Below are 72,089 nucleotides of genomic sequence, written 5' to 3' on the forward strand. Positions count from 1 at the left end.
ACAGATCCGTCAGCAATTAGCACGTACATTGGTAAAACTGATAAGCGTAATCGAAAAGAAGAAACGTACGTACATTTCGAATCAAGCTCCATCTTCACGTTCAGTAGTCCCTGTCAGAATCACACCAAAAACATTAAATAAGCTATGTGTTATTTGTTAGGGTGGATGTAGTAATGTTAGCCAGTGCAAAATATTTCATGATATGGATGTCGACGCCCGATGGACAGTGTTGAGAGAGAACAGGCTATGTAGGAAGTGTTTGGCGAAGCATTTCGGAGCATGTACAATCAAACAAGTTTGTGGGAGAAACGGTTGTACTTATATGCATCACTCGTTATTACACGACGATTCTCGATATTTGAGAAGAGAGAATCTCCAAACGTCAACTCCTGTATCAAATGAAGAAACTTCTGTCGAGATCTGCAATACTCATGGTAACTATGATAATAAAACATTGTTACGATATGTTCCGGTATTGCTTCATGGGCATGGTAAATTCGTCCGCACTTTTGCTTTCCTTGACGATGGCTCGTCGGTTACATTGATGGAACATGATCTCCTGAGCGAATTAGGTCTTGAAGGTGAATCGTATCCTCTGTGTCTGGGATGGACAGCCGATCATCAACGTCAGGAAGATAATTCTGTAAAGCTTGGTATAGGGATTTCTGGAGTGCACGATAGGAAAGTGCATTGGATGCCGAAGGTTCACACCATCGGAAGTCTTGCCTTGCCTCGTCAAACTCTTGAAGTGGAAGAACTAGTGCTTCGCTATCCACATTTGAAGGACCTGTCCTCTGACTCATATAATGGTGCTCAGCCCAGGATACTTATTGGAATGGACAACTGCCGTTTGGGCTACGCATTGGACAGTAAAGAAGGGATGAAAAACGAGCCAATCGCCACACGAACCCGTCTTGGATGGGTAATTTTTGGACCTTGCTCATCAGTTTTTTACATCGAAAAGCTGACTGAAAGCCAGCTTTCAGAAGAATTCCCCCGTGTGTGGTATTTGCCGATATTCCCTGTGATTAATCCGAACAAACCGGGTAAGCTGCGCATAGTTTGGGACGCGGCCGCTAAGGTGGCGGGAACTTCACTCAACTCTGTTTTACTCACCGGTCCGGATCAACTTACATCTCTTCCGTCCGTGCTTCACCGTTTCCGAGAGTTCCGAGTGGCCATTACGGGAGATATACGGGAGATGTTCCATCAGGTGATGGTGAATAGAATTGACCAACAATGTCAGAGATTCTTATGGAGGGATGGCAATCAAGATCGTAGCGAGGAGTCTGATGAAGAAGCAATAAAATTAGCAAAAGATGTCCGTTATGTTCATAATGAAGGTGGGTTCGAAATTCGTAACTGGCTGTCGAACTCAAAGCGAGTGTTGCGTGAGTTGGAAGCGGAGCCGGGCGAGAAAAGTTTTAACCTGTCGAGTGAGTTGGGAACGGAGAAAGTTCTTGGGCTGTGGTGGTGCACGAGCTCTGATATGTTCACCTTCAAACTATCTCCGAGAATAAACGCTGACCTACTTCGAGGTCTCATTGTACCGACAAAAAGGCAAATTTTGAGCACCTTAATGATGATTTACGATCCGCTGGGATTATTAGCAAACTTTCTGATGTTCCTAAAGATATTGCTTCAAGAGATTTGGCGTAGTGGTGTCGGTTGGGATGATCACATTAAGAGTGAACAATTCAAGAAGTGGCTGATATGGTTGCGTGTTCTTCCGTTAGTGGATTCTGTTAGCGTACCCAGAATGAATACAAGCTGTGGAGAGCGGAATAATATACAACTTCATGTATTTGTTGATGCATCTGAGAACGGGTTTGCTGCGGTTGCTTATCTACGATTTGAAGAGGATGGCGTAGTGGAGTGTGCGCTTGTCGGTGCGAAAACACGGGTAGCTCCTTTACGATTTATATCGATTCCTAGACTTGAGCTTCAAGCAGCAGTAATTGGAGCACGTTTAGCAAACCATATCTTGAAATCGCACAAGCTGCAGCCTAGACAAAGATTCTTCTGGTCAGATTCCCGCGACGTTCTCTGTTGGTTGAATTCTAATCACCGAAAATATAGTCAGTTCGTAGCGGTGCGAATCAGTGAAATGCTGGAGTTGACGGAACCCAATGAATGGAATTGGATTCCGTCGAAACTGAATGTCGCAGACGACGCAACAAAGTGGCAGAAGTTACCAGATTTGTCTCCTTCAAGTCGCTGGTTTCGTGGACCAGAATTCTTGTGGAAATCCAAACAGCATTGGCCTGTTCTACCATCAAATAATAATCACTCCACGGAAACCCCTGAAGAAAAGCGTCCTTATGTATTCCACCACTTTGCAGAACGCACAATGTTTCGATGGGAGGACTTCTCTAGTTGGAAGCGTTTGCTTCATCATGTAGCGTTCGTAAAATGCTTTCCAGCTAATTTGCTTAGGAAGCTAGCAAAAAAGTCTATAGTTACCGGCGCACTGACGCAGGAGGAACTTAAAAATGCGGAATTGTTCATAATTAAGATCGTTCAGGAAGCTGAGTTTTCAAGTGAAATAGAAAAGTTGAAGAAACCAAACCCTGTGCCATGGAAGAATGTGTTACCGAAAAGTAGCAAATTGTATGGACTGAGTCCATTTATTGACAATGATGGGTTGCTTCGTATGAAGGGTCGCATAGACGCTTGCGAATTTGTAGGAGAGTGTACGAAATATCCGATACTATTACCCAGGTGCCATTCTACTACAGACCTTATTATATTCGATATCCATCAACGTTATTGCCATATCAACCATCAAACCACGCTCAACGATATCCGTCGAAGATTCTATGTGCCTAAACTCCGTTCAGCATACAAACGCGTACAAGCAGCATGTCAGTACTGCAAAAATCGGAAGGCAAAGCCGGCTGTACCAGAAATGTCAGTTCTTCCGCCTATGCGACTAAAGCCCTTCTGTCGACCCTTTTCCTATATTGGCATCGATTATTTCGGGCCGATGTATGCCGTTGTGGGCCGACGGACAGAAAAACGTTGGGGTGTATTAATCACCTGTCTCACTGTTCGAGTAATACACCTTGAAGTAGCACACAGCCTCACAACCGATTCTTGTATACTTGCCATCCGAAACTTTATCGCTCGGAGAGGAGTTCCACTGGAAATAATCAGTGACCGCGGCACTAACTTCATTGGAGCCAACCGCGAACTGAAAGAAGCACTACAGCAGATGAATCAGAACAAGCTGATGGAACACTTCGTGACCACCGACACTAAATGGTCCTTTAATCCTCCTGCTTCTCCACATTTTGGGGGCGCTTGGGAACGCCTCGTTCAGTCAGTGAAAAAAGCATTAACACACCTTCAAATTACGCGCAATCCTACTGATGAACTTCTGAGAAATATGTTGGCCGAGGTTGAATTAATTGTAAACTCACGACCGTTAACTGAATTGCCGCTGGACGACGAGCTGTCTTCACCACTAACTCCAAATCACTTTTTGCTTGGGTCGTCAAACGGCTCCAAGTCCCTGGTTATATTCAATGACAGCAGTTACACCCTGAATCATACATGGAGAATGTCACAGGTCTATGCGAATAGGTTCTGGGAACGTTGGGTAGCCGAATACCTGCCTACTCTAACGCGTCGAACGAAGTGGTTTTCTCAGGTGAAGCCCATCGAAACAGGAGACATAGTCATTTTGGTGGACTAGAAACTACCGAGAAACTGTTGGCCGAAAGGGCGAGTGGTTCGGGCCATTCGATCCAAGGACGGTCAGATTCGCCGTGCACTTATACAAACAGCTAACGGATTACTGGAGAGACCAGCAGTGAAACTAGCAGTGTTGGATATCGTTGCTACCACAAGTACCCCGGATCAATGATCTCAAAGTACTGGGGGGGACTGTCGCAACCCCTCGTTGCTTCTCACCTATTATCCAACAACTTGCTTGTGGTGAGAGATCCTCTTTTTTGGTGAGCCACTGTCAGTTATACGAATGAGTGATGAGTAGAGAGATAAAAAACAAAACAACGGATAAAAGAGCTAGACAAGTTATAAAGATTGTATATTTCAAATTTTATTTCAAATTTCTATAAAAATAAGGTGACTGTGATTGAATTAAAATACTTAAAAAACTCTGTACGGTTCACAAGGTCAGTTGACGCATAACTTAGAATTGTAATCGTGTTTCTTACTATTAAATTTAGTTGGCAGTGAATATTCAAATTACCAAATTGAAAGGACAAAAGAGCGATTGTAAAACGACAAAGGGATAGTAAACGTAAGCAATTCAAATTTAATGAGAAAGAACAATTTATAGTATTGACCCCCTTTTTGGCAGGAATTTTTTAACTGTAATAAAGAATATACTTTTAATCAGGTGTATGACACGATTATAGCTATCTCACTCTACCTACCGTCACCGCCTATCTCACTATCCCTTTGCTGCAAAAGTTCATCATCGACATCACGATATGTCAGATGGTGGTAAATTGGTAATTCGCGATGACGTCGACGTCTGGTGGCGACTTCAAGTTAGAGCCATAATTTGGGTCCCAAAATCGTTAGTGTAATCTCTATTAAAATCTCTAATTTTAAAATTTGAATGAAAATTTTCACATTATGTTGTTTAATTATTAGAAACACGTATTTCTGACTTTCATTCAACCATATGGTCATACAATTCCAACATTGTTGCTGATTTTTTTCTTTATAATATAAAATTGTCTTCATAAACAATTTTCGTATGAGACTTTTTCCCCACCTGCAAACAAAAATGTTTTTATTTAAACAGAATACTAATTTGATATGGAAAAGCTAATTTTCATTCATAATTTTAATTTTGAAAACGTTCATTCCGACTGAAAATCAGCTATTCTTTGACGCTCCCCTAAACTAGTAAACGAAGCTCACTGCCGTCAACGCGGATCGCTGTGTTGAAGAAAACAAAAACTTCTGACGTTTGAGATGTTGGCACCAAAAACATGGCGGGTGCCATACGGCTGCTTTTAATCAATTGGAAAACATCTCTTCTTCGTTGCAACCGCAACACTTCTTATCATATGAAAATATTGGACGACAGCAAAAAACTTGCTCTCCATACAGTACCAGATGATTTTCTTCAAATGGCTTCAAACAGCACGAATAAAATTTCAGTCACTAATGCAACATGTTTATTATTCAGAAACCGACCTCTCGAAAAAAAGCCAACGTGCAGAACTCAAACACATTTACTGGGCAAAACACAATGTTGTTCGTTGAAAACAATGATGATTTCATTATGATGTTTTGGAATGCCTTCAAAATGAAAGTATGTCTTTACATCTGGCATCCCTGCCCCTATAAGAGAAAACTCGAAATGAACATCACAAATTAACATCACGTTTGGTTTCCCTATTTAGTACAACATATGGCACTTTGACAGCTGTGACGTGCGAAAAAAAAGTAATGAAGAAATCGCGACGACGTCGAAGGTGTGTGAAAACCTATATACGCTGCGAAAGAGAAAAGAACAGTGAAACGGGACGTTCGGGTTGTTCGATTGACTGGTGGCTGAAGGAAATGTTTTAAATCCAACGGACCTTAGCTATTCTTTTCCTCCTGCATACGGGGCCATCGGCCGGACGTTTTGCTGGCTGTTCCAGCACTTTTGTATCCATCGTGGACGCAAACTGTTCCGGAAATCGAACTTTTCTTTGGGCTGATTATCTGCTGCTGCTGTTTAGAGAGTATAGTGAAAACGCGAAGAAAAACCTCCCCTCTGAGTGTTCTCCCCCATAACCTGTGTCAGTGTCTCGGGATCGTCAGTGTTGAAGTCTTCCCAGCAGGGCAGTGTAAAACGTGAAGAAATAGTGCGAGGAATAGCACCGTGTGCGTCACCGATTCCCTGCATTTCCTTTCCATCGTTTTACGAACTGTTCCCGTTGTCATTTTCGATTTTTCGGAACCCAAAACATCTCGGATTCGAGCAAGTACACTCGAAACGCATTGGCATCTGATATCGTCGGCGAAAGTGTAACTAAACAATAAGGCGAACATGGAAATCCTATCGACATCCCAGGTGAACGGAATAACCATAACACCCCGAAAGAAGGATGTCGATTCGAAGGAAAATCTCTGGTAGGTGGCACACCTGTTATGATACTTCCTTTCTCTGAAATGAAAAAATATTCGCTAGGGCAAATAACTGTGATTCTCGGCAAACGCGAGCTGATGGAACAAAATTTATGTCATTATTTGACGTCTTTTACCATATGTGCAATCAATTACAAAGCATTTTTTTCTGTCTGATAATTCGGTCTAGGAATGCAGCAGACATTTTTGCATAAATATTTTTCGCTACCCGCGTGTAGTTCCAAAGAGCCACGATCACATTTTATCCATTTTTTCCACTCAATCAATTGATCGGAGAGAAGGAAATCGAGAAATTGTTGATCATTTCGGTTTTTTTTCTTCTGTTGCTTCCTCCCACCTTTAGATTGCTTCTACCTTTGACAGTATTGTTAATATTATAGTGCACCAATACACGCAGGCACAAAGAGAGAAGCCAATGTGTATGATTCGATGAATCATATCTTGTTTGCCGTTCCTGTTTGTCTCTCGCCTTCGTCCTTCATCAGTAGCGTCACTGATGATTGTTTACTTTTTTTTATCGTTCTCACTAATTCTCATACTACCATCGACAGGTGATCGATTATTTTCATGAGGTTTGTTGTACTTTAACGGATGCTGTTTGGGCATGTTTATGTCAACGATATCACTCTGTTCGCAGTTAACAGATCGCAGATCGATTTTTATCTGAGGGGCTTAGAATGAAAGGGGTGTAAGCGGCCCTAGTGCATCCATATACTAATACCAGAGATACACTGTATTTGACAGCGTCAAACATGTCCGGGTCGCAAATGCAATTTGCGACCACTGTCACTTGCGAAAACTTCCAAACTCTCAAGCTGGTGTAAATCAAGGCGCTTAACATAGTACCAGGTGGGTCAAAATGTGAAAAACACTAGTCATAAATTTACAGGATGACATTAACACACTTCTAAAATATAAAATAATAAATGAAAATTCACTTTTCTATTTCGAATATGTATTCTATGCAATACAGTATTACGTAATATTGAACTGGAATATTGTCTGATGATGATTATATATTATAATGGCGAGTTTTTGTAAATGTTGTGTGTTGTAAAATATATAGCCAAATGGTTAAGAGAGTGTCGTGTTTTAAGTAATCGAATAACTTAAGAATCTCCATTCAAATTTTAAGATTGCAAAACTGCCTTCTTTAAATTTTCCTGAATTTGACGATTGTTTCGAGTTAAATATGATTAGCGAATGGGCGCACTTGTTACCTAGATCTGCCTTAAGCTCACCGAGAAGTTTGATAGTTTGGCAATGACAGATTGCGACACATCTTGACTCGCGGATCATATCCTCTTGGCCGGGGACTGGGTGTAAGTGATTTGATCGATTTCTCCACACCCTTTTTTGGTCATAACTTAGTTGCAAATACATTCTCAGCTGTATTCGACAATGTGAAAGATAGGTCAGAACCTCCTATCGGATTCTATAGCAAACTTAAATTGGAACGTTTTTGCAGTTGAGTTATTAACTAAATAAAAAGTTGATGAAGAGAAATCGTTCAAGTCACTTACACCCCTTGCATTCTGAGCCTCTCATCTAGAATGCTTGCATAGATTATTCCTAATTCTACATTACACATTCATTATTCTCGTTGCTGAATTGTTATTGGATGCTCGAGACTCACAGACTATATTCGGCAACTTCGGAGATATGTTATGGGATAATGCTATCTAATCCCACGAATCTGAATGGCCGGAGACCTTTTCAAAATGTCTGGTATGGAAAAGTAGTACCTGGTCTGTCATTTATAAAAAAGTTACAGGAGGGTTGTGTCCGAGACACGACCGCATAGTTGACGAAGGATTACATTAGGCCTTCTGTTGTATATTGATTTTAAATATGTCTGAGAAGTTCGATTATTGAACTCTTTAATAATAATTTGTTGACCCTGAAAAGGGCCGTTTAATTTAATAACTCCACCAGTGTTACAACCGAACGATGATGGCAGAAATCTGGTGATTAGTCGTTGTATGTTGCATATCACGATTAAAGATGCCGAAGTGGAATTCCATTGGGCTTAGGGCTTTCTGCAATTTGTAAGTGAATGGTTCGTTTATAATCTTTTGTTCTAGTCATTTATCTATTTATTTACAACTAGCTGACCCGGCAAACGTTGTCTCGCCCAAAATTGATTTCTTGATATGATTTTTTTTCAAACACTCACGCTTTCTCACTAAACGAACGTTTGTGGGCTCAATCGTAGAACTCCTCATTAATTAATCTTTAAATTAGCCATTTCCAATTTTATTTTACTATAAATTTTCTAGTACTTTTGTAGTACTTCTACCAAAACTTGTAATTATAATATAAATTTATTTGCGGACACAATTTCCACTCAAATAACATGTTTTTCCGTTTCATAAGATAGATTTTTTTTCTGTATAATAGTGATTTCCAACGCTTTTGGCTGGTTCGTCACTTTAGACTTCCATTTTTGGAAGAATGTCGGGAGTGAGAATTGAATTCGTGATCTTTAGTGTGAGAGGTATGGATGTTGCCACTACGCCAGATCGCCTCCTCAAGTGAGATAGATGTTTGATACAGAAAAGTAAAATTTCATTCATAATTTTCATTTTCAAAGCGTGTTATTCCATTCTATTGCCATTTCCGCTTCACACCAACGAAACACGAAGCATAATTCCGCAAACGCAAAAATCCAGTTAGACTAGCAACGATCATTGTAAAGCGTGTGGGGAATATTTTTTTTAGAACATTCCCTCGAAGTTTTTGAAAAATTTCAATTTTTTTTCTCACAATAACATTTATACGAATACAGGTCGGACTCGATTAATCGGAGACCCAATTTTCCGAAATTCGATTATCCGGAGTATTTTGGTTTTGATTTTTTATCAGAAATTTTGAATACTTTGTTAATATACTTCATGAATATGATTATTTGAACAACATTGAACGTAGTTAGGTAGTGGAGGAGCCTGGAATAAGGGTTGTTCCATACAACTTGTTTCGATTATCCGCAGTAGATTTATATACTGTAACCAAACGTTGGGTTACAATATGGAATTTGGTGAGGAGGTCAACCGGCAGTTTGGACCTTACAAACATTGTGAATATTTGTTCGTGCTGTCTTGTCATTTGAGAAATTTATAGTCCATGTTCACATCTCGTGTTTGATTTAATGTTATTTCTCATATGACAATTAAAGAGAAATAGTGTTGGGAGTCTGTGATTAACTGTTGTAGGAAAAGATGACGTATGAGTCCAAGTTTTGACGTAGAACTACGTCTTTCATTAAGGGTGCCAAATCAGAAAACAGGTCACGTTTTTATGAAACAAAGTTAACGTTAATAACTATTTTTGTCGCGAACGGATTTTGGCGATTTACATACTAAACGAATCGGAAATTCCGTAAGATTTGTTTAATATGCTATACATTAGATTCCCCTGGTTTGTAGATGGTTAAAATTCCTGAAAACTTTAAGCGTTTCCATTTTCCCATACATTTGTTCTGTCCATTTGTGTGCTTTCCCGAACAGAGCTGTCAATAACGAGCAACTTATCGACGACCAACGGAGGAGAAATCGTAGAATTTAAAGTCTCCGTGAACAAAGGAAAAGGTAGAAGAATGAAGGGGAATACTTGCCTAGAGTATAAACAGTGGATCTCGCTGAGGCAAACTTTCATTCGGCATCAGACTGTTGAGCAATCCAGTTCACTTTGCTTTCGCTGCGCTTCGATCTAAGATTGGACCCCACCAGTAGTCATATCGTGTGTTTTTCTTTCCGCGTCATAAATTGGACGCTTTGCGTAGTGTGTGATGAGCAAAAGAAGAGAAAAAAAAGAAAAAAGGAAAAAAGCGCTCGCACTGAACCGAGCCTTCGCGAGTGTGACACCGCATCGAACAACAGCGAAGTAGGCGATTTCGGCGCGTCGGTCGAAAATGTAAACGCCGTTACCCAGACAGTGACCAAAATCAAGCTCCCCCCACTGGTGGTAAAGGCGGTCGCTCTTGACAAAGTCATCAGTGAATTCACATCGATGTGTGTTACAGCAGAGAACAAGCTGTGTGGCATAATTCAGTCTTTTTCCAAGCTGTTAACATTGTATGTTTTCCGTCATCATAAGCGCTTCGTTGGTGCCTTTGAGAATGCATCAATGCATTAAACTGACGTTATGGTGAAGCAGGCGTTAATGTTGAGCGCCAAAAAAATATTTGGGGAATACCAAGCATCTTGAATGTCTTACTGGAATGTTATAAGTTATATGGGTTCGCGTGCCAATCGCAAAACTGCCTTCAACTAGGATTGCAAGTGTTTATATTCCTAGTAGTTTCAAGCCACCAATGTATGGCGACTTATATAAAATAACAGTGTAGTTCTACGTCAACAATGCGGTCGTATCTTGGAAACAACCTCCTATAATTTTTTTGTTTAAATCAAAATAAACAGTTAATCGCAGACCCCTAGGTTAGTGTTTCACGTGACACCAACCGAAACCAATTGATTTAAGTTGTGTTTGTCTGTCGGAGTCATCATCTTGTCTCTCGTCGTCGCAGCGAAAGAGGAGTAGCTGGGGCGAATTGGAAACGACCCTTAATGGAAAAATATTAGTGAATCTGAATATGGTCGAAAGCTTCAATTGTTGGAAGGAATTTGAAAAGGAAGAAAAAGCGTTGAGAGGAGAAAATTAGGGATAATCGGGAAGTCTTCGCGAAGATCTGGGAGAGCACGGTCGCATGTGATATCACTGCGAAATATTTTTCAAGCGATATCTCGGAATCAAAAAGGGATCTGGTCCTCCGTGCGTGTGAACTAGCTTTTGCTAGTCTCCCAAAAGAGCGGTTTCGGAACCGAAAAAAGGAGTGACTTTTCGCGAGTTATTTGGTGCAAATAAATCGTCAGCCAACTCGACCCTTTAACCGATCAGTGTTGCCACCCATAGTCATATTCGGTCGTGTAAAAGGTGTTTTCCGTTGTGTGATCGCCCAGCTTGTCCAGACTGTTCAGTCTGTCCAACCGAAGCCGTCCTATGTAGTGAGAAACATCTAAGTATTCGTAATATGCCTCAGTGCCACTCTGCAGACTGCCTATTGGACTCAGGAGTGCGGTGATGGACCCAACGTTTCATCTATTGTCACAAAACGTCGAATGAAGTCCACTCGATTACGCTTCAACAACGTCAAACTGGTTGCTGAATCATCAACGCGCCGCTGTTTTTGGTCGACGGTCAGCAAACGCGGCATCTATTGCGCGGATAGCTTTCTCATGTCCAAATAGTCGTGCAAAATGTATCCCACGGCCTTAGCTAACTCGCGTAACTTCACTCTACCATCGTTCAAAACGAGTCGATGAATTTGTTTTACGATTTCTAGATTCGTACCCTCTTTTGGCCTTCCAGAGTGAGGTGCATCTACGGTGCTTGTACGGCCCATTTTAACCGCACCGATAAACGGTCGTTCCCGAAAGAGTAGAAGTGGAATAACATTTCGTCAATCACTGCATTGATTGTTCAGGGGATTTCTCATAAAAAAGAATGGGTGGGTTATATCTAACCGCAAGGTTGACGTGGGAATACCGTTGACTTAGTAATCATCTGTGAATCGTGCCAATCAAAACGTGGCAGTTAGGGCGTTTAGATAGCGTTTAACATTTTACAGTTATTCAATTGTTAATCTCAGACAAAATAATATGTCATCATTTGTGATAGATGTGTAGAAATATTTCCTATCAATTGGTGCAAGCATCTTGCCGATCTATCAAGAAATGCAAGAGTTTCGTGCGTTTGAAATCTATAATATTTTCCTGCATGTTCTGTGTTTAGGTTTTCAGTTTACTCCTTATATATTCCTTAATATCATACCAAACCTTAATGATTTGATGCGCCAATTTCCTCTATTCATTGAAGCAGGTAATAGACAAGGCTTGGATAACAAATTCAGGCTACTTAAAATGAATCCTATGGGGCAAAAAACTCAAATATAACTTGGTGCCAACTGTTGGATGACAAAAAGGCGTGATGAGAAATTTTTGTATTGTTTCTAAGACACTTTTTGATAACATTCATCAGCGTGTGTTAAGCAAATATGTTCGCTTCACAATGCCAACTAAGCAAAGTCCGGAAATCAGTTGGCAATCACATTTATAGACTCTATTTTGAAAGCGAAGAACGAAACGGCTGAAAGAAGAGCTTCAAGGATGATATTACTAAAAAAATCCAACAAATCCAGCAAAGTCCAACAAAACCATGTGTAAACATCATACAATTCAAAGGATTATGAGAAAAGCTTTTTATGATTTATTTCGTTGTATTGATACGACTTTAACAACCCATAGGTAAGAAAAATAAGTTCAAAATGAGAATAAACTTTTCCCCTTCCCCTTATTTTTCGATACAGATTTTTTTCATAAAATTTTACAAAATTAAATGTGGCAACTCTGTCCGGAGCTATAATACATCTGGTACTGGTTCCTACACTTCCACGAGTTTTGCACTTAGCAACACATTTGGCAACCCATTTTTATGTTTATTGATAGAAGATATAGCAGTGCGTTATTTCCTTTGAAAATCCATTTCCACCTTCGAACAAAGATCAATTTCGTTAGTGAATGTGGATGATGTCTTCCTCGGGTTTCGCGCTTAGCAACACATTTGGCGATCTATTTCTATTTATATTGATAGATGGATGATGTTACATCTCATGAAGAGATTGGATCATATTCACAACATTATTCCGCCAATAGAGTCCTGCTCCACTCGGTACAACCACCAATCACCACCTAGTCCAACGTTCGTTGGGTTCTCCTTTTTGCTCCCATCGAATTCGATGCGAACACGATCTTTGCAAGGCTTCTGTTCGGCAATCGTCCATCGTTCAGCCTTGGTGACTTTCTGGACGCTCGGTTCGCCGTAGAATTGCGCCAGTTCGGGGTTCATTCTACTTCTACATACTAAGGGCGTTCGAAGATACCAAGTGTTTGTGAGTCCTCTCCGTGCATCGTCCATACTCCGTGCCCGGTCGAATCCGGAATTTGTATATGGTACGTTTCGTACGAGGCAGGAGTATGCTGGACCTTAAGGATTTGCAGAGCCCATAGTAGGCACGACTTCAGTTAACTATGCGTCTTCGATTTTCACGGCTGTTTTTGTTGTCAGTTGTTATCAACGAGCCAAGGTAGACAGATTCCTCTACCACCTCAAGCTCGTCACCGTTGATCACAACACTACTACTGTTGGCGCCAAGGCAGTGGACTGTAAAATCGGAAAACTTAACAACTGTGTGGAAATAAAACTCCTTTCTTCCGCCTCAAGAAATGCAGGTATTGGTTTACACAGCAGCGTCTATACAGTCCGATATCGATGGTGCGAATGGTTTCTCGTGGAAGGCAAGAGTGCACTTGGGAGTCAAACACAAACACACAGAATGAATGAATCTAGTGATCCCCAATAATCGTTCGATTGGTTGATTAAACGAATACTTCCTTCAGAAATCTATTATTATTCGAACGAATACTGCGCAACCAGTAATCGAAGTGCACGAATAGTTAACGTCAATTAATCGATCCAAACTCAGAGAGAAAAACAGAAAGTGGGTTATATCTATGGTATAACCGCAATGGTGACGTAGGACTATCGTTGATTCAGTGATCCTTTGTTTGAAGTTAAATCTGAATCCATTCTGAATGAATGAATAAATGAATATTTGGGGGACTTCGAAAACGAGAGCGTTACGTTGGAGGTACAAGGTTTTATGCATCCAATATTGGATACGAAAATATCCTACTGATGGGGAAGAATAATCTTCAGAAGCTATCCTGTTAATTGCGATTGATTGAAAAATCACAAAACCAAATGTATTTGGTCATAGTGTTACATGGATAGAAAACATTCAAATAAACTCTTTCACATGTATTCACAATGTATTTTTAAATTCCCAGAGGAACTGGCAGATTATTTTCAGTAACGATTAGATATTTGCACATTTTCCTCGATACTGGAAGCCCACCAGTGGTTAATGCTAACTCGATAACCATCTATTAATAGCACTTGATTGAAATTTTTAAATTCCCAGAGGAACTGGCAGATTATTTTCCGGATCCTTCTCGATGCTGAATAGCATCCAAACGGAAAGAATTCCGTGCGTGTATGTGTGTGTGTAGCGGCTGCTTCGATGGCCACCTTCTCTTCTCCTGAAGGATCGGCTTCTCTGTGCTCCCTCACAGTTTCAAACAAACTGCTTGCGTTTCAGAGATCCTTCGCCGTCCAGCATCCTCAGCAACGATGTTGTCTTGTCGATGTCCTCACGAAAAATGAATGCGTTTCACCACCAGAATATCGCTTAAGTATGAAGGCAAACTAGAGGGGAATGAACTCTCTGAGCTCGGAACTTTCGGCGACTGAGCAATAATCGATTGCGGGCGCATACAATATTGGATACGGAAATATCCTACTGATGGGGAAGAATAATCTTCAGAAGCTTTCCTGTTAATTGCGATTAATTGAAAAATCACAAAACCAAATGTATTTGGTCACAGTGTTACATGGATAGAAAACATTCAAATAAACTGTTTCACATGAATGTATTTTTAAATTCCCAGAGGAACTGGCAGATTATTTTCCGGATCTTTCTCGATGCTGAATGGCATCCAAACGGAAAGAATTCCGCGCGTGTATGTGTGTGTGTGTGTGTAGCGGCTGCTTCGAGATCTTCCCGGGGAACCGTTCACTCTCCTCCTTATGGATTCATGTCTGGCCTAAGGTGCACAAACAGGCTCTTGGTGACATCGTTCATCCGCGCTTTCGTGATAAACGAAAAGCTTCAAAACAACAGCGACAACATGCTCCAATCGCTGTTCAATTAGAACTGAGTGGATTTCCGAGCGGCGCTCGCTTATATACCGATTGGTGATTTCAATAGCCTGTTTTGAAAGCAAGTTTAACACTATTGAAACAAGTTTTTGGATCAAAAAGTAACAAGTATAGAACGCGTAGACATTTTATCCTTCGAATGAAGTGTTTATCATACCATTTCGTACAGTTGTTTAGGAGCTATTAACGCTCAAAATCTCGGTCTCCGGCGTAACGCTTTCGTTTTCGAAACTTTGATTTTACACCCCGGTATAGAAATGAAAGACGTAGTCCTACGTCAAAAAATGTACGGACCAGATCCTACGAACTTACTACACTATGAACAACGTGGTGCACCTGTCGGGATGCGCAACAAGACAGATAGATAGAGAGAGAAAGAAAGAAAAAAAGACAGAGAGAGAGATAGAAAGAGAGAGAGAAAGAGAGAGAGAGAGAAAGAGAAAAAAGAGAGAGAGAGAGAGAGAGAGAGAAAGAGAGAGAGAGAGAAAGAGAAAGAGAGAGAGAGAGAGAGAGAGAGAGAGAGAGAGAAAGAGGGCAATTCCTAATCGGTGCACGTCTCGACGGGTAAATGGATGTCTGCGAAGAGGACATAAGCGTAGTGGAATGAAAAGCGAATAGAGAGAAAAAAATATTGAGAAAAAGGGAAGGACTACGCTAGTCAGCGTTGAAAACTAGAAGAAAAAAAAGAGATAGAGAGAGAGAAAGAAAGAGAGAGAGAGAGAGAGAGAGAGAGAAAGAAAAAGAGATAGCAAGAGAAAGGAAGAGAAAAGGAGAAAGACAGAGAGAGAGTGAAAGAGAAAGAGAGAGGAAAAGAGAATGAGAAAATGTGTGTGAGAGAGGAAAAGAAAGAGGGAGACGCTGAATGCTACGAAGATTATTTATCTGCGCTGTGTTAACTGGTAAAATTAACTGCAACGATATTCTTCAAAACCATGGCCTGTATGTACCAGTGCGCCTGCTACAAGATCAACAACTCTTGTCGATCCTGGTCATCGGACCAGTTGAGGCCAGATAACCCTCTCGAAGCTTGCTATAGAGTTTTCAACGAAGTGTCTAAAATGTTTGAATTCAATGTCAGTGTATCGAACAAATTGTTTTAAGTAGTCCGTCCGATCAGATTGTCGAAGACTATGGAAATTGGACCGTACAGCAGGACAGTTGATATGAAGCTTCCATTGTTGTGTTATTAATAGCACAAATATATAATAATGAAATCACATCACCAAGTAGTAAATTCTTTGTAATCCTTACAAAGGTCCTCAAACACTAGTGTCTAAATCGAGACTAAGCACTCGTTCCAATTTTCTTATGCTGTCCACTTGTTCTTCTACCTAGGGTACGTTCTATCTGCATCTAATGATTCGTTGGTAGTGGTTACAGTTGTGTTGACTGGTAACGGTTGTATTGACTGAGAGTAATCAATTGAGTCTGGTGCGTAACTATATTTTTTATTGTTGTAAACAGCAGAAGGAGTGTGGATAGTGAGTTGTTGGATTTGCATTACTTGATAATTATTGCGTTGACGTAGTTATTCTATAATAACACAAGAGTAACAGGAAGAATATATTAACCCTTTGCGGTCGTTTGTCTGCCACTCCAGCAACCAGTCTGTCTGTCTCAGCCACTACAGCAAGGAAGCATACTAAACACCTTATTTAACGTAGTAATAGTTTACATTTTGACGTAGGACTACGTCTTTAATTTCTATATAGGGGGGTCATTCCACGAAAAATGTAACGTTTATTAAGAGTTTTCAAATGCATATTAAGTAGAATCGTTCTTGCTATATATGTTATAATCAGAGATCGAAATTCCTCGCTCGGATGCACGATAAATATTCAATCAATCAATCTAGTTTTCGATGAACCGTGTATTGTTGATACATATTATTGTCTCTTCGTTTTCACCGAAAATTCTTTTTCAGAGAGAAAGAGATGTGGAAAATCTTGTTCTCGGAAGTTCAACGAGAATGGTTTTTCGTCTCTCATTTGGTACTGAAAATATGGAGCGAAAAATCATAGCTAACTTTACCAACGTTAATCTGTTAAGACAGCGTCCAAACGATCTGCATTTGGACATCGTCTGAATTGTAAAAATATTAATCCATCTCATGTTCACTTCACGATGAAACCCAATATTGCCGCATATTTTCATGCAATGTTTTCAGCTTTACTGAATAAGTGAAAAACCATTATCGGCATCAAGGAGTCACTGAAAACAAAACCATTTTTCGGCAATCATAACTCACCGAAAAATAAAAATCGGCTTTGCGTTTCTCGCGAGAATCGAAGTGAGCGTATAACATTCTCTCGCCTCCTATATTCTCAGCTATTTTTTCCTGTGGGTGAAAACGGATGTTTTTCGTCTCAAATCGGCGAGCATTTCGATCTCTGGTTATAATATATACCATTAGACGGTAATTTTATCCAGCGTTTTTTTCGCCTGAGACATTAATAATGGAAACAATAAAACAAGTGAGCAATTTAACAAATAAAAGCGGTATGTTTTGCGAGGGATGCGAATGTAAATCATGTATTATGCATTCTTTTTCCAACTTCGTTCCCATGAATGTTGTATGTAACACAAAATTGCGTGCAATAATTCATTCTATCTAACAAATCAGCAAGATGTTAAAGTAATCAAATGCAAGATTTCATGCATCATTCAAACTTCATGCAAGATTTCATTAAAGCAACGAGAAAAGTGTCACCCATACAGTGATCGTTCATTAATTAGAAGAAGGCAGCGATTATCATGCGAAGACTTATTGAGATCGGCATTACATCGCATCACAAAAATGAAACGAAATAAAATATTAATAATCTTCATGACTCATATTCATAATTCTCAATGGCTCAATTCCTTCTATGATAGTTTGAGCAGTAGAACCAATACGGCTTGATTGTGATAGTCTGCAAACGAATATTATTTCACCGAAAAAGCTACTGCTCCCGATGCCTAATAATAAGAATAAGACAATGGAAAGAAATCACAATACCATAGCTCATTGAAAATAAAGCAACTTCATGATTTCATGTGTATTTTACCTCAAAATATCAGGAAATCGTGAGTATTTTCAACTTGTTTTTTCGTTTCTTCCCCATAAATTTCATATTCAATGTAATCAATGACGTGTAATTTTTGTGTTTACCCATTCACATACACTTCATCTACCATTCCATCCTGTTATGTGTCCCACTGATATTCATTAATCATTTTCTGTCAGAAGCATATTGTCTTTTTTTTGTTCGTTACAAACCGTTTGAAGGTTACGAGTGCAAACAACAAACGGCCCTTTTCAGGGCTACTATTTAGAGTTTCCAAAAAGTTAAACTTACAGATTTCTGAGCAATGAAAAGTATTACATTCAAAATAACCAAGTGTTCTGAACGATCACAGTCCTACGTCAAACTTCCGTCCATGCCACTAGGCTCACACCCTTCTCCTTTTGACGTAGGACTACGTCTTTCATTTCTATACCGGGGTGTAAAATCAAAGTTTCGAAAACGAAAGCGTTACGACGGAGACCGAGATTTTGAGCATTAATAGCTCCTAAACAACTGAACGAAATGGTATGATAAACACTTCATTCGAAAGATAAAATGTCTACGCGTTCTATACTTGTTACTTTTTGATCCAAAAACTTGTTTCAATAGTCTTAAAATTGCTTTCAAAACAGGCTATTGAAATCACCAATCGGTATATAAGCGAGCGCCGCTCGGAAATCCACTCAGTTCTAATTAAACAGCGATTGGAGCATGTTGTCGCTGTTGTGGTGAAGCTCTTCGTTTATCATGAAAGCACGAATGAACGGTGTCACCAAGAGCCTGTTTGTGCACCCTATGCCAGAAGGGAATCCATCAGGAGGGGAGTGATGCCACAAACGGTTCCCCGGGAAGACATCGCTACACACACATACATGCGCGGAATTCTTTCCATTTGGATGCCATTCAGCATCGAGAAAGTTCCGGAAAGATCTAATCATTGCTGGAAAATAATCTGCCAGTTCCTCTGGGAATTTAAAAATACACTCATGTGAAAGAGTTTATTTGAATGTTTTCTTTCCATATAACACTGACCAAATATGTTTCAAGCAAGTGCTATTAACAGATGGTTATCAAATTAGCATTAACCACTGGTGGGCTTCCAGTATCGAGGAAAATGTGAAAATATCTAATCGTTACTGAAAATAATCTGCCAGTTCCTATAAAAATATATTCACGTGAAAGAGTTTATTTGAATGTTTTCTATCCTTGTAACACTGTGACCAAATACATTTGGTTTTGTGATTTTTCAATCAATCGCAATTAACAGGATAGCTTCTGAAGATTATTCTTCCCCATCAGTAGGATATTTCCGTATCCAATATTGTATGCGCCCGCAATCGATTATTTCTCAGTCGCCGAAAGTTCCGAGCTCAGAGAGTTCATTCCCCTCTAGTTTGCCTTCCAAATTGCCATCGTAAACCACACCTTCTCTCGATTCAATCACACACAAAAAGCATACTTAAGCGATATTCTGGTGGTGAGACGCATTCATTTTTCGTGAGGACATCGACAAGACAACATCGTTGCCTAACGTGCTGGAGGAGTTGGACGGCGAAGGATCGACACATACACGCGCAGAATTCTTTCCGTTTGGATGCCATTCAGCATCGAGAAAGTTCCGGAAAGATCTAATCATTGCTGGAAAATAATCTGCCAGTTCCTTTGGGAATTTAAAAATACATTCATGTGAAAGAGTTTATTTGAATGTTTTCTATCCATGTAACACTGACCAAATATGTTTCAAGCAAGTGCTATTAACAGATGGTTATCGAATTAGCATTAACCACTGGTGGGCTTCCAGTATCGAGGAAAATGTGAAAATATCTAATCGTTGCTGGAAAATAATCTGCCAGTTCCCCTTGGAATTGAAAATTACATTCAAGCGAAAGAGTTTATTTTAATGTTTTTTATCCATAAAATATCCATTTAATACATTTGGGTTTATGATTTTCCAATCAAGTACAGTTAGCAGGAAAGCTTCTGAAGATTATTCTTCAGAACAAGGTTTTTCGCATCCTATATTGGATGCATAAAACCTTGTGCCTCCAACGTAACGCTCTCGTTTTCGAAGTCCCCCAAATATTCATATATTCATTCATTCAGAATGGATTTAGATTCAACTTCAAACAAATGATCTCTAAATCAACGATAGTCCTACGTCACCCTTGCGGTTATACCATAGATATAACCCACTTCCTGTTTTTTTTCTAAATTTTGAATGTCTAGTGAACTTTTCCACGAATGTTTCTATGAACAATAGGTAGCGGCACTCGGTATAAACTAAATATTATTAGCGTGGAAAGATAAAAGGATCTCTTTCAAGGGAAACCAATTCCGACCGCAAAGGGTTAACATAAGTAGTAAATCGCTTTGCTTTATGATCTGACTGCATCACTCGGGCTAAATGTTAATGTGAAAGGACTACGCCTATGGCAAGTGAGTTCGGATAATTTTCAAATTTTACCTGGCTTTGGTCTATCTCAGAGTGCATCCGTCTTACATCTTCAGTAATCATTCGCTGCAAAATATTTTCTTTGTGTTATTGATTCTTTTCACGAATGGATTTCCATACCGAAGTCACTGTATCCGTAAATCAAAGCTTCATGCTAGAAAGTTATCGATTGCTGGCGTTTGAAACATACGTTTTTGCTCTGTAACAGTATCATCATTCACTAGCAGCACTACGTTTCCCTGCATGACAATTCTCTTGAGACGTTAGTGTTCAGACGAATATAATGTGTTATTATTCCACGACTTTATATGAATGTAATATACAAAGAATATATGAATATTTCGAGTTTCGAGCGTTAATGTAATCGAATGCTGTTCTGTTAGTTGCATCGACCAAGTGACCATTTGACGCCCACTGAGTGTTAAAACAACGAAGAAATAACATGCGTTGGATTGCCGTTAGCATAATTCATACCATATCAATATAGCCTGAATGATTTCACGTGCATGACGTAATGTTTGCTGACTCCATTCGTCTATCGCGACGTGTCGTCATTTTTTGGCTTTCTGACAATTCCTGCTTTTTTATATATTTATATATTGGGGTGCCCGCTTTAGCTCTCATGTGGTGGCGAAAGTCAAACTGGATGGGAGGATAGTCGGCTTATATTTTCGTATGTTTGTCACCGCATCCATATAAACTACTAGATCACAATAATGATTCAGTTGCACATCGCCAACAAATAGCAACTACTATCGATGAAATTTGTTCTGTTAATTTTGCTTACAATACTCTTGACCTTAAAATGAATTATATGGCATATGCAAATGTTTTCACCCACAATATAATTCCCCACATTGCACATCGCAATCGTGGTTGAATTTGTATTGTTTTGATTCATCGCCAAACCATTTGCTTGAATCACATTCCACAGTCATTAATCGCAATGTGTATCTTTCATTTCTTATTCCATTCAGGTCGGCTATCCTCAGCGAAGTACAAACCCAGAGCAGTACCAAACTTCCCTCGAACAAGTCGGTGCTCGTGTTGGGTGATAACGCGAGCGGAAAAACTACACTGATCGCGAAGCTGCAGGGCGTGGAAGATCCCAAAAAGGGATCGGGCCTGGAATATGCATACATCGATGTGCGAGACGAGTATCGAGATGGTGAGTGGTGATAAATATTGCTTTGTGATTTCGGGAGAGTTAATTGTTTTTTTTTTCTCGTAGATTTAACACGCCTGGGAGTATGGATACTGGACGGCGATCCTGGCCACAATAATCTACTAAAATATGCACTGAACGAAGCGAACTATGCACACACTTTGGTCATTCTGACGCTATCGATGACGACACCGTGGAGCTGGGTGACACAGCTGCAGCACTGGATCAAGATACTAGATGATCACATAGCAGGACTGAAGCTCGATCCGGGTGAGTGTCTGTATTTTGCGTTCTTACAGTGCGTTGTACAATTGAGTGGGGCGATCGGTTTCTAGTTTCCTATGATCTATTTCATTATGTAAAGCCATAATCTAGTATAGACATATCTGTGGTGTAGGTTTCATTTGAGATTTATGCTTCTATTTTCCGAAGTTGCGTATCCATATACTGATCTCACTCCAGGTCCCAAGAGACAAGAATGGAATGGTTCGCTCTTCTAATGAAATCCTCATTCACCGTTTGTTTTAAATTGAAGAAATCAGCCAAACGCTTCAAATGATTCGAATTATAGCTGTCACACCAATTTATATTAAAATCACCAGCCAGTATATTTAATTTACTATGATCAATGAACATTTCGAGCCAATTCAACAAAACGCTGGTCACTGAAGCTGGGAGAGTGATATAAAACACCATAATTACCTATGTTCATGCCATGTTCAACTGTAATGCCTAAGAACCAGTTGCCATCAATTATTTCGTTTAGGCGAACATTGAATTGAACTGATGATTCTTTGACATAAATAGCAACACCGCCAGTATGTCTAGAATGTGATAAGCAAGCAGCAACATTATATCCCGGAATACTATATTGATCAAATGATTCAATTTCAACAATGTGTGTCTCAGTTAATAAAACTAAAAATGGACGCTTTTCCTCAACAATCTGACGTAATGCTACGTAGTTTGCTGATAACCCAGCAATATTTAAATACAGGATATGAAATTGATTCACAATTCTGCTGGAACATGGTTGCTATTTATTGAAACGCAAGTTGCCTTTTTTTCAAATCATAAAATCTCTTGTAAACTGAGCATTCAGAACTAAATGCGGCATGGTTGACGTCCAAATTCATTTTTCGTTCTTTATTCATTTTTAAACAATTAACACATTTCAATACAGTTGACTTGCACTCAGATGTCTTGTGTTTCTGACTACACTTAGAGCACGTTTCACCATTATTGCAAACTATGCTCTTATATCCATATTCTCCACATTTGAAACATCTTACATCTTAAAACGTTTTAGAGCTAATCAAGACCTACAACCAGAACTTGTCAATATATTCATACTACTCAATGTTATTGATGGTTTTTCACCCAAAAACTAATGATTTCAATTTTAATTTACTCAAATATAAAAAATAACATAGTTTTGAAAGTGTCACTTTATGTAGAGTAAAATATGCTCTTTCAAATACCGCTAGTAAACATTGTTTATGTTTGCTCTAGAAGTGAAGAAAATGTATTTTTTAAGAAATATCAATAACTTTGAGCAGAGTTGAGATATTGACAAGTTCTGCATCGCAAAATGTTCGAATTAGTAAACTCTAAAAGTCTTTTGAAGACAGTTTGAATGTAGAATTTGAAATATAAAAATTAGAGCAAAAAAACCTTTTTTCAAGGTGATCCTAACGCAACTTTAAAAAAGCGCTATATCAGTTATTTCAAGAGATAGAAAGAAACTTTGTTCCACAAATTTGCTTAAAATAACCGAGGCTAAAACATTGTCGAACCATATTTACCTCTATCTATAAAATTAAGAAAGTTACATTGTTTATTTCATTTTTTTTTATTTATTCATTTCGTCAAACGATAGTAGACTACAATTACTTACATAATAATTCATAAAAAAACTAATTAACAAATAACCTTTAAAATTAGTTCTATATAACTAATGCAGTGTATTTTACGATGATCTCATAGTGATAGATTTTTTTAGTAAATTTTTCGACATTGTAACATCAATTACATCACTGTACTTGTTGTATGTTTTCATCATTCTATTGAGTGGCTTATTCAAAGAGCGTATTAAGTTTTAAATGGAATTGATATAAAATAAATTTCGTGAACGCAAGGTTCGTGACGGCGCATAAAATTTAGTTTTTGGAGTAAGTTTCCTGAATTAATCCGTTGCGAGAACAAGTTAATTAAACATGAAATTTCAGCAATCTCTCTTCGTTTTTCAAGCGTTTCAATACTTATCAACATGCAACGAGCTTCATATGGAGAAAGTGGAAATGTTGTCCAACCTAACTTCCTCAGAGCAAATAACACAAATTGTTCCGGAACGGATTCTATTCGATTGGAGTGCAGTTATGGATAGGGTGCCCGTACAACACTACAGTATTCTAAAATCGATCTATCATAGGTTACAAGGCTTTGTACTTGATTGTGTATGGATCCCTGAAATTGTAAAAAAATCTTTTCATGAATCCGAGCATACTATTTGCCTAATTGATCATCGCGTTGTAGTGGTCGACAAAAGTGAGTTTTGAATCGCACGCACACGCACACCATTCATATAAAATATCAATTTCCTGTTGAAAGAGTTCGATATCACAACGCTTAGTTACTTCCATGTACAATTTCATATCATCAGCATAAATTAGAACGTTGAGGTTGGTTAGTACCATCGACACATCATTTACCCTGTGGAACTCCGGAAGTGACATTCATTGGACTAGCGGGTTTTCCTCTAAAGCGCACAATCTGTGTTTTTCTGCGTGTTCTTTGTGCAATTTGGTTGGTTCAGGTCAATCACGGAAAGCAACTACGAATTGTACAGTCTACCCAAGCTCAAGCTCAAAGCGCACAATCTGTGTTCTATTAGTAATATAAGATACTACACATTACAATAGAGTTCCTGTTATTCCCATACATTGCAGCTTGAAGATGAGCATTGGAATATCTACTCTATCGAAGGCCTTGCTGAAGTCTGTGTAGAGTGTCTCAACAACGTTACCTCTATCCATTACCGCTAACGAATAGGATACAAACTCTAGCAGATTAGTAGTCGTAGATTATAGAATCCATGTTGATTCGATGAAATATAATGCTTTAGCTGATTGAACATTTTTTTATTGACAATGGATTGAAATAATTAATAAAATAATAAAATGGCGATACCACGATAGTTTGTTATGTCAGAACGGTTTTCTGCAATGGTTTTGTTTGTATTGGTTAAAACATCTTTTTTTTCGACACTGATGCCATCATTGAAACAGATATAAAAAACCACTCAATAAAATGTTATTCCTGTGTCATAGCATTTCATGTCATGAGCAGAGATGCCAACCTTCCTGATTTTTCAGGATTTCCCAGACTTTTTAGCACGCTCCTTGATATCCTGACGAACACTCAATTTATCCTGATTTTTCTGAAATGATCCTGATTTTTGTACTCTTTACATAATTCGTAATAAATATACTGGTTTCCACGTCAACGTTTTATGTCATGATAGTTCTCCGGTTCGCACTTGTATAAATCTTACATTAAGTTAAACTTTGTACTTTACTTTTTCTATCTCTACCCTCAATTGTTTCGTGGCTTCAAAAAACAGTGCTAGAAAATTTTATGAAATCAGATTGAAGTTTGAGGAACAACATTGCTTTATTGAGGATAATGTGTATGTGGATGTATCTCCAGAGTTATTAATGTAGGAATACGTTTCAGAGTATAAAATTACTCAAGAGAATTTTTTTGAATCCAAAGTCAATATAAAAAGATTTTATGTGTAATTATATGCCATACATGAGAAACACAAATTTCTGCATAACTCGAGATCTAATCAAGAACAATTTGGGATGTGAGGGTTTTTGGGTATGAGAAATGTTTCTATGATGGTATGATACCCCTCCCTCCTCTGGAATGGAGAGGTGGTCCCATTAAAAATATTACACATATTTCAACCAAAAATATTCCAACCAAACATGAATTGAAAATTGAAAATTTTCGGAAAACTATGAAGGAAAAACGGAAAATTCGAAAAATTAAATTCCCATTTGTGTAGAATGATGAAACGCACTCATATATCTTATTTTATCTATACCAATAAAAAAGTATCGCCGAATGTGTTGCTAAGAGCAGAACTCGAGGAAGGAATTGTCCGAAATAGAGCTTTCTTTATTCTATCATATTTTATGCATTAAACATTTTTTCCATGTAACGGAGAAACATGTCATTTGAGATTGAGAGATTGGTTGAGAAATCTTGAACGAGAATTGTGTCTGAAAATAATTCCCTAATAATAATTTTATAATGACGAGTTTTGGTAGAAGTACTACGAATTCTATAGTAAAAGATTATTTTAAAGGGTAGATTAGAAGATCAATCAATGAACAGTTCTGCGATTGGACCCATGAACGTGCGCTTAGTAAGAAAACGTGAATGTGATAACGAAAAATAAATTTTGGGCAGGACGAAGTTTGCCGAGTCAGCTAGTGGTGAATAAATAAATTACCTATGAAAGTTTGAGGGTCATTCTCAAGGAAATCGACGTAACGCATAGCGGACAAAGTTACGCTGGACGGAAGCAACACTTTGTATACTGTTCTGGAAATATGGAGCCCAGCAAGCATTTTAAAACACTGTGTATCGGTGAAGTATCTGGTGGAGCGAAATATGAAGCCAAGAGCTTTAGAGGCTTTTGAAACTGCGTATGCAACATACATATGCAGCCATTCCATGCCAAACCGATGTAGTGGTCAGAGATGCTAACCTTCCTGATTTTTCAGGATTTCCCAGACTTTTCGACTCGTATCCTGACATCCTGACAAACACTCGATTTTGCCTGATTTTTCTGAAGTAACCCTGATTTTTCCTGATTTTTTAGTTTTTTATTTGATCACAATAGAAAGGATCCGTATTATGTATACCGGGATTCCTGTCAAAGTTTTACTGGTTGTAAATGAGAACTTAGCTCTCCGGTTCTCCCTTGTATAGTGATTGCTCTTTCTTTCGTTTATTATTTATTATTAAGTATTAATATTTATTTGAATGCATAAAACACGTAGTGCATTTATTCCACTTGAGAATCCATTATGTTTTTCGCTTCACAATTACAGAAAACGAAACCGTCAACGCCAATTGAATGAATGAACATTGAGGATAATTTTGCGAGATATTTCTCTCTCTCTCTCTCTTTCTCTCCAGAATCTTATGTCAAGGATTACAGAGTTTTAGATATTTAGTAGATTTTTTTTGTAAAGTATATAATTGTAAATTATTCAAAAACCGTAAAAATCTATGACATTTATTGTCGTAGTCATAGTATCACGAACCACAATACTAATAATGCATAGTTGTGGAAATGCCTAAAAAAGGACAAGTGGAAGTTCGTGAAAAGTGGTAATTTTGTTCTTTTTCGCAAAGCACTAGACATGTATTTTTTTATTTTTTTTATTAGGGTGACCATTTCTATTTTAGGGTAGTTCAAAAAATCAAATGTTTCACTTTTTTCTCCAAAAAATCCTTTTTTCAAAAATTCATAACTTTTGAACAACTATACCGATTTCAATGAGCGACGTATCAAATTGAAGGCAAAGAACCAACACTCTTCGAAAAAATTCTTATCTTGCAAAAATGTGTTTTTTGATGATAATTGATTGTACTTGTTTTTTACAGTTTACATGGTTTCGGGACCAAGGGCGCTTTATATTTTTTTATATTTTTTCTTGAAAGCTGAGGATTTTTACTTAACATATCCAAAAATCAGAGATGTGTTCTTTTTCGTTTTTGAATTATGATTTTTCAATGTTAACATGTTTTTAGTCTTCGTTCGATATTCCTATACGACTAGACTAGATCTATGCGAAATGAATCCCATTTTTTGCAAGTTTAAAGTTTTTTCAATGAAGATTAGCTCATTGACTTCGATTCAATATGTCGATTATCTGAATCTGAATCTGAATTAGTTCAAAAGTTGTGAATTTTTGAAAAACATATTATTTGTAAAAAAGGTAGAAAATGACTTTTCAAACCATCGGTTAACTTCGAAAAATCATAATTCAAAAACGAAAAAGAACACATCTCTGATTCTCGGATATGTTACGAAAAATCCTCAGCATTCAAGAAAAAGTATTAAAAAAGTATAAAGCCCTTAGTCCCGCGACCATGAAATCGAAGCGATCAAATACAACCAATAATTATGAAAACAAAATTCAGGTTTTATTTTTTGTGGTAAGGAACAAAACTATCAATTTTCACGAAAATCTGAGAACCACTATATCGGTTTGGCATGGAATGGCTGTATGCAGTTTCAAAAGCCTACAAACTAGGTTAGATAGAAATTTACATCTCCATGCTCTCCATATTGAAAGTTTCGGTATTAAACAGTACGTTCATCTGCCGTAAGTTGTCGTATACACAAAGCTATCCACACGTTTCCTATGGGGAGATCCTATTGTTTCCCTTCTGTACGTTAATCACCCGATACTTCTCTGCGATATCTGCCGTTAGAACCAATCGATACCTGCAAAGTTATTGAAATGAGATCACCCTAGACAGTTAGGCCACCCATCGAGAAATCGTTTATTTATACACGTAATTTCGATGTTGTGAAATTTGGCCGCCGCACTGTATAATGCGACATGTAATATGCTACGTCATTGGTATCATTCCAGTAACATCAACCATATGACCACCGGACAGAGCTTCGCTCAAAAATACTCTAAATTTATAATTAAAAGAAACATAGGGCCCTATTCCAGAAAACGAGACGAGCAATTCGTCTCGTCTCGTCTCGGCTTCAGTCACTGTCGAGACGAGCAAAATATCCCATTCCAGTACACGAGTTTCATTGAAATGTTTTATTTGGTAGACTGGAGAAACTTCAGTCAGTTTTTCTCGGTATGATCAGTGATGTCAAATGAGAAGACATGTTTTTGTTTAGAAAAAAAAACAAACAATTTTAAAATTGATCAATCGATACTCTTCTCTCAGTGCCAAAATATTAAAAAAAAACAAAAAGGAATAAGTTTCATATATCTTTTGGTTTCATTGATATTTTTTCTCGAGCATATGGTTTCATCACTCAGACGTTCTGTTATTATGGATTTATTGGGGGCAATGTTTGTTCACCTAATCAACGATTTATCAAGAAGAGTTTTTAATCTATATATTAGGCTGTCAAAAAAGTCCTGCGGTATTTCCGCGAGGTGTCGTTGTAAGCGCGTAGTTCTAGTTGTATTCATTGTATCGAGTCATACTATAGCTTGTTGGAAAGGTATTTATGCGCGCTATAATATAGTCCTTGACAGTGTTTTGTTTGGTTAAGTCGTTCGTGAGTTATAGTGTCACAAATATGGAGCAAAATAAAGAGAAAATCCGACATATTTTACAGTACTACTATGACAAAGGCAAAAATGCATCTCAAGCTGCCAATAAAATTTGTGCAGTTTATGGACCCGATACAGTTTCCAATTCCACTGCACAACGATGGTTTCAACGTTTTCGTTCTGGTGTAGAGGTCGTCGAAGATGCGCCACGCTCCGGAAGGCCTGTCGTCGAAAATTGCGACAAAATCGCTGAATTAGCCGAGAAAGACCGGCATAGTAGCAGCCGTAGCATTGGCCAAGAGCTGGGGATAAGTCATCAAACCGTTATTAACCATTTGAAGAAGCTTGGATTCACAAAGAAGCTCGATGTGTGGGTGCAACACACGTTGACACAAAAAAAACATCTTTGACCATATCGACGCATGTGAATCGCCGCTGAATCGCAACAAAATCGACCCGTTTCTGAAGCGGATGGTGACTGGCGATGAAAAGTGGGTCACTTACGACAACGTGAAGCGCAAACGGTCGTGGTCGAAGCCCGCTGAAGCGGCTCAGACGGTGGCCAAGCTCTCATTAACGGCCAGGAAGGTTCTGCTGTGTGTTTGGTGGGATTGTCAAGGAATAATCTATTATGAGCTGCTTCCCTATGGCCAAACGCTCAATTCGGACCTGTACTGCCAACAACTGGACCGCTTGAAGGTAGCACTCATGAAGAAGAGGCCATCTTTGATAAACAGAGGCCGCATTGTCTTCCATTAGGACAACGCCAGGCCACACACTTCTTTGGTGACGCGCCAGAAGCTCCGGGAGCTCGGATGGGAGGTTCATTTGCATCCGCCGTATAGTCCGGACCTTGCACCAAGTGACTACCACCTGTTTTTGTCCATGGCGAACGAGCTAGGTAGTCAGAAGTTAGCCACAAAAGAGGCCTGTGAAAATTGGCTATCCGAGTTTTTTTGCCAATAAGGAAGCGAGCTTCTATAACAGAGGTATTATGAAGTTAGCATCTCGTTGGGAACAAGTCATCGAACAAAACGGCGCATATTAAAACAGGTGATTGTAACTAATTTTATGAACAAATGAAAATTCAAAAAAAAAACCGCAGGACTTTTTTGACAGCCTAATATATGTATTTCCAATAAAGTAGCTGTTTACTCATTACTCATTTTCGTTCAATATGTGAAGACTCTTTTCGTGCCGTGTTAATATATTCAAAACAGTCATCTAGCATCCCTGGATATGAGTTCAATGTTTACATTTGGTTGTGTTGTTTGGAAGAGGCCCATTTGAAAATCTGTAAAATCTTGCAATTACTGAATTGAATTTGATGGTTGCAGTTGAAAACATACATTGCTTATGCAATACTAGTTTAGCCGTGAAACTATTTTTGAAGATAAAGGCTGAGCAGAAGAATACCGATGCTTTCAATCAACAAGGTGAACAAACACATCAAACAAACTAGACGATTCGACTGATTCATTGACGAGCGCGGCCAAACGGTCGTCGAACCAGACGAGCTACTCGTCTGTTTTTAGTCGAGCTCGGCTTCTGGAATATGAAAACAAACGAGACGAGCGCTCGTCTGCTCGTCTCGTTTACTGGAATAGGGCCCATAATTGAGCGAATCCACTGAGAGTACGTGATAACCGTAGTCCCAATTTTTCCCATTTCGAAAGTATTTCTAATCAAACATTCTTCAATTTCGCTCGCCAGAGGAAAAACAGCAATGCCGCCAACGACTGGTGTCCGTATGGCAAAGCTACTGCGATACAATCGACGAGCTGGATCCGGGTTCCCCCATCAAGCGTTCCAACAGACTCTCGTCTGTGGACGACGAGCTGGACGCGCTTCCGCTCCCAGAGGATGTACTAACGACCAATTTGGGCTTAGATGTGGTGATTGTTGTTACAAAGGTGAGTCTTTCAGCTTCAAAATTTCAGCTATTGAGTGACTAATGGTTGTTGCTTTTCCAATTAGACCGATTATATGACCACACTGGAGAAGGAGCTCGACTATCGAGATGAGCACTTTGACTTTATGCAGCAGTGGATTCGTCGGTTCTGTTTGATCTACGGTGCGTCACTGTTTTACACCAGCGTGAAAGAGGATAAAAACTGCGATCTGCTGTACAAGTACCTAACGCACCGTATCTACGGGTTACCATTCCGCACACCTGCCCTCATCGTGGAGAAAGATGCTGTATTGATGTAGGATTGACTCCAGAACCAAAACAAACAGATAGGTTGTATTCTAACGTGATTACTATTTACAGACCCGCTGGCTGGGACAATATAAAGAAGATCAATATACTGTACGAAAATATGCAATCATGCAAACCGGATGATTGCTACAATGATATTATTGCACAACCGCCGTCAAGAAAGGTAAGCATCGTATGGAGGTGGAAGATTGATACCCTTAATTGACACACTCCGTTGCAGACTGTATCCAATCGGGAGATTGAAATTCAGACGGAAGAAGAACAGGCGTTCCTCACCCGGCAGCTGCAACTTCTCCAGCAAGGTCAAACACCCACGAGGGGCGAATCACCCATGCGTTCACAAAACAGTGCCGGCAAAACAACACCGCGAACCCCAGGATCTGCTGGTGCGCAGGGATCGCCAAAGAAGGTACAGTTCGATTCACTCTTTTCCCCAGGATTCGTCTGACGCACGACGATATATGTTTTGTAGGTGGACGGTAAGCTGAATCCTGGAACACCCAGTGGCGAAGGCGTACTCGCAAACTTCTTCAACTCATTACTGCATAAAAAGTCCGGCTCGCCGTCAGGAGGGAGTAGTTTAGCGGGCTCTGGCATTTCTCCACGAGCGACCAACGGAGGCGACCTGGTATCCATGGTGCAGCGCTCTGATCCCGCCCTGGAGCTGGATCGGATGGCACGTAGCGTCATGAAGGATCTAGATTTTTCAGCACAAACGGATTGTTAGGCTGGACACCGTAGAACTGGGTTAAGCTTGTGAAGGCCGATGGCCGGCGAATGAAATAGGAAGGAATACTGATAATATGCACGTCGTGTGATATGGCTAGTGCTCTATATGTTCTGCGCTACAATCTTGTTTGTGTGTGAATGTGCGCTTCTACACGAAAAAAAACTGAAGTGCAACGAATAAGAGAAGAATGGGAAGAAGCTTTTCAAGACAGAGATGTGAGTGAGCGAGAGCGAAGTGTAGTGATTTAAATCGCTACATTGAACGAAAAAAAACGTGGAAATTGTTAATCGAACCACTTTTATTAGTTAGGTAGTGCGTGGAGTATAGAGATTAGGTCGATAGAGCAGGTTAAATAAACAGAATATTTAGAAGAAAGAAGAAACTCTTTCTGCCCTCGCCAACGATGCTTTTCCATGGATGCCTTTTGATTCTTTATGTTTTTCTGTTGTTTGAATTCTTCGGTTAATCCTTTCTTACTAACACTGTCCTGAAAAGCAGTTGCACTACTCCACATTGCAATTGTAATTACTCGCTCAAAGATGTTTATATTCATAGCAACGATATTCGCGAGGCAGAAAGAGAAAAAAAAGTATCCCTAATGCGTAACGCAAGTGAGAAACATATTAATACTAAATAACTTATACCGATTTGATAATAATTTGCAGCTTAAAACGGCAAAAAAGAAGATAACTTATAAACATTTATCCATCATAATTCCTTATTAACGAAAGCAAAAAAAAAAGCATAAGATCGTAACGAACAAAAAAACCGCAAAGAAAACAATGGATTTGTTATTCTTCCGTCACCATTTTTGAACTGTCCCCTCGAAGAGATCGCGGTGACACACAAAGTCCTGTAAGGACTGAATTTGTGTTGTAAAAATTCGTTTCGCAACGATAAGTCACACTCCCCTCCCCTCCCTTACGCCCACATTCGACCACTTTTATGTGTGTGTAAACCTCATAGCTTCCGAAACAAAAAAAAACACGAACGAAAACGTACTCAATTTATTTTAGCGAAAGAATTGTCACATACTTTTAGAGCATTAGAAGTAAATGCGGAAATCTTAAATGTGCAGTATTCAATCAAATTATAATGGCTTTGAACGCGAACGCCATCTGTTTGTTGATCGGCTCGAGCGATTTTGTTGTTTCCAATAGAAATTCCGAGATTTTTTTATCAGACTTTTTTGTTGAAAACAAAATTGATTCGCGTTTATATTTGAAGATGACCAATAGGAGAGAAATTGTTTACTGAAATAGATAAACCTACACGAAACCACAACACGTATGCAAAAACTACGGCTATTAGGTGAAATAGTCAGCAGTAATCACACCAATCTTCATGTAGGGGATGCAACTTCTCTAACAACATGTTTCGCATTGTAACCCGTTTCAGATTCTTGAATAAAATTCCGAGGGTGTAGAAACCATTAAAATAAATTATTGCAGAAACGGGATTGTAACTCCAGTGGTTGATTTTATCCGAAATTCTGATTTGATATTGGGTCCTATTACGTAAATCGAATCGAAAAGTCCATACAATCCCTATCACTATCACACCGAGCAAAATTTCGAAATTATAAATCGAGATAATGGGCCCTATTATAGAAATCGAATCGAGGATTCGATACAATCACTATCACTATCACACCGAGTAAAATCTGGAATTATAAAAATCGACGAAAACAGCTCGATTCGTTACTCTGCTCGAATGTCAGTGGCAGTAATGAAATATTTTGAAACGAGTTTGAAATGTTTCACAAAGCACTATAGAAAGGATGCCAAATCTTTTTTTGAGACATCGGCTATGAAAATTATAAATATCTATATTTCCAAAAGTGTTAACCCATTAACGACCAAGCTGTAAACATTATTTTTTTAACGAGAGCCATTGGTGTAATTTTGATTATTGACGTTACAGAAACCCCAATCTTCAAGAATTATTTTTTTCTGTTTCCCGGAAAATGACAAAAAATCAAAAAAGCGCCAAACAAAAACATTGGCCAATACCTACGTTTTTGTTCTTGTATGAGGTTCAATCCAATGCTTTTATTCCTACATCACAATGTGTGATCTTTTATCAAAGTAATATTCTAGAAAAGTTTACATATTTTCATATTTGGGAAGGCTTTGTTTTTTGTTAGGTTATGTGAGGTTATGTACTTTCCGCACATACTTGCTTTGAATCGATTTTTATGCCCAATAAAGTGATACAAATTTGAATGAAATTGATAGTAAGTGGTAGCTAATAGATTAAGCTATCATTTGATGCCAAAGCCTTATCATAGAGTTGCTTTCCAAAGCCATGAAAAATTATCGAAGTTACTGTTCGATTTTTCGAACGCTTGGCATAAAACGGGTTAATATGGTTATGTTTTGGAGAAAACTGACATTCCATCTACGAATGAAGCTTAATGGGTGTAATGCATGTATGGATGTGTAATAAAAACGACTTCATGGAACAATTTGCTTTACAAAAAATATAATTATTAGAAAATGAAATGAATTCCGTAAGGAGTCACGCATGAATTCCACTTTTTTTTAGCAAAACAATTTTTTTGCATGTAATTTTCTTTTAGCGTCGATTTCTCGTTGTAGCGGCGTCAATAGCTTTATTGTATTGGGCCACCACCTGTGGCCCTAAATTTTCGCTTGTTGTGTGCGTGTTTTCTTTACCTTTCACCTCATGTCAATCCAAATCTGTAATTTAAAAAAAAAATCATTATTGTTTTGCAAGACATTTCAGCTTTAACATATGGTATAGAAAGTTTGGTATAGTATAGCAATAAAAAAGAAAATTACTGACAAAAGTAACACGTACTAATGTACGCTAGCAGGAATAAGCAATTTTTATGTAGGAAATACGGTTGATAGTAATTCGAAGAATATGATAAAATTTACTTATGAAGCTATGAGTATCGTAGAAGAAATACTTACTTTCTGCCATTCTGAACTAAGACACATTGATGGTCTCAGTGCATCAATCTCCTCACTGAATTCCTCCCACTTTTCCTTAACAGGGATTCTATTTGAACTGCCTCAAAAAAAAAACTCGAGCAATGCTTACATTCGCTTTCATTGGTTCAACGAGTCGTACTGGTGGTGATTTGTTTGTCCACTCATTTTCAGCCACTGAAATATGCGCTGGAAGTAAATTCTGCATTGTAATTTACAAAATAATTAATATAAATAATGATGGATTGAACACTTACCTTGTATAGACTATTCTGGCAGCACCGTAATATAAATACTGATCAAAACCAACGAACATGTGTTGAAAATTGCATATATTTAGGCGTTTCTGAAATGATTCCCAAAGGAAAGTATCAGGGACACAAACCAAAACAAAATAATTCTCTGAAGATATGCAAAAAGCGAACCAAACAACTCGAAAATTTCTGACACTTGCATCGATAGCTATCACTCGCTTGGTGCTAACGAGCAAAATTCTTATCGTCTCGATTTCTATAATAGGGCCCAATCCCTTACCGAACTCGAACTGTGTATCATGTATTGCAAATTGCATATATTTAAGCGTTCCTGAAACGTTTCCCAAAGGAAAAATATCAGGGATGCAAACCGAATCAAAATAATAGCGAATTCGTTTTTGAATATGTCGACCTTTCCCAGCAAATATTAAACCGCATGAATAGTCTTAATTGGTGGCGATATACATACACCCAAGCCATATTTGGATGATATATGATGAATATAACTGGCATATACACATAAAAGTGGAGGCAATGTACGTATATGTCATGATATTTACGCATATAAAGTCGTGTATAACGATATACGATGCTTTTTACACTTATGTGCGAGTTGACCCGGCAATGCTATATAAAATGAATAGAAGGTGCGTATGCAATATTGCAAATCGCGATACTAGAATGATCGTTATACCAATAAACGACTTAATCCATCAATTATATAGAAAATCGTGTTTTTGTGTTTTATACGATTTCGGATTTCGGACATAATGCATCCTTTAATTGATATTTCATACGATTGTAATTTGATACGAATTCATATGCGACCTAGCATGTGCAAAAACTATACGATTTAATGTTTACTGGGTGGAAAGTATGATTTGCGGTTAGCATCGATTTTCGGCTACCTACGCTGGATGCGTAGATGCTGTCTGAAAATCGGTACCCTGCTGGTGGCATCGGTTTTGAGGCAACGGGGTGTTGCAGAACGAATTCCAATGAATATATTGAAACTTTAGGACAATACCTAAGTGGCCAAAGTGTCAAAGTGGAGGTCATTTTTGTCAAAAATAAGTTATCTTCAATGAAAAATCGCTGTTAATAAGCTCACAAAAAACGGCTATGTTACGGTTTAGATAATTCATTTTAACATGCTGATCAAAAATTTAAACCTAATCGGTCGAGTAGATCCTGAGATATCGATACCACTAGTTGGTAGTATGCTCTCTCTGTCTGTCTGTGCTCTCTCAGTCTGTCTGTACTCTCTCAGACATTACTAAAGCTTACGACCAGGTGTGGCGGTTCTGGCAACGCTTGTGAACTGGGATTTTGCAGGAAGAATGATGGCATACCTTGCTAGCAGTTGGGGTTTGCCTCTCCAGTGCGAAAATGGCTGAAAACGGAGTTCTCCAAGGTGCATTCCTATCGGTCACTATTTTCCTGATAGCGATGAATTCGATTTTCGATTGCATCCCTGATGGAATGAAGGTCATCCTATATGCTGATAACATACTTCTAATATCATCAGGCTAATGGCAGAAATCCAGGAATCGATTGCAAAGCGCAGTTAAGAGTATTTCGACGTGGGCAGACGAAGTTGGGTTCACGATTCCTAGTGAGAAATCGAGTATCCTAGCAATCGGGCCAGGGTGCTCAAAGAGCTCCAATTTTTATGAATGGCATAGCTATCCCCGAGGGATACAACTTTGTGTCTAGGTGTCTTGATTGATGGAAATTTGAATTTCAAGCTCGATTACGGATAACCTGCTACGATGCTAATAGCGTCGTAGTTTGTTCGGATTTGGCTAGCATCCTCAAAGCTGTAGAGGGTTGTGAGATCAGACACCCCATCATTCAAGAAATTGAAGAGCAGCTGAGATATAGTAATGCGATCCTATGTTGGATTCCGAATCACACCAAGCTCTCAGGGAACGAGAAAGCCGATCGGCGTGCTAACGAAGGGCGGAGAGGCTCCGTTACCAGTATGGGTGTACTTGGTAAGGACTTCATTAGAAGGGCGAACAATTCCATTCTCCTTTCTTGGGAGGCTGAATGGAATCGTGATAGGGACTTGCAGTTTCGTAGAATCAAAGCATCAACCGGCGAATGGAAGGACCGAGCCTACACGCATGAACAGCGAGTTCTATCATGTCTTCTTATCGGACATACGTGGTTGACCCATAACTTCCTAGCAAAAAAAGAAGAACCCCCACCTGTTGCGGCACCCGCCGGGGCATATTCTAGCGGAATGCAAGCGAACTGCGGACCTTTGTAAGAGGTACGGCTTAACCGGTGGCCTAGATGTCGTATTGCAAAACGACATACGGAAAGAAAGAGACACTCTGGATTTCCTTAAAAGGCAAACCTGATTCAGTTCATTTGATACTGTAATCAATCTGTAGGGTTTGAACGTATGGATTCTTTGTTCTCGCAACTATTCGCTATATTTTATCAGTTTTTTGAGTAAACATCGTTTGCCAGTACGCGTAAAGCTCTAATAAATTGCCGAAAGACGTGGTCTTACGTTGATCGCACTTGATTGAAAAATCACAAAACCAAATGTATTTGGTCGCAGTATTATATGGATAGAAAACATAATAAGCCCTTTGCTTGAATGTAATTTTCAATTCCAAGGGAACTGGCAGATTATTTTTCAGCAACGATAACATTTTTCCGGAATCTTCTCGGCGCTGAATGGCAAAAAAACGAAAATAGATCCGCGCGTGTATGTGTGGCGGCTGATCCGATGTTTCCGATGTTTTTCGATGCTGATACTCTCTTGGTTGTCTTCTCTTCTCATCCTGATGGGTCGGCTTTCCTGCGCTCCCTCACAGCTCCAAACAAACTGAATGCGTTTCAGGTCAGGTCAAGCCAGGTAATGAATCCCTCGATCCCTCGCCGTCCAGTTCGTCCAGCTCGTCCAGCTCGTTCCGCTCGTTCAATAACGATGTTGTCTTGTCGATGTCGCAACGAAAAATGAATGCGTTTCACCACCAGAGTACAGCTTAAGTATGCTTTTTGTCCGTGATTGAATCGAGAGAAGGTGTGGTTTACGATGGCAATTTGGAAGGCAAACTAGAGGCGAATGAACTCTCTGAGTTTGAAACTTTCAGCGACTGAGCAATAATAGATTGAAAATTATATGATTTTCGTGATGCGAAACATTTTCCGTTGCGCGCGCATGCAATATTGGATACGAAAATATCCTACTGATGGGTAAGAATAATTTTTAGAAGCTTTCCTGCTAATTGCACTTGACGATAACGATAACATCTTTCCAGATTCTCCTCGATACTCGAAGTAATACTAACTCGATAACCACCTGTTCATTGCACTTGACTGAAAAATCACAAAACCAAATGTGTTTGGTTGCAGTGTTATATGTATGGAAAACATTAAACTTTCGTATGAATGTATTTTTAAATTCCAAGGGGAACTGGTAGATTATATTTCAGCAACGATGACATCTTTCCGGAATCTTCTCAATGTTGGATGGCCAAACGAAAATGCTCCGATGTCTCAAGCGGAACCGTTTGTGGCATCACTTTCCTCCTGATGGATTCCCCTCTGGCCTAAGGTGCATGAACAGGCTCTTGAGGTAGATGAGAAAGTCATTTTTATTTTTTTCTACTTCTATAGAAATTTCCCACTGTAATTAAAATAAGCATTAAAGGAAATCCCCGACTCATGTCCAATCATTGTTCGTTAGACGCGCTACTCTTTCGTTCCAACCTGGCTGGCAGCAATCTCTGCGTTTGTGGCCGAGTTTACCACGACATCGAACACGTTGTTTGGTCGTGTGAGGTGTCGCCAGATCGAATTTAGAAAACTCCCTTCGGGCTAGAGGAAGGCAACCCAATGTGTCGGTGAGAGATGTGTTGGCTCGGTTAGACCTTGATTACATGTCCCAAATATATGTTTTCCTTAAAGCTATCGATATTCGTGTGTGATTACCTTATATGCTCATACCCTCCTTTTCTTCCTTTGTGAGTAATTGGTCCCCTTGCTATAAACAGGAGAATAAGGTGAAATGTGAATTCACAATAGATGTACGAATAGATTTAAGAATTGAGCGTGTGCGATTATCAAAATTGTAATAATTTCCTTATATCCCATCTTTTTCCTGAGAAAATATGTCACCCTTCTAATGTCGAGTCCAAGGCGCCTAGAAGTATATCCTAAGGTGGGCCAACTTGCTAAAACCACTCTTCAGCCATCTTGGAAGTCTACTGTGCTTTGTTTGTAAACAAAACACAATACGCTAGTGCCAAAGCTCGCTTGTGATCAGTCTGTCTCTTTCACGCTACAAGCAAATAATTCCCCTTCTGCTTTCTTCCGTACTGTTTTCATATACCGCTCCCCTAACCAACTTAGTGACGAAACGGCCTCACCTAGTACCATAGACCCGTCTTGGTCGAGTCCATCGCGAGTAATCGGTTTCCCACACGCCCCGGCTAAGAGGATATGATCCGCGAGTCAAGATGTGTTGCAAATTTAGCTGTCATTGCAAAACTATCAAACTACTCGGTGAGCCCAAGGCAGATCTTTGGAACAAGGTGCGCCCATTCGCGCCCAACCATATTTAACTCGAAACAATCGTCGAATTCGCAAAAACTTAAAGAAGGCAGTTTTGCAATCTTAAAATTTAAATGAAGACACTTCAGTTATACGATTACTTAACCATTTGGCTATATATTTCACAACACACAACATTCACAATAACTCACCATTATAATAATACTCATCAGATACTATTTCCGTTTAATATTATTTCACAATTTGCGAGAAAACGTAATACTGTATTGCATGGAATACATGTTCGACACAGAAAAGTAAATTTTCATTCATTTTTTTTTATTTTGGAAGTGTGTCCAGTAAATTCATGGCTGTAGAGTGGTTTTCTCGTGCTCCTTGGCCGAGTGGTTAGCGTCATAACTAACATGCCGGGTGTTCGGGTTCGATTCCCGTTCTGGTCGGGGGAATTTTTCGTCAAATAAATTTCCTCCGACTTGCACTGTGATCACGCGTATTCTAGAGCTTGCCACTCAGAATGCATTCAAGGCGTGTTATTTGGCATAGAAATCTCAACTAAGTACTAATAAAAATGACACAAGTAATACTACGTTGAGACGGCGAAGTTCCTCTAGGAACGTTAGTGCCATTGAAGAAGAAGAAAGAAGAGTGGTTTTCACCTGGCAGTATGTTAGGCACCTTGATTTACACCAGTTTGAGAGTTTGGCAGTTCTCGCGAGTGACAGTGGTCGCAAATTGCGGCCTGGACATGTGTGACGCTGTCAAATGCGGAAGAGCCAGCGTCAAAAGGTGGATAGCGTTATTTACGTGCCTTACCGTACGTGCGGTACACTTGGTGGTAACGTACAGTCTGTCGACATCTTCGTGTGTTTCGTGTGTGCGACGCATCATAGGGCGACGTGGTTTACCAGTAGAATTCATCAGCAATAATGGAACCAATTTCCAAGGAGCTGAACGCTTGCTGGGGGAGAAAAATAAATCAGGAACTGTCGGCAACGTTTACCAATTCATCGACAAAGTAGACTTTTATACACATGGGAACGGCTTGTGCAGTCCGTCAAGAAAGCCATTATGGATGCATACGCTGAGGGGAAGTTGGATGACTAGGGGTTTACAAATGTTGGTCGTGAAAGCGGAAAGTATTGTGAACTCAAGGCTTCTGACCTGCCTCTGGATTCTGCTGAGTCAGAGGCGTTGAAACCGAACCGTTTTCTGATGGAGAGTTCGAGCGGTGCCAGTCTACCGGATACGGCACCAGATCCACAACAATTGACTTTGCAAGAAATATGGAATCAAATCCAGCAAACATTGGATCGGTTCTGGTATCGCTGGATTGTGGAGTACCTGCCAGTGATACGAACGACAACCGATACGACAACCGAAGTGGTTTACCGAGGTTCGACCAATATAAGCAGGGGACTTGGTGCTGGTAGTCAACGGTAATGAGCGCAATTGCTGGATATGAGGACTGATAGCTGAAACCATTGTCGGAACCGATGGCCGAGTTCGGCAAGCCAAGGTACAAACTTCAGGAAGCATTCTTCGTCGACCAGTGACAAAGCTAGCTTTGTTGGACGTGAATTCAAGTAGTGCAGTATTGGTGAATAGCAAGATGCACCCGGGGGAGGATGTTGCCGCAGTAGCAATGGAGTTGGCAATCCTGGCAATCAATTAACATATCGAGACCAAGACGGGTCTATGGTAATAGGTGAGGCCGTTTCGTCACTATATTGGTTAGGGGAGCGGTATATGAAGACAGTACGGATGAAAGCAGAAGGGGAATTATTTGCTTGAAGCGTGAAAGAGACAGACTAATCAGGAGCGAGCTTCGGCACTAGCGTATTGTGTTTTGTTTACAAACAAAACACAGTAGACTTCCAAGATGGCTGAAGAGTGGTTTTAGCAAGTTGGCCCACCTTAGGATATACTTCTAGGCGCCTTGATCGAGACAACACCGATAGCTACGGTGCAAGATGCTGAACTATAGGTGTTTCGTTCTTGACACTTTCAGGACATTACGTGAGACGAGTAGCGAGACGTAAAGCCGGGTTCAGACGGTGCGAGTAAGCATACGAGTCGGTCTAGTCAGTTACTGCAGTGCAGCTACTCACACCGTGTGAACACATCATGCCAGTTATTGTCATGTGTGATCCGGCGTGCGAGCTACTTCAAAGTTTTTTGAATTTACTCGCACTTGCATGCTTCACAACGTCAAAAACAGAATTTAGCGTTCGAATCAGTGATGCCAAATGTAATGAAATGTCTCAATTTTTAAGATATTTGAAAATATGTGAAGATATTTATAGACTTGAAAATTATTGGAAAAACAAATAAAACCCTCATAGTTTCTAAACGAAATAATTGTTATTTCGTTTTGCACGCTGGCGGGGCACGCTTTCTTTTTGAGATAGTTTTCTTGAGAATCTCTAATATAGAATCATTATCAGATCACAACTTACAAAAAAAAGTATTGTTCTAAGAAACAGAATACATATTCGATTTAAAAAAGTACATTTTCATTCATTATTAAAATTTTTGAAGCGTATTTATTGCACCTGCAAATCGACTATCATTTTCATTTCACAAAATAAATAAAATTAAAAAAAAAATCTTTTAGACTACCATTTATAACATCACATCCTTTCGGAATTATCTGAGCTATGGATGTTTTCGAGATTCTAAAAAATATCGACAACAATCCCAACGATATTCCAAAACAAAGGCACATCAATGTCATTTCTAATTTAACTCTTGCAGGTACAGCATCCCTCATGACTGTATCTTGGCGTTGTATTCGTGGAGCAATTAAATCCAACAGTTTTTTCACTTGTTCAGGTGTTATTATCAACACTGCTCTGTAATCTCGGGGATCCTCATCGTAGAGTTCCTTCAATATTGTATTTGTTGCTCCTTTTCTTTGCATCTAATTCCTGGCCCGAATCCTTTTCTCTTTCTGCTTTTTCGGATAGTACCTTCAGTTCAAAGAAATTCAGCACAAAGTATGTATTTTTAAACACGATCAGCGTTTGTTTTGCTATAAAATTGTGTGATGATACATTCAACTGAAAACCTAAGATGAAAACTGCCAATAAAGAAGTCGATTTTGGACCAATCATTTGACAAATTCGGACCTGATTGCTGTTTCTGACTATTTGATGGACATTTGAAAAGTCGCCTGGCATCCCTGGTAAACCCGTGCCGTAGTATCTAGTTTCTCGCCAGCAGCTCACACTGTGTGAACGGACAAGGCGAGTCAACCAATTGTCAAGCGAGTCCACCGGGTCAGTAGCTGCTCATTGTCAAGTCAGCTACTAGCAACGTATAAATGGGCCTTAACTTTCAGAATTGTTTACTTCTTGTTTGGGTGTGTGGTTATGATTTCAATGTCAACTCTTCTTCTTCTTCTTCAATGGCACTAACGTTCCTAGAGGAACTTCGCCGTCTCAACGTAGTATTACTTGCGTCATTTTTATTAGTACTTAGTTGAGATTTCTATGCCAAATAACACGCCTTGAATGCATTCTGAGTGGCAAGCTCTAGAATACGCGTGATCACAGTGCAAGTCGGAGGAAATTCCTTTGACGAAAAAATCCCCCGACCAGAACGGGAATCGAACCCGAACACCCGGCATGTTAGTTATGACGCTAACCACTCGGCCAAGGGAGCACAATGAGCACAATGTCAACTCGCTAAGGAAAATAATTGAAGGAAAAAATAAGCAAATATATATTCGTAAAATATAGTGCACAACCTCCTTTTGCTCTAGCCAATTACTTGTAACGGCCCTTTCCGGATCTCCTTCCCGGTATATGCACAGCATTCTCCTCCTCCCTGAGCGAAATCAGTTGAGCCACAATCAGCGTTATTTTTTGTCACCATCGCCGTAAGCTGATAGTACTCTTTTCCCCGCCGATGGGAGCCAAACAGAAGTACATTTTGCTTGGAAAGAAAGGCGAAAAGATATACTAAAACATCCTTCTGCACTGTTATGATTCGACAATAAAGCGCGAGCAGCTATTTTGCCAACGAATGCATTTGTCACCAAAAGATACGACTTGTTTTGTAAACAAATTTGTTTTTTCACGAGCAATGGCCGAACAGCAATTTTGACATTGCGGTCCACCTATAGTACAACGCCTTGCTACGGTGTAACTACAAGTGTCAACCAAGAACAGATTCATAAACAATAGAAGCTTGGACTAAATAAATCGGTCCAGTTGGGTATGAAATAAAAGTTAAATAATTAGAACCTGTTATCCCATCTTGTCTGCATACACTTGGTGCGTTACTATCGTCAGGATTGCGCACTCGGTTGCGCCGCACCTAGTTGTGCTCATTCTCATACAGGGTGCAGTATAGGTGAGAGCGACACAGTGTCACAGAGCGTGTTGGGTGATTCCTCGGTTTTAAGAGCCACACAATTACCAAGTTCAAATTAACTCCTATATCCAGATGGTTTAAGTTTCAATTGAGCCAAGTCTATTTGAAACTGTCGGGGTAGATTATTTGTAATGCAATTGATGCGAAATGATTCCAGGAAGGAAGAAATGGTGAATTTCGTTGGAAGGTGTTCGTCTCAAGAGATTTGACCCATGATCGTGAGGAAGGATCAATCCCTTGCTGACTTCGAAGCCCAAGAGCCCCGAAGGCCTCAAATCATATCTTTCCACTGATATCGTCGTAACCTGAATAAGAGTCACTGCTCCAGGTTATAAAACTCGTAACAGAAGGTAAATGATTGACGCATCGCACGATTTATTTGGATATTGACAAAAGGTACCTTTTCGGACATTCTGAAATCATATAAAAAATCATTTATTCTAGCAGCCTTTATTCCTACCTCAGAACTATCCTATAATTGAATGTAATCCAAGTACTGCCACTAATGCAGTACACCAACAGTAACACTAGCAGCACATTGTCTATCCTACAATAAACATACGCTACGTTTACTAGACTAGCGAGCACTACTATAAGCATTCCACCCACGAAACAGAGCGCTCCCTTGACCAGATTCCACTGACGGGCGCTGAACTTTTGCTTAATAACTAGATCTTGATACGAACAAGCGATCGCATGGCTCACGCCTATCAGCACGCATCCCGTCACCGTCCAAAAGCTGGATTTGGTGGAGTACACACAAAAATACCCAAACGCTTTGAAGAGAATACTGAAGATAAGCAACTTGTCGTGCTGCTTCCGAAACCTGATGTCACACCAAAGCAACAGCAATGAGCAGACGGTCCACGACGACGAGATGGTCACGTATGAAAGTAGCAACATTTGTCTTGATTTGGCCCGATGGTAGTAGTGAAAGGACATAAATTTAGCCAATATTGTCAGGAATAATACAAAAACACACAAGTCCGTAGACTTGAACAGCAAACAGCTGTAGAATTTTGGCTCGGTAAATGCGAAACGGACAGATTTGATTATTCTGGTGTTAATATGTTGTACCAAATGAATATTATTGTAGATCTTCGCGATGGACGTGAAAATTTGATTTATTTTCAGCCATTGTGAATCTTTGCTGACTTCTACCTGGGGTACGTGTGAGGTTGCCGCCTCATATTGTGCAATATTTTCATCATCTTCCTCGACGATAATTTCTAGAATTTCTACTCCATCCGAATTGAAGTACTTTCCATCTCTGGCAAATGTTTCCTCGTCATATTCACCCTCCATTGGTTTTGTGAGCTGTAAGTTATCCTCTTTACTGTAATTGGCTGGATTCTTCCAACTCATCATTGGTATCTGTTCTGCTTCGACAGGTCGTTTCTGCCGCGAATCGACATCCTCTTGGGTTCCAGTATAATTTTTTGCAACGTCATTATAAAACGATTCATTTCCCTTCTCGGTTATTTTCACGAGAGAATCCTGATCAAGTTTAAGAAAATTCTTTTCGTTTTCAATAAGAATCGTGAGTGGAATCAAATTCAACAGAATTCCTCCAAACATGACCAGTAAGGCACCGTACACGAAGTCTTCCCAGGGCCAATGAATCACTGTCAATAAGAAGAGCGATGAGATAGACTGACCGAAAGAGTGAAGAAACTTTATAACGAACATCTCCTTCTTGGCGTTGAAGATCTTGTCCAGAATCTTCCACATTTTGGAGAATACCAAGTGGTACCCGTAACCTGAAAACGGGAACAACATCATTAGAATGGGCATCCACTTCAACGTCGATGTACTCACCTCCTATCACGCTATACAGGAGCACAATCGTTAAGTATGAGCCACTATCCTTGATGTACATTTCGACGATACCACTCGCTGAGATTCCGATGCTCAGAATGGCGATGCCTATCAGTATGGTGCGGGTGTTGTTGAGATTGTACCGTACGAAGAGCGCCCGGTGGATCAGATTGAAGCCAAAGAGCATCGCCGATGGGCAGATCAGTTGCAGTTCCGCATTGTCGATTGCGATCACACTGAAGAAGTAGATTGGGGAGAAGATGATGACCTGAATGTAGACGATGTTGTTTCATTCACTATAGGAAAGCGCTTCGGTAGGGTTAGTCTGAACGCACAAAAGACGAATCATCAAGAAAAGGGAGCTGGAATTCGTTCCATCGTATTTATGATTTACGCAAAAGAGTTAAATAAAGTTTTAAAAGTGGCAAATGTAATGCTAAAACAGGCCTAAGTAGCTCGATGAATCCCTCTGCTACTACAGTGGTAAACATTCGTTTAGCCGCACCCTATTTTCCCTCAACATTTTTAAAAACAAGTCAATTATTTGTACAGTTTTGCTCATAAAACACGATTATTGTTTATTTTCATCGAATTCATTCTAAAAAAAAGTATAAATTCACTTTTTGTTTTCTGAGTAATTCAAATATGTGGAACCAGGGTGGACATTCGTTTAGCCGCATCCTGAAATTTCAATAAAAGAAGATTTGTGCGGCAAATTTTGAGTCCAATCGGTAGCTAATATTTGATATGTCCACCTCCATATAGGATCATTTTGAAAACTCGATTTGGCATCGAGTCAGACAGCTTTTAAAGTGTTGCATATTGATTATAGCCCAACATTCCTGAATTACTGCCTTGAGACTGGAAATGTTGTCAAATTGTCATCCGTTTGCATAGACCATCTCGGCCAAGATTCTCCATAGGTTCTCTATGGGATTGCAATCGACTGCCAGCAGGTCATTCAAGAAGCGGAATGTCCTTCTCGGCAAACCATGCCTTCGGTTGCTTGGAAACGTGGATCTATGCATAATCCTGCTGAAAAAACGACATCATCGGCAGCGTTATTCTCAATATGGCCAATCAAAACGTCCTCGAGTAATTGAAGATACTTTTCGGAGTTCATTCGGGTGAAAATAAAACAAATGAGAAGCTTGCTGTGATAGGAAACGGCTCCCCACACTGTCAAACTACCGCCCCCAAAGTTTCGCTTCGATCTCACGACATTCCGTTGACTTAAATTGTACCAATAGCAACTGTAACAGTCCAGACCATCCAAATTGAACTTTTTTCGCCGGAAAATACAACATTTCCCATTCTAGTTTCCATTCCATGTATTGCCGAGCGAAAATGAGATGGTTATGCTTATGGGTGGCGGTCAGTTTCGATTTCCCTTGAAGTTTCTTCCACGTGATGTTTGGTGACTCATTCAAGATGCGCGCAATATGCCTTTTCGTTACTGGAACAACCGATTCTGCCTTAATGTGTGAGCAGGACATCGTTTCCTGGTTGCTTCGTGTCTTATTCGACCTTTAAGACGCAAAGTAACTGTGGTGTTCTCATTTGTTGGTCGTTATATCCCATATTATTTAAAGAAATTCCGTACCACTCTCTCAGATAGACCAGTTTTTGTTACGATCGAGCGATTAGAAAACTTTTGTTCACTGAATATCTTTATTATTTTCCGCCCCACTTCCGTCAATAGAATACCTTTTGCCATTCCTTTAAATTCTACGTAAATCACTAATCTGACCAACTTCTTACGTTGCACATCTAATATTTATCATGTGAATTGAACATTCCCAAGTATTTTTTCAAAAAACACAGATAAAGGCTTGGTGATTATGCGAAAACTCGATTTTTATGCCCTCGGGCTAAACGTATGTCTCGGGAAAAAACGACGTTTGAATGTTTATATCCACCGATGCCGCCTTGAGTGTGTGTGATTGTGTCGCACGTCCTTTCAATAAAAGTGACTTAAATATACTATCACTACAGCAAATAAGTATTCCGATAAAAAGAACATTCCTAGTTGTTTTGTAAGTGTTTCAAGTTTTTTTTTCAAGTGCGGCTAAACGGCTAAATGTCTATCACTGTATATGATATCTTTGGACTTTGGAAATTCTTGCTATAATTCTTCCTCTCCATGTAGTACTGTACAAAATCTTTCAAAGCTAATTGAAAACATGGATTTGGAAGCATTTATCCGTGAGGCCCGTGATGTGTTATTAAAATTTGAGTAATTGATGCGCGCATTCAAGGATGGCTTTCAATTGGTTCAACGTTTCGTTTTTCAACAAAATCAGACCACATTCCGAGCATGAGATACATCGAACTGTGAAAAGTTTGGTGTGATCAGCACTCATGCTGTCTCCTCTCACTTGCTACAATTATGTTGACTCCATTCCAAGACGCAGCACAAAGTGTCCGGCAAAAGCTGTTTGATCAATCGTAAATCATGGAATGCTCGTTCTACACTAGGTCTTTTTTGATTCTAGCGGTTTTACTTCCTTCAATCCTCCGATCTGGTCAATATTGCGGAGTTGATCCACGTAGAAAAGTATGTAAACAATCGTGTCACTGGTCTTCTTTGTGTACAAATAGTAGCCCGCAGTCGATTGTTTAAATTCAATGCTGACCAGTGAATCATGAAATTGGTTATTCCAGCATTCGAGTGACTGCTCCAGTCCTAAAGAGATTTCTTTAGCTTACAGACCATTCCTGTGTGTATGCATCCCTGGCATCTTATTCACAGCATTCCCGGTCCATAGCTGCTGTTCTTTAACTCCCGGCCGCACAGGTTCTTGTCAAGTCCTGTTTCACCTGGTCCAACCACCAACCACCACCTGCTCCAATGCTCGCTGGGCTTCTCTTTTTCTTGTTCCCACCGGATTTGATCCGAGCACCATTTTTACAGGGCTGCTGTCCTGCAGTCTTGCAACACGCTCTGCTCATCGCAAACATCCAACCTTGGCGTCTTTCTGGATACTTCTTCGATTTATATTTCTTCTTGGTATAATTATTATTGGATTTCTCTAGTTCGCAGTAGAGTTGTCCCAGTACGTGGTTCATCCTTCTTCTCCACACACCGTTTTCCTGTGCACCACCGTATATTGTTCTGAGCACTTAGCGTTTGAAAACGACAAGTGCTTGTGAGTCGTCTTCGAGCATCGTCCACGCCGCCCATAGATAACAATCGGCCTAATTAGGGGTTTGTACATGGTACACTTCGAACGGGGCCGGAGTTTGTTGGACCTTAACGATTTGCGGAGGCCATATTAGACGCGACTTCCATTGACTATGCGGCTTCGAATTTATCGGCTGTTGTTGTTGTCAGTTGTTATCAACGAGCCAGGGTAGACAAATTCCTTTACCACCTTGAACTCATTGCCGTCGATCACAACACTACTACCAAGAAGAATTCTGTTGTGATCAACCCCGCTTGCTAGCATGTATATAGTTTTCAACGCATTGATCCCAAGTCTAATCATCCATGTTTCGTGTTTCAGTCGGGTATACAAGTCCGCTATCATCGCATGTGTTCTTCCAATTATATCCACATCATCGGCGAAGCAGATAAACTGACTAGATTTGTTGAAACATTTGACTTGTTGACAGCATTTGAACGAAATGAATATTGATTTTCTTTATTTCATTTTTCTATTTTACGACAGGGTTTTCCATTTCGGGCTTCCGAAAGTATACAGCCCTGCGCTGACAACCGTTTGACATAGCTGTCAACCAAAGCGTCATATCGGTAGTTGAATGTCTGCCATTTTACAATATGGATCGTTTTAGCATTGCACAACGTGTTAATTTTGTTAAATTATACTATAAAAATGATGAAAACCCGGCAAATGTTTTTCGAGCATTACGGACGGATTTTGGTCGTCATGGACGGCCTACAGAGCACACAATCGCTAATGTAGTGCGTAAATTCGAACAAACTGGATCAGTAGATATTGTGAAACCTGTGCATCATCGTAATGTGCGTTCGGCCGAAAATATTGCTACTGTTGCTGCCAGTGTGGAGGATGACCCGAATGTTTCGATTCCACGGCGTGCTCAGCAATTGGGCTTGTCAAACACATAATTGTGGCGAATTTTGCATTTGGACTTGCACCTACATCCATATAAAGTCCAACTGGTACAAAAATTAGAGCGTGGTGACCATGGAATGTGTCGGGCATACGTCGATTGGGTGAACGAACAACAGCAGCAAAATGCTGAATTTTTGCATTAAATTTTCTTCAGCGATGAGGCACATTTCGAGCTCGGTGGCGGTGTGGTGGTGGGTGGGTTATAAAAGGGGGATAACGAAGTTGCCTTCTAAATGGCAACAAGTTTGCGAACAAAACGGCACATATTTGACTTAAATTGGATAATTTAAAGTATATTAAATAAAGCGTCAAATTTCAATCAGAAATACAACATTTCTTTTCCCCAGCCCTATATGTTATTCCGTGTTGAGATAATAGAATCTTAATAGGAAAAGCAAGTAGTGTCTATAGAATATATATTCTGAAACATTTTTTTTACAATTTGTATCTTGAAAAATTCTGAAGAACCCTATTTGTAGATGTTTAAACAAAGTATTGATGTGTCGATTCAGTCTATCTTCACTACCAGCACCAGATTGTACACCACACACAAAACTTATCGTCATCATCACCCCCACAAATATTACTGTCAATTCATAAGAACACGAACTTTGTTCATAAGAGCAAAGTTTTTTCCTTAAACCATATTTTCTAAGTTATAACAGTAATCCTTACGTTTGTCAGAAATATGTAAATCAGCAACTTCCATTTCGGTAGAATCAGCACAATCAGATCCAACACTCGTGGTTCGACCATCTCATTGATAAAAGCCTCCATTATTCGCAATTCAAGGTTGCAAATTTGTAATCAGTTCCAACACGTTCCGGGAGGACATTTCCAGTTTGTGTCTACATAACTCTCAGTTCAAATACGAGCGATTTCCAATTTTTTTAGAACTATTCCCGGAAAACTCCTTCGTTATATTCAGTCTTGATAACCCGTGCGAATAATACTGCGGTATTACAATCAACATCATCACCACCAACCGTGTGCGAAAGGTTGAAGTGTGTGCGCGCGCGAGCTTTTTCCGAGATTCATAGCTGTCGCATTGTCCGTTCACTAGGTGGTTGGTAGGGACCGCCTTCACACATTCATCACACAACACCGTTTGTCTACGCAGCGTTATCTGTTTATCAGCCTTATCAGTCAGCAGCAAGCTGTGTAATTTCGGCTGAAACGATCCGAGAGGAATGTTTCAGCAGGTAAACAGACTAGCTTTGTTTCGCGTGCTTTGATTCACACTTTTCAAGGTTCGAGATGAGCATATTCGGGTAGCGGTTTGACCTAATCTCTGTTGCAGCATCTCGGGGTAATCGCACTTACCGTGATCTAAATATAGAATGGGACATATCTGATTTAAATTAGTCTCCACGTGTACGTATCTGGCAGAGTGTAAAGCATATTTTGATTGATAACCATGGAAGGAAATTAACAATTGAGTCCTAATCGGGAAAACAATTAGTAACAACAAACAAAACACGAAGAAACATAGGGCAATACATACCCATGGGTACAGGCCGTCAGGAAGAACCTATTGCCCGACACTGTGCTCATGTGGGTTCCAGGACACAGTGGCATTGCAGGGAACGAAGCGGCCGACCGATTTGCCGGAATCGGTCACATCGGACCGTTTTTCACTCGGGAGGTGCCGCTTGATGACATGAAGTTGTGGATCACCAACTCTTTCCGCACCTTCTGGCCCGAACAGTGGTTCGCAGAGAGAGGGCAGTTCGCCAGAAAGGTTAAGGGCTCGATTGCAGGATTCGAGGACGTTAAAATGATGCGAGAACAACGAATCCTATCTAGATTGCGAACCGGCCACTGCTCGGTCTCGCACGGATTCAGCGGAGGACCTTTCCGTCTACTCTGCGACCACTGCCAAATCCACAACTCCGTCGAACATTTCCTGTGTGGCTGCCCCAAATTTGATGATCTGCGAAATCGCTATGGAATCAGCGGGAGTATACGGGACATATTAAGCGACGATTCAGCCAGGGTAGCAGTGCTTTTCTGCTATTTAAAAGATGCCGAATTGATCTTCACGATCTAACACGTGAACAATGGATCAGCCACGAAGATCCTTGTTCCTTCCCCTCCACGATGAAGGGGAATAAGAACACTTCGGCATCTTCAACGGCAAGGTTTCATCTCCACTGGCCTGGAGCCATGGTCCGAGGACATCCTAGCCATCTGATCCAGCAAGTAGGCAGCAAGTGGAGAAACACCAATAATTTTTATTTAATTAGTTAAAAATGTTTTAAAATGTTCTTAATGTTATTATTCTAGTTCAAATTTATGGTTATTTTTATGTATATTTTATGTCATTTGTTTAACCATGCGGCAATGTCTACTGCCGTCGCTACAGAGGCGAACCAGCCCAGGAGGCTGAAAGTTGAGAGGCTAAAGAATAAAAAAAGGCACTACATTTAGAGGTACTTTTTCCGTGAGGGTTTCATGACCCATTGTGTGACACACATAGTGTTTGTGATCAATATTTTTTGACATTTAAAAAATGGATAAAAAAAATGGATCTTCGAGAGTGATCATGTTAGCGTTTGAAGGAATTAGACGTAGAAAATAGTTCTTTTTTATGATAACCTTTTCATTTTTCGTCCTCGAGAAGTAGCAACGTAGAAAATGGTTCTCGTTCATGATAAATTTTTAATTATTTTATCTTTTTAAAAAACCATCTATAAAAGAATCACTCTATACTTCGTAAAGGTAACTTGTAGGTGATTTCCATATCTCTGTTTCTCATTGTCAATAGCATCTAGTATTGAGGTTGTGAGGGCATGGCTAACCTAATCACAAATAATGTAAACATGTAATAATTGATATGCATATCCAACATATAATTTGTCTAGATATATGCTATCCACAATGGTTCAAATCTCGAAAAATCCGTCCTTAAATGATGAATAATAGCTTCAGAAGCTTATTTGGAAGAACAAAGTCAACTCTCTCGTTGCAGTGACGACCGAGAAATAATTATGTAATAGTATACTAAATTTATTTATTTCGACCATAATCCATGATTGTGACTGCTTTTCCTATCTGTGTCATGACAACTAATTATTTTTTTTACTCTCTATACTCAAAGAAATGGTAATGTTACTGGTACATGCCGTTTAACAATAATCTCATTTCTGGCCGTATCTGGTGACCTTACCTATAAATTGACCGATGGACCGAAAGTCTCTCATATACACTAGGTAACCCTCTAGAAACTGACAGACGAAATATTCCTTGTTTCCTCTTGGCATCTTGGCAAAAACAAATCTAATCTCTATCGAATTTGGCGTCCAAACATGAGAATTGAAAATGAAAATGGTAAATCATTTTCCGGTAGGTCAATAAAATGTTAGACAGCTTCCAATTCAACTTCGCCTTTATACGAGGTGTGTTCAAAAAGTAATGATTTTCGAATTTACGCGGATTACGTATATTCGATTCTAGATTTTTTTTTGTGGCATTATGTTGGTACTCATGTCTCTCAGTTATACTAACAAGTACGGCTATTTTGAATGATCAGTTAATTTTTGACAACTGTTTTTCTTACACCTGTTTCGGCTCATTTTCGATTTTCGTCTATTACAAAAATGGATCAAAGAATCTGTATCAAATTTTGTGTGAGAAACAAAATTAAGTGCGCGAACACATTCCGAATGTTGAGAGACATCTGGTGAACCTATCTTGGAGCGAAACAACGTTTATCGGAGTTCGAAAAAATGTGCTCGGAGGGTCGAAAAGATGTAAACGACGCAAAGCGTGCCGGAAGCCCGAGCACGTCAACAACTGAAATCGAATACAGCGTGGACTCGATTACATACACTTTCTGATTTTTTTCACTGCATATAATCGAATCATGTATATAATCGAGTCAAAAAAAAACTTGGTTTTTTTCATGTATTTTTTTATTTTTTGAATATAAAAGTGGAATTTGATTCATTCACTTAAAGTCAGAAAACACCTTTCTCACACGAAAAAAAAAAATTATCCAGATTCTCTCAGAAGGTGATAGACGATCATATTTGATGAAGAAAATCCTTGTTTAGTTTAGTTACATTTCTTCTTGAAATAAGTCATATTTGAAATATAACAAAGAATATTTTTTTCCAAACTGTATATAATCGAGTCCAAAATTGAATATAATCGAATCACATATAATCGAGTCTGTATATATTCGAGTCCGACCTGTATAAGTAATCCGTGGGTATACAAAAATCGTGATACTTTTAGAACAGCTCTTGTAGATAGAGTGGTCCACTCTATCCCATTCCATTAAGGGGGTATTCGAGTGTAGAGACACAATTTTCGGACAAAGAAAAAAAGCAAGAAATAATAATGAACCATCGATCGAATCCATATAAATTCAAACATTTTTTTAATTTTTTTAAATATAGCACAACAACTGCTTCAAAATATGTTTCGAAATGAGGAAATAGCAGATAATGCAAATAATGCAAAACCGATAAACAAATGTGTGGAGAGGTTATATCGAAGCAGTGTCGTTTCTGTTCCCGATCCAAAGAGCGAATGCATGGTCCTTTGTTTTAAAGAGGTATTAAACTTTGCAGTTCATTCGCCTTTAACGAATGCATGGGATAGCTGAAAACATCTCCGATTAGTTTATCGCATTCGAAATTATTCTGTTCCGGCATCGCGGGACGTGGTACTTCAACATTTTGCTGAAGTAAACAAAAACTGTTCAGTATGAAATCGATAAAAAATCACATAAAATCTTACTTGCGCTGAAAATGCAGTACACTTGCGATTTTACCACTTTTATTAATTTTTAGAACTTTGAAAATCGAGAAATATTGAAAAAATTTCAGAACATCGAAATCATTGAGGATTTTTTATTACTAACTTCATTGTGTGTTTAACACAGGCGCTCTCCGTGTGTATACACAGGAAATATCCCTTACATTCTATTCTACGTACTTTGGCGCGTGACTTATGCACCACCCTGTATATTCTACTTAATAGAGGAACATGTTCTATTTTGGCAAATGGTGACAAACATTAAACAAAAACCATATCGAATAATAATTTTATATTAAAATAAATAAAAATAAAATTTTCATTCCGTTAGTTACCGTCAAACAATCAAGTCGATTTTTCACTCGAAGCTACAATAGGTTATGGGCCTATTCATCGTTTTTTTTTTTGAAGCTTTGAATATTCGAAATGGCAACGTCAAGAATTGGAAGTTTGGGAAATCAAGATTCGAGATCACACGGTGCTTCAAGCCTACCTGGAATCGAGCGATTGTACGGACGGGAAAATTGGGCGACATGGAAGTTCGCCGTCAAGACTTACCTCGAACTTGAAGACCTCTGGGAGGCCGTCAAGCCCGAGAAGAACGAGGATGGAACTTTCAAAGCTATCGACCCTGTCAAGAATCGAAAAGCGAGAGCGAAGATTATTCTTCTGTTGGAACCAACGAATTACGTTCATGTAGAGGAAGCGACGACTGCAAAGCAAGTCTGGGATAATCTGGAGAAAGCGTTTGAAGACTCCGGACTCACTAGGCGAGTAGGACTTCTGCGGAAACTAGTGAAGACAGACCTGGGAAGCTATGCGTCGATGTCTGAATACGTCAACGAAGTGATTTCGACGGCTCACCAACTCAACGGGATTGGATTCAAAATTTCGGATGAGTGGATTGGCGCGTTGCTGCTGTGTGGTCTTCCTGACGAGTACAGACCAATGATTATGGCTCTGGAAAACTCTGGAACCCCTGTAACAGGAGATGCGACCAAGACAAAGCTACTGCAGGAGCTGCAGGTACCAATGTCGGATGCGGCACTACTGGCAAGAGGTAAGCGTGGAGGATTCAACAAGCAGCAGAAACCGGCCAATCAACCGAAGACGGAATCAAAGGGTCCGAAATGCAGGAAATGCAAGAAATTCGGGCACATCGCAAAGGATTGCAGGAGCAAGAAGGAAGAAGCTTTCTGTGTCGTCTTGTCATCGATCGAGTCCAATAGCAACACCGATTGGTTTTTCGATTCCGGTTCCGGTTCACATGACTCATAACAAGGTACTATTGAAGGAGTTGAAGCCATCAAATGGTAGCGTAGTTGCAGCGAACAAGGCTGAGATGAGTATCGAAGCAATCGGCAAAACCATTTTGCGACCGAGCTGCCGTGACAGAAGCACTAGTCTTCAAGTCAACGACGTGCGGTATATTCCGCAGCTATCTGTGAACCTCCTTTCTGTCAACAAAATTGTAAAGAACGGGTACAGTATGATTTTCGACAATGAAGGTTGTAGGGTGCTGACTCATAACATGACTCATAACAAGGTACTATTGAAGGAGTTGAAGCCATCAAATGGTAGCGTAGTTGCAGCGAACAAGGCTGAGATGAGTATCGAAGCAATCGGCAAAACCATTTTGCGACCGAGCTGCCGTGACAGAAGCACTAGTCTTCAAGTCAACGACGTGCGGTATATTCCGCAGCTATCTGTGAACCTCCTTTCTGTCAACAAAATTGTAAAGAACGGGTACAGTATGATTTTCGACAATGAAGGTTGTAGGGTGCTGAACGCGAGTGGCGATGTCGTGGCAACAGGCAGCAACACTAATGACATGTTCCAGTTGGATCAACATAATGGTGGAACGGCATTAACGTGCGTCGCAACAGTATCTTTGGATATCTGGCATCGACGGATGGGTCACCTGAACTCGACGGGACTGAAGAAACTTGCGGATGGACTGGTTGATGGCGTGCTACTGAGCAACAAGGCTGGGAATGATTGCAGTGTTTGTGCGATGGGAAAGCATAGCCGTCATCCATTCAATAAGAAAGGTTCCCGTGCATTGGAGCTGTTGGAGGTTGTTCATTCGGACATCTGCGGCCCGATCAGGTCAAATCGATCGGAGGAAGCAGGTATTACATCGTGTTTGTGGATGACAAGTCCAGACGGATGTTTGTATATTTTTTGCGATCGAAGTCGGAGGGCAAAGTTCTGGATATGTTTCGGAGATTCCACGTGATGGCTGAGCGGCAAACTGGACACAAGTTGAAGATTATCCGGACCGACAATGGATTGGAGTACACCAACCAGAAGTTTTCTGAATATTTAGCGAAGCAAAATGATGGAGCAAAATCATATCGCTAGAAGTGTGAATACAAGTATAAAATTCCAGATAATTAATATTTGAACCAATAACAAATTCAATCGAATATTAACAAAAATGTGTTAAAATAATTATGCTTATGCAGCAATACGCAATAGGTGATCGACTCAGCTCTCACTTGATAAAGCGTTAAATATATATAGAGCTGAACATTTATTTCGATTTATCGTTCCACCCGTTTAGCATATTTTGTTCCACCTGTCTGATGTATGTTGTGTCTACTGTCAGAGCAACGCGGTTTTCGCAGCCAAAGCTTGGAGTTTCTATCTTTTTTCGCACTGTCATGGGTGATATCGCGCTTTGCTCTGATTGGTTAATGAATAAAAATCGTTATTGAAGTAGAAAAATCGCGCTCATTGTGAATGATTGTAAATCCGGCATTACTGGACAAACAAACACAGAGAGAGATCGAAATCTTTCCTATTGCGAGCGATAAACTTCTACGCTTCGTATGTTATTAACCTGTCCATATTCCTCCCACTCATGTCCATAATATCCGCATCGAAAAAAAAGCTCTACTTTTCGGCTTCTTTTAATTTCTGTAAAAACATAGAAAAACACATTTTCATAAAACATTTGGCCAGTTATTTCGGAAACCAGTATATTGAACGGTAAGAAACTGCTTTCAAGTTTTGGAAAACATGAGTTTCCAAAGATATAATTGAAGTTCTTCTTAACATGTCTATCTTACCCCCATTTCCCCTACATGTCAAATCACCGAGTGAAAGAATTGTCATAATTTTTAGAGTTAGCGTGGAAACACACTAAACGGCTCACCCGCGCGATTTTCGCAATGACAAGTCGCAGCAGGAACTTGAAGTAAAACACATTAAGCGGCTCTCGGCTTATTATATTTTAGACGGATGCAAGACGAGTCTATGATACAAGGTACAACTGTTTGGATAGTAAGCGGATGAGAGATGCGGTATATAAAGACAGAATGGTGGAAAACGGAAGAGGGGATGTTTACCTGAGCAAGAGGGAGAGAGAAGTTGATCACAAACGTCTAAAATATTGCATTTCTCGACAATTTGGATGGAATTCGAGTATCCGCAGCTACATGACCGCAGAATGATTTTCACGTATTGGCTCACCTGAGAGTACATTTCTTATTGCCTTGCTTTATTTACACCTATCAAAAGCGCATAAACACTAATACTCCCACAAAACCGTTGCGGCGCATCATCTCCATCGACCCACCGCAGCGTATGAGTAACCTTACAACAGTGATATTGGAACCGCACACACCCGCCCCGCCTTATGTGTTTTATCTCATTCACATTTCATTATCGAGGCCCCGCGGCGATCTGTCATTGCAAAATCCGCGCGGGAGAGCCGTCCAGTGTGTTCTTACGCTTAAGGTGGGACCAGAATGCCGCGCCATGCGTCACGTTGCGACAATTGTGCTTTGACACTTCATTTTAAATATGTGTGTTTCCATTTAGTCGAACACAATAATGCGTTGCGTCATTAGCATCGTTGTACTAAACGCTAACATTTGTTCTAAACTGCTTGCGCAGAATTCGCGATGACAGTGGCATGACGTCGACGTCTGGTGACAATTTCAAATTAGGGCCATAATTTGGGTCCCAAACTCATTAGTGTAATCTTTATCAGATTAGAAGACACGAAGCCGGTTTTTAATTTTCACATCATGTTATTTGATTACTTGAAACACGTGTTTCTGACTTTCATTCAACCATACCATGAAAAAATTCAGCAACAATGTTGGAATTGTTTAGCCAATTCCACCATTGTTGCTGAATTTTTTCATCATAATATAGAGTTGTCTTCATAAACAATTTTCGTATGAGACTTTTACACCACCTGCAAACAAAAATGTTTTTCATTCAAATAGAGTACTAGTTTGATATAGAAAAGCTAATTTTCATTCATAATTTTAATTTTGAAAACGTGTTCATTCCGACTGAAAATCAGCTATTCTTTCACTCTCCCCTAAACTAGTAAACGAAGCTCAATGCCGCCAGCGCGGATATGTCAATGTGTTGTTTTTAAAAACATTCAACTGATCCTTGGACACAACAAGAATAAGATTTTCATACGAATTTTATTTTGTTTTTGTTTACATGGAAAGGGGTGACGCGAATGCTAGATTGTGACTGCAAACCAGCAGACTGCGTCGGTCGAATGTTTTAGTACAAAACGCAAGCAATGACTGCTGATGAGAAGCAACGCACAACGCGGCATTCTGTTTCCACCTTTACAATAGCACTCCGATTATCCGGGGAATAGTCGGGCTAGCTCACCGCGGATAACGAAAATCGCGGATAACGAAAATCGCGGATAACGCTGTAAATGACTAAAAAGAAGTTTCAAACACGAAAAAAAGATATTTCGGCATGAAAACTATGTTTTATCAATACATAAATCATTAAACTATCCATCTACCAGGTCGAGTACACCAGTGATCAGATAATGTGAAAGGCATGACCAAAACAAAAATGTATGAGTCTATCATTCACCGACAAATTCGGGGAAGGCCTGTAGATTTACTATGGAGCCTGCTTTCGCGGATAATCCGCACCGCGGATCATCGGGGTTCCACTGTATTAGGTTTGCTGGTTGCATACCTTCAGCGAATTAGTCTGTTTTGGTTTGCATCTCTGATTTTTTCCTCTGGAAAATATTTCAGAAACACCTAAATATATGCAATTTTATGTATATACATTTCGTTCGATTTTTTGATAAAAATCTAATGTGCAATGAAAAAAAATAATTCAAGATTGTCCAAAATATTTTATTCGTGACATAATCAACATTTTCATTTCTCAATTAATTTAGCATATGCATGTCACAAGAAAGTATAGAATTATTTAAGAATGTAACAAAGAATAATACATGTTTCAATCGTATTTGGTAAACCAATTTAACAAGAACCCAAAGACCAACTCTACGTAACTTGAAAAAAAAAACAATTAAAAGAAATCAAATGTACCATCGTCATTAGCTTCGGGAAAATCGAAATCATTCCCCTGATCACTCCGTCCAGAAGCTCCCTGTTTGGGGGAATCCGAAAGAAAATCAAAATCCAAATCGCCACTTCCGCTTCCTTTGCTGCCAGCTGCGTTTCTACCATCCCGACAGGATCCAAGAGGCGACAGGTCAAAACCCAGCTCACTGCTATCATCTCGTGCTTCTAAATCCAGCGTAGAAATGGTGCTGTACAAGGAGATTACGTCGGCAGGGGCTGCATCCTTGCCGTTAGATCCGCATTCGATCTCTTCCGAAGCGGACCGATCGTTAATCGTGACGATCGATTCAGATTGTTCCCCGTCCTTCTGTGGTGGAGAAGCAATTACCAATGTGGAGCCATCCGGGGAATCCTTGTGGGTGTTAAGTCTTTCCTGTGATGGGGATGGGATTAGCTTTTTTTCCTGTTCATTATGTTCACCATTAGCATTATTATCGGTTCGTATCTTTTGCAAAGTTTGCTTCAAATGTTTTTGCGGTGTTGATACTGTGTTCGATGTAGAAGTAGCACCAATCACGTTTTTGTTCTGTGTCCCATTTTTTTGTACAGAACTCTTGAAATAAGCTATCCTTTTTTTCTTAGTAACACTTGGAGATTCAATCTTGTGGCCAGATTTTCTAGATCCACGCAGATCTATATAATCAGTTCGTTTAAAAATTTCCTCATAAGACCTCTGCGCACGCATTTTTTCCACGAGCATCGGGAACTCATTGGGATTTTTGAACGATTTGCTACTCTTGCTCGCGTGAATAATTTTCAATGGAGTAATCATTTGCTCCTTCAATTCGGCGTTTCGACGCCTTTTCTCTGCCTCTTCTCTCTGTTTCTGTATTTCAATTTCGTTATCCAGTTGGATGATGCGGGTCCTTATCAATTCATTGTTTTGCGAAACGATAGAAGTTTGTTCTTCTTGCGTTTTAATTTTATTCCACAATTTGGCTATTTCTAAAAAGTTGTTCTTTTTCTCTTCCCAATTTTGCTTTGATTTGTCAACTCTTCCTTTCCGGATATCAGCAATTTCCGAACGAATTTCCCCCATTTTGATTTTCTCTTCTTCAAGTTCTGCTTGGCATTTTTTCAATAATACCTCGCATTTCGATTCCTTCATTTGAGTGTATGACCGTTCGTAATGTTCCAATTGTTGTTTCAGGTCCACTATCATTTGTCGCTTCCGGTCATATTGTCCGCTATTACGGAGACAGTTCTGGCGAACTTTGTCCATCGTAAAAGCAATGTTTTGATCAATTATACCCTGGACTTGAATTTTCAATTCATCGAACTGTATGCTTAAGGCTTTTGTTTTGTTGGCTTGCTCCAGAAGGCAGCGATCCTCGGCTTCGAGTTGTCGACAGCATGCTTTAAATTCTGTAAATAATGTTGTTGGAACAAACTTGAAAATCTTATGCGATGTTCAAATTAGTGGAAATTGGGAATATGACAATACAAGGTTTTTATTTCTCTATATAATTCTTTTTCAGTATACTACTCACCAACAGCAAGCTTCCTCAAATCGTCAACTTCTCGCTGCTTCAACAATATTTCCTTTTGTTTCTCCAGCTGTTCGGCATATGAAGGCTCTGGTTGAAGTTCTTCCTGTTTCTGTAATAGAAAATAGAGAAAATAGACTATTGCGCACTGAAAAATTCAATATATTTACTTTCAATGCACTCAGAAACTCGTCCATTCCGTTTACGTAGCGTGGGTTCAAAAAGCAAAATAAATGCTAAAACAGTAAACTGTGTTCGATAATGTCAACCAGAGACTAGAGATGTGCCATCCGCTCATGAGCTGTTCATTCGAATCGCTTCATTATAGTGAGCGGATTCGGATCGGCTCGCAATCAAAACAACGCAGCTCATCAGCTCATTACGGAGCTGGAGAACTGATGAGCTGATGAGCTGCTGAGCTGTTTTGAAGATATTCAATCATTCGTTACTTCATTGAATTTTTCTTACATCGCCAAACAAAATAATAAACATTATTATATGCTTGTAAATGAAATTACTATATTATATTGTTCTTTAAACACGACTGTGGAAACATATAAATTTATTTCCGCGTGCTGAATCAAAACAATTCAGAAAACCACCCGGCATAAATGCTGATGATTGATAAGAGTCCCCGCACACTACAGACTTTTTTTTTTCAGCCGACAGTTTGGTCGGATCGGCCTACTGGTGCAAAAACCGACCCAACTGAATCGGTGTAATGTGCGCACATTTACATTTACATTTATTCACAAAACGTTAACAAGCTTTACATGAGTGCCCTAATGATCGAAACTTACAACTAGCCTACAAATACCTCTTAAAACTAACTTAGTTGTAAACTAAATCTATGTGAGGACTACAGAGTACAGAGCTTTAAGGGACGAACGAGAAAGATGACAATCGAAACAGGAACTACATCGGTTAAACACACGACACATTAGAGATGGACAAACCGTTCATGGTGCACCCGTGGCCGAGTGGTTAGCGTCTCACATTATCATGCCGGGTGTTCGGGTTCGATTCCCGTTCTGGCCGGAGGATTTTTCGTCAAAGAAATTTCCTCCGACTTGCACTGTGGTCACGCGTGTTCTAGAGCTTGCCCCTCGGAATACATTCAAGGCGTGTTATTTGGCTTAAGAAATCTCAACTAAGCATTAATGAATGACGCTAGTTAATGCATATGTTGAGACGGCAAAAGTTCCACAGGGAACGTTAACGCCATTCAAGAAGAAGAAACCGTTCATGAACTGTTCAAAAGAACTAATTCACCAAAAAGAGTGAACGAACGGTCGTTCTTTTCTAGTGGGCAACAGTTCATATGAACTGTATACCCAGTTCAAAACGAACTGACCGCTGACTGAACTGTGTATACAGTTCAGAACGAACTGTGTGGGGTGATCGATGTATAAGAGGAAAGAAAACGAACGAGTGATAGATAAATGGTGTTGCAAGGTTAATGGTCCTCAAATTAACGAAGGGAAACAAACGATAGCCCCATAAAACAACAAAAATAAGATGTCTGTATTGTCGTTTTCATAATAAAACGCAGCATTTAGGATACGATGGTTTTTAAATTGAATTGTTTGATAATTGATCAAACAAAATTATAACTTCATATTTTTCAGTTGAGAGTTGAGTTGAGTTAACATTTCAGTAAGATGATATGTAAATCGACCTCCCCAAGAAAATACAGTCGAAAACGAAAAAAAGACGGGTGGGTAATGTCGGGGACATAACCGGAGTGACGTAGGACTATACAAAGGGGACAGCTTTTGTTTAATATATATATTTTAAATATATTGTTTTATTTTGAATACGTGAATACCCACCTATCTACCTGAAAAATGGATTAGTTTACTGTTTACTCTTTATGAATATGTTGATGGTTCTGAAAAGAACCTTTGGTGTTGTGTTTTTGTTATCACTCGATATTCCCATCTTGTTCGGTTAAACCTTCCTCTTTAGCTATTGCGTTTGCCACTCGCCACAGCTTTCACAGTTGGAAAATTTCTTCCCATCCAGCTTGTGACATGTTGTTCAGTAAATTACATTTAATGCGATGGTGCCGGAGAAACACTTTGCCTCTCACTGAAACTAATTGTTGCCTTGATGAGCGCCGAACCGAAGCTGCTCTGTTCTTGATGCGGGTTTTCTGATTGTCGTGAGCAGCTTTGCAAGCCAACTCGAGCACTCCGACGGCCGAAACTCTATAATCGCTGTTAGGTATACTGGTGCTCCGGCACCAATCCGTTCGGCCTAGTTACCCTTGCGCAGCAATCAGTGAATGCGACCAACAGGGAACTGGAGACTTTGCCTTTCCCTTAACTTGTCCTCCTTTGTTACGTCCACGATGCCGATGCCGTACAACCACACGGGTTTACGGTTTGAAAGAAAATAAGATATTTTTTTGGGGTCCGCGTGTTTTATACTCTAGCGGTACACACTCACAGGATAGAGACAAATCGGCCGACTCAGCCAGAGGGGCGAGTCCAACGAGACGAACGAATGAGCGTTAAAAGGGAGCGATGGCAAAAAAATACATTCATTACGATTTGTTCGCTCGTTGGATTCACATGCAGGCTGAAAAGGGTCCTTTTCAGGATCACAAAATTATCTTCAATCTAAAGAGTTTATTGTTTTGTTATCACTCGATATCCCCATCTTGTTCGGCTAAACCTTTCTGTTTAGCGATTGCATTTGCCACTCGCCACAGCTTTCACAGTTGGAAAATTTCTTCCCATCCAGCTTGTGACATATTTTACAGTAAATTACATTCAATGCGACGTGCCGAAGCGCCACTCAGTGTCGCATTGGAGGCGATTTTAACCTGTAATTGAACATTTACGATGACAGTGGTACAGTGTCGACTTTCAATGTGGGGTCATAATTTGGATCTCTATGTTTACAAAAATGTCCAACTAAATAAGTCGCATTATATGTCCGTCCAATTAGCTAAATGTCGAACTAATTGTAAATTACTGTACTTTCAATCTGGAAACAATTTATGAATTGGTGAATATTGAATAATCAGGAAAGTCCCCAACTATCAATAAGCTCAGAACAACTGCCAAATTCACATACTCATCAGATCCTGGCAAACAAATTATGAAAAAATCAATTTGTGTTTTATTATTGTTTTGGATAATGTTTTAGAAAGCATTGAACTGTATCTCCTAAACTCTTTTTTTGGAAGGTTTAATGGCCCTGAAAAGCGTCTTGTTTTATGGAATGATTCCAATTTAGAAAACTTAGTACTCGTGGTTTTGAAAAAAACCATTTCGAACGCCCTCGATGCCGCCTTGTTCTGGATTTGCCACCAAAGCAGTTTGTATAAAGAACAAACTTTTTTCTTCTGCTACCTGATGCCGTTTTGCGATTGCGTTTGCCACTCGCCACTCGCTGCCACTGCCTGTTGTTGTCTTGATGTGTTCTGTTCTGAATGCGGTTTTTCTTATCGTCGCGAGCAGCTCTACCAGCCAACTCGATCACTTCGGCGGCCGAAACTATATAACGCCGACTAGGTGGACTGGTGCACTGGTACTAACGCGCTCGGCCTAGCTATCCTTGCGGGGAACTCCAGATCAACACGGTTCGAGCGGGATTTTGCCTTTCCCTTCACTTTTCCTCCTTTACCATGTCCAGACATGGCTGCTTGGGTTGGTTTGTTGATGTGTTGTGATGCGAACCGATGTGGTGTACGGTTTGAATGAGAATGATCGTTACGGAAGGAAAGTATTGTATTATAGAGACTTTAAACTTTTGCAGTTCATTCGTCTCTAGCCTTGAGAAAGGCCCTTTGAAAACTCTACTCTACTTTACTCCAGCACTACCACCTCCGCCCTCTTGCCTTGAGAAAGGCACTCGATCCCTCGCCGTCCAGCCCGTCCAGCAACGATGTTGTCCAGTCGGTGTCCACACAAAGAATGATCGTTATGGCAGCGGAGCGGGGATTTTTAAGCTGACTGGCTGGCTCGAGAGTTACGCATGTGTGAGACTGCGACCAATGTTTCGTTCATTTTTTTCTTTTTCCTTTCCAATCGTGCTTCATTCTATTTCGCTGCTGCTCTGGTTGCCCGTTTTGGTCGGTACGATTTGAGGAGCACAAAATGGACCAATCAAAAATGGGCACATAGTGCATTTTGACAATGCTTGATATTTCACAATTATTCAATTATTTATCTCAAGAAAAATGAAATGTTATTCGTTATGATAGATGCGTAGATATATTTCCTATCAATTGATGAAAAAACCTTTGCGATCTATTGAGAAATGCTCGAGTTATAAGCGTTCCAAATCTTGCATTTTTTCCTACTTGTTCAGTGCCTGGATTTCCATTTCACCCCCTATATCTTCCGGTTAGACGTAGTCCTACGTCAATATTCCAAACAGTCTTGTTAAACAGTAAATGAATATTCGGGTCGCTGAAATGAAACATTTTTTCTATCATATCATATTGTGCTCCATAATTTTGAGATAGGCGTTCGTGTTTTGGTATAGTTTTACTATAGCAGCTATTGCCAAACATCGCAAGAAGAGCATACAAAGCTAGTTTGTGCTGAGAAAAGTAAATCACGGTTCGAACTAAATCAAAATTTCAAAATCAATTTTTGATTTGAGATATTTTTCACAAAATTCGGAGAATAATTGTTTGCTAATAAATAGCATTTTATGAATGAACAGAACAGTCTTACATAACATCCCACACTTTTTTATACTTGCTTTGACATATCCCTCTACTATGCAAAAGAGTGAGTGAACTGCTCAAAAGAACTAGTTCTCCGAAGTGAACGGTTGGTCAGTGAACGGTTCATTGAAGTGAACCGTTTTGCCCACCTCTACGACACATACTAGAAACGGGTTCATTATAACCGTAATTAGTGCGTGATGATGAGAGGAACAAGACATTATTGGTACGCAAATAACGTCGGCTAATGTTGAAATTTATTAACCAAAGAAGTTCAGGACAATCAATGTTTGATGATATCAAATCTGACGTAAATAGGGCCTTGTCAACATCTCTTCGGGAACGTAATAAGTCCAGCCCAGCACATGCATACCACTCCGTACTGATTAAGAAGCCGACCGAACTATCGGTCGACAAGTCAGTCTGTAGTCTGGGGGGCCTCTAATGGTCCTTTTGTTACCTTTGTCATCGCGAAGAATTATTTCTCGTTGTGCCTATTAGTTGATTTATTTTTATATCCTTGGATGCAAAAAAAAATATCTCGGTAGTTTTATCAAAAATCGTTGTCTCGGCCAATATTTCTGAAGGCATTTCATTTCGCTACTGCTGGTTCTTCTGTTGTTTAAGTTAAGCATATCTTAAGCATCTTTTATGTTGGATTTCAGCATTCAATATTTGTTGTATATTATATTATTAGAATTCATATTAGTTTTAGTTTGTGTACAATTACAAATTAAATTCGTTTAATTTTTGACGTAGGATTGCGTCTTTCGGGAACATATTCGGCTACAAATTGAAAATCGAAAATCGAGCACATCGTGAAAATTGTCCAATTTTAAACGCTCATTGCTCAGTCATTTCATGATGGATTGATGAAATTTTTGCGTCAGCCGATTTCGACACTCCATAACAATTTTTTACATTGAAGAAAATAATATATGTCATGAAACTAACTATCGAACAATTGAAAAATCTCAACCCCTTTCCCAACGGAAATACTCACTTCTGATTGGTCGAAATTGACGACACATGCGGCGAGTCCCTAACAGAGTCATCAAAACCAAGCTGCCTGGGGGAAATCGGAATTGAAAATACATGATAGTAGGGAAAGCTTGTGTTCCCATCAAAATGTGTTCCCTAACAGAGATATCAAAACCAAACTGTCTGGGGGAAATCGTTTCAAATACATGAAATACTCCCACCGAAATGTGTTCCCTAACAGAGACATCAAAACCATGCTTCCTGGGGGAAATCGGCATTGCAAATACATTTTTTATTTTATTTTAATTCAACATATCAACAGGTATACAGAACCCTAATGATGCTTACGTACTACTTATAATCATAAACCTATTAGCTAATAGGAGTGTTTGCTATTGGAGTGATGTATCGCATGAAGGAGGGGGATATTTTGTTCCTGCCGAAATGTGTTCCCTAACAGTGACATCAAAACCAAATCATTATTAAAGAGTTTAAAGATGTAATTCTTCAAACATATCCAAGATCAACAGATGGTCTAACGGAATCCTACGTCAACTATGCGGTCGTGTCTCAGACACAACCCTCCTGTGACTTTTTGCTTTCCGTCTATTAAGAAAATGCCCACATTAAAATGTCCCATGGTAGTTATGCAATTGTGTAGACAACCGCAAAATTCAACTGCGCTGAAGAGCTGTTCCAAATGAGCAACTCACTTGTATGAGCTGAACGTCTCTACCAGAGATCCGCGTTGGCGGCATTGAGCTTCGTATTACGGAATGGAGGAGTAGGCATGACAATATGGGTTTGCTGAAGAAATGAACATTCCCCCTTATTCCAAGCGGCGAGTGACGTGAGATAGCAAAGTTTCTCGCTTCATTGTTGAAGCTACCTTACTTTTCAACTTCTTTTTGATACCCGAGTTGATAGCATATGAGGACACAACCTCAAATCTCACCTAGTGACAAACTATAGTCACGCCATTCGCCTATGGGAATGCAGTGACTTGAGCCATCTCACCTCATTCGCCGTGCGAAATAGAGAGGACTCTTTCAAAATAAAAATTATAAATGGAAATTATTTTTCCCAAATCAAATTAGTACTCTATGTAAATGAAAATCATTTTTGCTTGCAAGTAGTGAAAAAATATCATATAAAAATTGTGTCCGAAGAAAATTTTCTATTATAATAGTAAGTTTTGGTGAGAATATCACAAAGTTCATACAAAATAGTTTAAATTAGGGTCAGAACAACGTACTTCTAGTAGGTAAATAGCGCCAAGAAAAAAAATTTCATACAAAATTTAGCAATTTAAAATTGCCTTAGGGCCGACTAATCTGATGGAGAATAGTTGGCCTCATACACACTAATGTCGTATCCAGATGTCGACACCATTCTGCCGTCAACGCGAATTTTTTTTTTTTTAATTCGTTTATTTTTACAGGCTCAGTTACTTAAGTTTAAAGGAGCCGAATTCTTAAATATAATTTTAAAACTATATATATAAACAATTTTCTTACATCTATGGTTAGTAAGGTGGAAAACCGATTACTCGCGGTGTACTCGAGTTTAGGAGGGTGACATATTTTTAGGAGGACGGGATATAAGGAAATTGTAACAATGTTGAAGAACACTCAATTTATAAATCTATTCGTATATCTATAGTGTATTTACATTTCAACTTATTCTACTATTTATAGCAAGGGGACGAATTACCCGCAAAGGAAGGAAAGGAGGGTATAAGGATGTAGGGGCAATCACACACGAAGATCTATAGCTTTAAGGAAAACATATATATGGGACATGTAATCAAGGTCTAACCGAGCCAACACATCTCTTACCGGCACATTAAATTCGATCTGGCGACCAGATACACCTCGCACGACCAAACAATGTGCTCGATGTCGTGATAACCTTGGCCACAAACGCAGAGATTGCTACTGGCAAGATTGAAACGGAAGAGTAGTGCATCTAACGAACAGTGATTGGACATGAGTCGGGAGAAGGTGCGAATAAAGTCCCGACTCAAGTCCAGACTTTTGAACCACGGTTTGACCTTAGGGATAATCGAGTGAAACCACCGGCCCAATTCATCTTCATTCCACTTGCGTTGCCAGTTAGCGATGGTATTTTTGCGGACTAAAGAATAAAATTCATTGAAGGCGATTTGACGCTGATAAATATCGCCTTCAATTGCACCTACCTTTGCTAATGAGTCAGCCCTCTCATTACCCGGAATGGAGCAATGTGAAGGGACCCAGATAAAGGTAATGACATAACAGCGTCTGGATAAAGCACTCAAAATTTCTCGTATTCTCTCAAGGAAGTACGGTGAGTGCTTTTCCGGTCTCACTGAACGGATAGCTTCGACAGAGCTAAGACTATCCGTTACAATGTAATAGTGTTCAACAGGTCGTGAGGCGACGCTGTCCAGCGCCCAATGAATTGCTGCCAATTCAGCAATATACACTGAGCAAGGATTCTGAAGACTGTGTGAGGTGCTAAAAAATTCGTTGAACACTCCAAATCCTGTGGACTCGTTTATAGTGGACCCATCAGTAAAGTACATATTATCACAATTGATACCCCCATACTTTTCATCGAAGATCGTTGGAGCGATCCTCGATCGTTGGTAATCTGAATATCCATGGATATCTTGCTTCATGGACAGATCAAAATGCACAGAGGAATTGATGTAGTCAGGGAAACAAACACGGTTGGGAATATACGAAGAAGGATCAACCTGCATGGAGATGAATTCATGATATGAACTCATGAATCCGGAGTGAAAATTTAGCTCGATCAGCTGCTCAAAATTTCCGATCACCAATGGGTTCATGACTTTACACCGGATGAAGAACCGAAGAGATAATAAATTGAAGCGATCTTTTAGTGGGAGTAGGCCTGCCAAAACCTCGAGACTCATGGTATGCGTTGAGGGCATACATCCCAACGCGATACGGAGACAAAGATACTGAATTCGCTCGAGTTTAATGAGGTGTGTTTTGGCAGCTGATTGAAAACAGAAACTGCCATACTCCATCACTGAGAGAATAGTTGTTCGATACAACATAATAAGATCTTCGGGGTGGGCTCCCCACCAGGTGCCGGTAATTGTACGGAGAAAGTTTATTCTTTGTTGGCATTTTTTACTCAGATACCTAATATGGGCCCCCCAAGTACATTTGGAGTCGAACCAGACCCCAAGATACTTGAATGACATAGCATGAGTGATCGGTTTACCCAAAAGTTGAAACTTTGGTTTTGCTGGTCTATGCTTCCTAGAAAAAACCACCATCTCTGTTTTCTCCGTGGAGAATTCGATCCCTAGCCCAATGGCCCAGGTTGAAAAATTGTTCAAAGTATCTTGTAAGGGTCCTTGCAGATCGGATTCGTTTGGTCCTACGACAGACACCACTCCATCATCTGCAAGTTGTCTTAGGCTGCAATTTTGTGTAAGGCAATTGTCGATGTCGCTTACATAGAAGTTGTACAAAAGGGGGCTTAAACATGAGCCCTGGGGGAGGCCCATGTAAGAGACCCGACTTACTGCCGAATCTCCGTGAGAAAAGTTCAAATGTTTCTCACAAAGCAAGTTATATAACATATTATTCAATAGAGGCGGCAGACCCCGAGAGTGTAATTTGTCCGACAAAACCTCTATTGAAACAGAATCGAAGGCCCCCTTTATGTCCAAGAATACTGAAGCCATTTGTTTTTTTTCGGCGTAAGCCATTTGAATTTCTGAAGAAAGCAACGCAAGACAATCATTCGTCCCCTTGCCCCTGCGGAACCCATATTGTGTATCTGAGAGTAGGCCATTCGTTTCAACCCATCGATCAAGGCGAAACAAGATCATTTTCTCCAACAATTTCCGTATACAAGACAGCATTGCTATTGGGCGGTATGAATTGAAGTCGGACGCGGGTTTTCCGGGTTTTTGAATAGCTATAACTCGTACTTGTCTCCAATCATCTGGAACAATATTATTCTCTAGAAACCGATTGAATAAATTCAACAAGCGATGTTTCGCCACATCAGGGAGGTTTTTCAGCAAGTTGAACTTAATTCTATCCGATCCCGGAGCAGAATTGTTACATGAGAGCAGAGCAAGAGAGAATTCTACCATCGAAAACTCGGAATCAAGATCGCACCTACCTTGTGGTATATCTCGAACAATTTTTTGCACAGGAGCGGAATCAGGACAAACCTTCCGTGCAAAATTAAAAATCCATCGATGTGAATATTCTTCGCTTTCATTCGTTGAAGAGCGATTTCTCATGTTTCGAGCCACTTTCCATAATTTTTTCATTGACGTTTCTCGTGACAAACCTCCCACGAAATTTCGCCAATAAGCACGTTTTTTCCCTTTGATTAAGTTTTTAAATTGATCTTCAAGGGCTAAATACGTTTGAAAATTTTCAGGGGTTCCACGTTTCCGAAAAGCTTAAAATGCATTCGATTTTTCTACATAAAGCTTGGAACATTGGCTATCCCACCATAGATTGGGAGGCCTTCGGGAAATGGTGGAACCTGGGATGGGTTTCGTTTGAGCGCGAACCGCGCTGTCATAGATCAAACGAGAAAGGAAGTTATACTCCTCCAATGGAGGTAAACCATCTCTGGAATTGATGGCTAGAGCAATCGCGTCCGCATATTTTTTCCAGTCAATGTGTCTTGTGAGGTCATATGCCATGTTTATAGATTCAGAAGAATTCGACCCAATGGTGATGTAAATTTTGATTGGCAAGTGATCACTACCGTTGGGGTTCTGGATTACATTCCACTTGCAATCTAACGATAGTGAATTCGAGCAAAGCGAGAGGTCAAGAGCACTTGGTTTAGCAGGAGG

At 39.7% G+C, this 72,089-nt stretch overlaps 4 protein-coding genes across 6 annotated transcripts; 2 read left to right on the forward strand and 2 right to left on the reverse strand.

Moving 5' to 3' along the window:
• Positions 1-322: 322 nt before the first annotated feature.
• Positions 323-3,697, forward strand: LOC129761435 (uncharacterized). The gene has a single exon (XM_055759154.1). It carries the CDS (start codon positions 323-325, stop codon positions 3,695-3,697), a length of 3,375 nt encoding a protein of 1,124 aa, XP_055615129.1.
• A 1,742-nt stretch (positions 3,698-5,439) lies between these two features.
• LOC129762026 (cytoplasmic dynein 1 light intermediate chain 2) lies at positions 5,440-33,372 on the forward strand. The gene is made up of 8 exons (XM_055759992.1): positions 5,440-6,105; positions 21,432-21,622; positions 21,686-21,889; positions 30,670-30,869; positions 30,934-31,163; positions 31,229-31,340; positions 31,398-31,586; positions 31,650-33,372. Exons 1-8 carry the CDS (start codon positions 6,023-6,025, stop codon positions 31,902-31,904), a joined length of 1,464 nt encoding a protein of 487 aa, XP_055615967.1. The 5' UTR covers positions 5,440-6,022; the 3' UTR covers positions 31,905-33,372.
• An 11,107-nt stretch (positions 33,373-44,479) lies between these two features.
• Positions 44,480-50,949, reverse strand: LOC129776130 (uncharacterized). Of its 3 annotated transcripts, none has more exons than XM_055781577.1 (3): positions 50,622-50,949; positions 45,850-46,085; positions 44,480-45,791 (listed from the first exon to the last, which is right to left on the reverse strand). In XM_055781577.1, the coding sequence occupies exons 2-3, from the start codon at positions 46,034-46,036 to the stop codon at positions 44,488-44,490; spliced, it is 1,491 nt and encodes a 496-aa protein (XP_055637552.1). In that variant the 5' UTR covers positions 46,037-46,085; positions 50,622-50,949; the 3' UTR covers positions 44,480-44,487. The 3 variants fall into 3 exon arrangements, with proteins under 3 accessions (XP_055637552.1, XP_055637543.1, XP_055637559.1); XM_055781568.1 differs by having other exon boundaries at positions 45,850-46,117; XM_055781584.1 differs by lacking the exon at positions 50,622-50,949 and adding an exon at positions 47,557-47,920.
• An 8,898-nt stretch (positions 50,950-59,847) lies between these two features.
• Positions 59,848-61,837, reverse strand: LOC129762516 (structural maintenance of chromosomes protein 2-like). Its single transcript, XM_055760827.1, has 3 exons — positions 61,743-61,837; positions 61,576-61,684; positions 59,848-61,450 (listed from the first exon to the last, which is right to left on the reverse strand). Exons 1-3 carry the CDS (start codon positions 61,767-61,769, stop codon positions 60,030-60,032), a joined length of 1,557 nt encoding a protein of 518 aa, XP_055616802.1. The 5' UTR covers positions 61,770-61,837; the 3' UTR covers positions 59,848-60,029.
• Positions 61,838-72,089: the final 10,252 nt, after the last annotated feature.

This window comes from Toxorhynchites rutilus, chromosome 1 (genome assembly GCF_029784135.1).
Source record: "Toxorhynchites rutilus septentrionalis strain SRP chromosome 1, ASM2978413v1, whole genome shotgun sequence".
In the NCBI taxonomy this organism is placed as follows: Eukaryota; Metazoa; Arthropoda; class Insecta; order Diptera; family Culicidae; genus Toxorhynchites; species Toxorhynchites rutilus.

Bases quoted from the DNA above. Each gene is read 5' to 3' on its own strand.
- LOC129762516 (XM_055760827.1), bottom strand. From the start codon at position 61,769: ATGGACGAGTTTCTGAGTGCATTGAAA. The intron at 61,685-61,742 runs GTAAATATATTG...TTTCTATTACAG, and splicing joins AGTTTCTGAGTGCATTGAAA to AAACAGGAAGAACTTCAACC. The intron at 61,451-61,575 runs GTGAGTAGTATA...CATTATTTACAG, and splicing joins TTTGAGGAAGCTTGCTGTTG to AATTTAAAGCATGCTGTCGA.
- LOC129776130 (XM_055781568.1), bottom strand. From the start codon at position 50,723: ATGGAGGCTTTTATCAATGAGATGGTCGAACCACGAGTGTTGGATCTG. The intron at 46,118-50,621 runs GTAAGGATTACT...GTCTACATTCAG, and splicing joins TTTACATATTTCTGACAAAC to GTCATCATCTTCTCCCCAAT. The intron at 45,792-45,849 runs GTGAGTACATCG...TCCCGTTTTCAG, and splicing joins CCTGTATAGCGTGATAGGAG to GTTACGGGTACCACTTGGTA.
- LOC129762026 (XM_055759992.1), top strand. From the start codon at position 6,023: ATGGAAATCCTATCGACATCCCAGGTGAACGGAATAACCATAACACCC. The intron at 21,890-30,669 runs GTGAGTGTCTGT...TTCGCTCGCCAG, and splicing joins AGGACTGAAGCTCGATCCGG to AGGAAAAACAGCAATGCCGC. The intron at 31,587-31,649 runs GTACAGTTCGAT...TATGTTTTGTAG, and splicing joins CGCAGGGATCGCCAAAGAAG to GTGGACGGTAAGCTGAATCC.
- LOC129761435 (XM_055759154.1), top strand. From the start codon at position 323: ATGCATCACTCGTTATTACACGACGATTCTCGATATTTGAGAAGAGAG.